Raw genomic sequence first — 72,089 nt, forward strand, 5'->3', positions numbered from 1 at the left:
TCTGAAGTTCAGCCGTAAAATGAGAAAAATATTTGGAAATTGAAAACTCAAACTTCGGAGGCGAATTTGGGAATTCTGATTTCGCCGAACCCGGCGAAGCGGGGGACGAACGGATCCGAAACGCTGTTTCGATGCGAAAAACTCTATGACTTTTCTGAAAACAGAGTTCGTATGCGAAAGTTATGCCCGATTTGAGAAACGACTCCGAATTAGAGGACAAAACGGGAAGAAAGTGGGGAAAATATGCGACGGAGGCTAGGGTTTGATGGAAACGGTGGGGGAAAACACACGAACTGGACTCTAACACGACCTAACCAGCAACAAGACCTTGACCAGGACACAAACTCAACACGACGAACTCTGAAACTGAAATATGCAAAAGCTAAAGGCGCGGAAGGGTTGTAGGACAGGAAAAAAAAAACGATATGGCAGTGGACTATGGAACGAAGGCGAAAACACTCGAAACTAAGGGTAGATATGAACCTGACGGTATACCTGAAGCTCTGAATACCACTTAATATGAACAAGGGTTCCCGATCTTCCGAAAGGTTCTGGTAACTCTCGATTTGGTGGAAACGAGACACAAGTCGATCCGGCTTCCGAACAACACGATCCGAAACCCCGCAATCGCAGCACCACGTCTCCTCTGGTTATCAACCGGCGTTGCACGGTTGACCTCGCCAAGAAGGCTAAAATCCTTGCCTGCGAATCGAAGAACACAAGCAAGAACAAGGAAGAATGCAACCAAATTGCAGATGAATGATTAATCTCACGAGTTGGGGTCTCACAAACCGACGAAACGGCGAAACTGTTCTTGACAGAATAATCTAAGCAAAACCCAACCCTAATTAGGGCAGCGGCTACTGTATATAAAGGATTAGAGTCGGCCAAGGACCCCTAGACGCGTCCCTAATGGACTCCAACACGATACATGGCCCAACGGACCAAAAACGGTGACGCAGCACCGGGGCAGATTCTGGACGCTGACTTGTTTCGACGTTTCCCGTTGACTCGGAAGGAATTTGGACCTCAAACCAACGCCATTGGTTTCCTTATGAAATTATCTTTCCAACCATATGTGAATCGTCGAAAACGGAGTCCGGATGCGTCCTGGGCGTCCGTTTTATTGCTCGCTGGTCCTGGAGGCCGAGGCTGATTCGGACTCGAGTTGGACTGGGCCTCCTGCTGTTGTTGGACGTCCTAGCTGCTCCTCCACGCCTCCAAGCCTTCCTCTATGTGTTTCCTTGTCCTCTCCATGATTCCTAAACAACACATAATCATTAGGTAGTAATCTATTCTCAAAATTATATAAAGAGTTGCTTAGGAACGAGCTCACCTCTAAATTTAATTGTCGTGCGCGAGCTCTTGTGATTGGACCTTGAAAGTTCAATGGAGGATCATTGTATGTATCCGAGGGAGTGATGTCCTCATCAGTTATTGCCAATGTTCACATGAGGGTTACCAATGTTCACATCAAGGGGGAGATTGTGAGATCATGTGATGAAAATTTGGTTTGATTGATAAAATTGGCAGAGCAAAGTGATTTAGCATAGTGACATTTGGTTGATGCTCATGAGTTGCTAAGATATGCTTATGTTAGCGTGTTGGTTTTGCTTGGAATTTGCGTGGTGTTGCGTGAACTGATCTTGTGTCACGTCAGGAAGGACTTGTGCTCGTACTCGATTGTTATTTGATTCATGTGCAGGTGTTGCTCGATGATGGATCGACTAACTAAGTTTAGGGAGGAACTGAGGTTCGGCGACTAAGTTCAGGAGGAACAGAGGTCGTGGTGATCGAGGATGTCATGCGGGACGTTCGAGCTGAGAAAACAATGCATATGTAGACAAGGCTTTGCGATGGACGTAGGAGGCGATCTGATCGTGAGAGGACGTGAAGATTAATTCGTGTTCAAGTTGGAGCAAGCTTGAGGGAGTCGAGTGGTGGCTGGACTTGAGACAAGAGTTAGTGTGAGAGATTGACTCTGAGTTGGTTACGTATATGCATGTATGCATGGGAGATATGCATGCATGATTACATAAGAGTTGTTGGCTAATTAGCTTAATTAGTGAAAGTTGTTTGTCCTTTTGTGATTAGAGGAGGATAGAGACCAGATTGAATACAACAGGGAGTTGTAGTTTGATTCAGTCATCTTTTGTGCGTGTGGCTACCCTATAAATAGAGAGGTCTGTTGTATTGGGCAACAGAGTGCAGAACAGGGTAGCACAACGCAGTAGAGAGTTAGAGAAACTTGAGAGAGAGCTATTTTGGAATTTTGTGGAAATTCTTTTTGTGTTCTTCGGAGAGGCATCTTGTAAACTAATTTATGCAATGAAAATCAAGTTTCGTAAGTTGATGAGTTGCTGATTCAGAATTTTCACTCTGTTCTATATTCTGCATACTCGGTTTTGGTTTTCAATTAATTTCATGTTTGTATAAAGTTTCATCTTCGTTTAATCCATTCAAAACCTTGCTAGAATATCTAGTGTTTGATCTGAGAAAATTTAGAGTGGATTTGATTGATCTCGAATAGCTTTTTGTTAACTCGACTAGGTTTTGATCTACTCGATACTGGTTGACATAGTCTGTTTCGACCAGGAATAACTTTTGATCCACATATCTGATTTACTCGATTCTTGTTCGAGATAGATTTGTATTTGAATTTAATTTCTGTTGACCAAAATTGAGAGCAATCCGACCAGTAGATCTTTCTCTACATCATTTTTACTAGAGCTTGTACAATCTGTTTCAAGTGGAATACCGAGTTTAAATCGAGTTTTGATTTGGGAGTTAACCTTTGAATTTGGTTTCCGCAATCATTCACCCCCCCCCCCTCTGATTAGTTATTTTGCGCATATTCGATCCTACAATCTTTTTCTTTTATTTTCTAATTGCTTTTGAATTCAAACAAAGCAAATCAAATCCAATGAAGACCAAAAAGATCAATAAAATCCAAAAAAAAATCCAACAAGGTTTTGAAATCTTTTAGAAGCAATTAAAAATACTTGAACTCATGAAATCAATTTGATATTTTGAAAATTAGATTTAAATCAAATGAAATCTAAAAAACATATATGCCTATTTTCAGCATGAATGCATTCAAACAATTAATAACCTTAACACAAATTTTAATTTTAATTTAGAAAATAGGTTTTTTCCTATTCTAAATATTCAACCTATAATAAAATCTTGGAAAATTTTAGAAAATTGAGAAAATTGAAAATTAGGGTCTGAACAAATCGGAGGAGAGGTGGCTCTTGGGCTGGTTATGGGTGTGGTGAAACCACTCATTGCAACACCCAGTTTTAAAGGAATAAAACTGGGCACGAAAAATGTATGCCAGGATCAAGTTTCATACACGCATTTACGTCATCAGTGTATCATCATAGTGCCACTATTACAATAACGTATTTAACTTATTACAAAAGGATCTGATGGTCTAAAAGAAAACACAGTGGAACTGAAGATCTTCAACGCTAGTGGGGCTTCTATCTTCCACATGCGTCAATCGGGGTCACACCAGCCTAGAACAGCAACTCTGGGTCGTGATCGTCTCCATCGAAGAAGGCAGCTTCATTGACGACTTCTGAACAGCAGAAGAATGCAAAAGAGGGGAAGCAATGGGTGTGAGTACATAATGTACTCCGCAAGTGTAGGAAAAGCATGATATGGGGCTTTAGTCAAGAAAAGGTTAGACATTGGTACTGCACTAGGCAACATTAACCTATGACCTTACCACAGGCATCCTATTTACTAAGTGTGAAGACACAACTTAAACAAGAGGAACAACTCTTTAGATTCCATTCGTCTACCAAACTCACCAGATATTCCATATCTGGCTACCAAAACTCACAAGGTAATCCCATTACTTAGCTACCCAACCATCCATCCTAGAACCTTGATACCAACTAATCAAGAAGAAGTCCAAGCCGCTCTTGACCGTGAGCACAGCTGATCCGTCAAGTTTTATACTGTGCAGAGTTTGCCCATCTTTCCCCACGGGTCGTGATTTCACCACCCGCATTACCAGGTGACAGTCTCCATGTTGCCGTGCTAGCCAAGCACTTACACACTTCCGAGGTGAGCACCAGGAGATCACTACAAGGCCTTTACAAAGCTCCTACCGACCTACAAGCACCCACTGAGGTTTCACCGCTAACAGACGATTACATCGCTACAGAAGCCCCCTCTTGTACCACTCAAACATCTAATGGTGCTCACAAAACCGTAGGGCAGCTAATTAATTAGCCAGGACGTACCCATATAGGCCCCGTGGAGGTTGTGGTTTAGCTTGGTTATATGTTCAAGAACCGGTTCTTTGGATCCCACACAGGAATAACCACAAACCTGCTGTGCAACACCACCTCAAACCAACCATCCAGTTTGGATCCCTATATCATGTTGCTACAAAGGATTACCACTCCCAATCATGTTTCATAGACATTAATCAAGTTTTTAACTCATAACCCGACCATGACAGCAACTAGCATATCTACCCTTATAACCCCTGACTCATCAACAGTGACAAGGATAATCATACAAAAGCTAGTAAACCCTAATCATGGGATTCCAAATTAGAAAAGCATGCAATGAAGGGTAAACAGCTAACATATACATCCTAATATAGGACACTTGCCTTCAGTGGAGGGTTGCTCAAAGCCCTCGAAAGCTTGATCTTGAAGATTCCCGAACAGACGACCTTCTAATCGACACACGGGAAAGGCACACAAGGGAAACTACTAAGAACAATGCACCAAACAATACTAAATCTAGGTAAAAATCTTATAAAAAGATTCTACACGCCGCTACGAACATTTAGGCGAGAAAACAGACCAAATCAAAGCTACGAGAAAAAAGTATTGAGCTTTTGAAGTTTCAGGGGCTTAACTGCAAATTTTAGTTAACTTCCGAGAATAAACCAAATTGATTTTATACTGAAAATTATGATTATGACATCATAAATCAAAACTGATTTAATTTTTAATGGAAAAGCTCATGGAAAAGGTCTACGCACCCATGGACCACGGCTTGGAAGGCCGGTCTATGTCCACGGTGGGCCGGTTATAAGTGTATGAAAGGGGTATGCGCTATAGGCCATTGGATTGAGATCCAACAACCAAGATTCATTGGGGCTTTTGCCGGTGACACTAAACAGAGGGGCGATGACCGACGGTAGTGAGGTCACCGGCGCATCGCTGGAGATGTACGGGAATGCGCATCCGGCCACAGTTTTCGACGGGGAACAACACAAAATGAAGAGGGAAACACGGGAAGCTCATCGCGGGTCTCTTTGCAACGGAGAGGAGCTGAGGGCGGCCGGAGATGGAGAGGGGCAGTCGGCGAGGTTGAAGCTCGGTGCGGGCGGTGCTCCAACGACGGGGAGACACCGAGAAGTGGCACAAACGAGCCCTAGGGAACCTATGCAAATGGGAGAGGGATCGATTTGATCAAAGGGAGCTCGCTGGTGACGAATTAAGGTGGTTGAGCTAACTCACTGGTGTTCAGGAAGAATCAGCGTCGAGGACAATTTCGAGCAGAAAGCAAAGGGGAAAACAGGAGAAAAGGTGTGGAACGTCGCCACGAAGACAATAGGAAGCTTAAATACTCGAGAGAGGGAGGGAATCGAATGAATTCGAGAAGATTGGCCAGCACCTTGATTTCCTTGAATGCTTCGGTTTTCCTCATTTGTGAGGGATTAAGGAGGGGGAAACGGCTAGAATCGAGTGAAGGGAGGCGATCGCGACCAAGCACTTTAATTGGCGAGTGATGGCGCAGGGAAGCGGGATTTTGAACCGACGTAGCGATTTGGGGGTGGATCGGGCTCAAGCAGCGGAAGGAACGAGAAGGGCATCTGCGACTCGGGCACGCACGCGGCTTGGCTCTAGCCAGCTCAGGCAGTGCCCGCTTGGCAGTGAGAGAAGGCGGGGAGGAAGCAGCTCAGGCGGTTGCAGGTCGGCTCGGCCTAGCGGGCCGACACGAATTGATGGAGAGGCAGCCAACATGGGTGGAGAAAAGGAGAGAGGGGAGGGGAAAGAGATGGGTCGGGAAAAGAATCGGTCCGAGAACCCATTTCCATTTTGAAAAAGCTTTTCTTTTAAGATTTTGAGCCAAAATCAAAAAGGGGGTTGAACAACGACTTCTAGCAATCTTTTGCAAACATTTTTCAAGCATAAAAACCTATTGCAATTATGACGACAAGAATGCATCAAACTTATATATAACCTATGGCAAAATTAAATGTAGAAATTAATTTCTTCTATTGAACAAAATTGCAACTCCTATTTAAAATTCTAGCAAAATTTTAAACTATTGAAAAATTTGAAATTTTGGGTGTTACACCAATTAGAGGCCAGATCACCATGCCCTTTGACCAGAACATGTCCCTAGATGTTCTGCATGCCCACACCAACTAGATCGGCTATTATAACCCCGACGCCACTGGAATCCACATCAGTGTTGCCGCTACCCCAGTCTGGAGTTCTACGTGTGCAATGCGGGTTCAGATCGCATTCCCAAGTGAACTAGCACTCCAACTCATGAGTCCTTTGTCTGAGATGTACCTCTACTAGTCGTTAACATCCTGCCAAATCAGTTTTTCCATAGCTGCAACAAAGCCCCCATTCTTGACGTCGCAATCCCTGTTGCCCAGTGTTTCACACGTCCTGCACACCTATAACGTCAGTCGCGTTCCCCGGCAAACCAGAGCTCCAATCACCAATCCTTTTCATTGGGATGTGCCCCTGGTCATCCTCAATAACTCCTATAAGTAGTTCAGCCATAAGAGCATCGACGCCGATGATATTATGGTCGCCGCGCCGCTGTCCCCATGTCTATAAGTGCTCTGCGTATGCACCCGGAATGCATTCGCATTCCCCGTCAATCCAGGAGCCGTTTGGATGCACCGACCATGTCACCGTGTGTAACATCACATCTTCTATGCAAACTCATGAGGGTTCCCTCGGATCTATAGCGACGCCACCAGGAACACAATCCCAATTTCCAACATCGTTTCACAATCTTGCCAAAGTTCCAACCAATCGATCTCCTTTTCAGGTGAATTTCTATCTAAACCTCCGCCCTAGCATTGTGTTCCTTACACCTATGAAGATCTATGTTTAAGTACTTCCATTGAATTCATAATCTATCTTTGGGAATGCGCACATATTCTTCGATGTGTCTGTGCACGGCCACCATCGTAGCTGAGAACGTTGATCTTTGTTTTGCCTCTACCTCGAAACTTCTCTAACAAGACCAACCATAAAACTGAGCTTGTATTCTCGCATTCTACACTCATGCTCTCCTAGATTTGATAAAACACCATTTCTACCCAACGTCAACATCAGTGATCATCATCGCCGTCTCCATCTAATTGTGCACCTCGCCACCTTGACCTCGCCGATATGTGTGTGCTTCCGTACCTTGGGTCAAACTGAGCCCTCCATGAGTTCATGGCTATGCAGCGACTCCGTCTACATGATCTTAATCAACCCCATGCCTTTTCCCCACTGGTGACGCCGAAAGCCCACCACTGGCCGACTCCTCCATGCCAAACTCCCCTACTTTGCTCTCTGATCTCGCTCTCTTGGTGAGAATCCCAAATAACCCCTCCAGAGATCCTTTATTTCTATCTTTACTTTCCTATTTAGGATGTTTACACGTTAGCCCTTGCCTCCTATAGTTTATTCTGTTCCAGCCCTTATTATTCAAATTGAATTCATCTATTCAAATCTTGTTCAATGAATTTCATTCAAATCCAAGCAACCCTCTATGAATTCGCCTAAATCTTGTATCCTATCCAACCATAGAGTTTTTGATGATGTGATGACTCTGTTTGATTTAGTATTTTTAGTTATTTGTGTTTTTTGTTTTTTTTCGGTTGTTCCTGCGAGTAGACTACTATGTTCCAAAGCAATACGAGGATCTCCAAGAGCAACAGTTCGGAAATCGATGATCTACAAAGTCACAAGAACTGAGTTTACATATATCACTAAGCAGTAGCCAAGCAAGTGTCCTTGAACATCTTGCAACTATTTTAGGACTTTTATATTAATGTTTATCCTTCTTGCATGTTTGTCTAATTTGGAATCTCATGATTAGGGTTTACTAGATTTTGTATGATTATCCTTGTCACCGTTAATAAGTTATGGAAAATGAAGGATAGATATGCTAGTTGCTGTCATGGTTGAGGTAAATGTTAATCTTGACTAATGTTTATGCAACAAGAATCGGGTATGGTAATCTTGTAGCAACATGGTATAGGGATCCTAATTGGATGGTTGGTTTGAGGTCATGCTACACAGCAGGTTTGTGGTTGTTCCTGTGTGGGATCCTAAGTACCGGTTCTTGATCATGTAACTAAGCTAAACCGCAACCATCCACGGGGCCAATATGCGTACGTCCTGACAAATTAATTATCCACTCCTCTGGTACTGTGAGCAGCATTGGACGGTTGAGTGGCACAAGAGGGGGCTTCTGCAGCGATATAATCATCTGTTAGCGGTGAAACCTCAGTGGGAGCTTGCGGGTCGGCGGGAGTTTTGTGAAGGCCTTGTAGTGATCTCCTAGCGCACACCTCGGAAGTGTGTAAGTGCTTGGCCAGCACAGCAACATGGAGACTGTCACCTGGTAATACGGGTGATGAAATCACGACCCATGGGGAAAGATGGGCAAACTCTACAAAGTATAAAACTGATCGATCTGTCGTGCTCAAGTCAAGAGTGGCTTGGACTTCTTCTTAATTAGTTGGGATTAGGGTTCTGGAATGGATGGTCGGGTAGCCAGGTAATTGGATTACCTAGTGAGTCTTGGTAGTCGGATGGATTCCGATGAGATGAACTTCTTGTTATAGTTGTATCTTCACATTTAGTAAATAGGATGCCTATTTCTAGTAGTTATAGGTTAAGGTTGCTTAGTGTAGTAAACCAACCCTTTCTTGACTTAAGCCCCATGTCATACTTCCTTACACTTGCGGAGTATGATGTGTACTCACACTTGCTATTTTCAATACTAAATATTGCTCAGTTGGAGAAGACTACAAGAAGATAAAGGAAGCTGAAGACTACAATAAAGACGGAGCGCCATAGGTCACGTTGCCCCCAGTCGATTGCCGGTGGTGTGCCCTAATCTTTCGTTGGAGTTTCCTCTTGTTCTTCCGCTGTAGTTTAAAACTCTGGTATTTATTTCAATAAAGTTTTATTTTGTCCGATATAGAACTGTATATTACTGATTATGTCATCACATGTATGATGAAACTGATCCTGGCATACATGTGGAGTACACATGATTATTATTTTGAAAAACAAGGAGTGACACCTTGCAAATTAGACATCAACAATATCGCCAAGGTTACAAGAATGTGGATATTCAACAACTCAAGGTAGAGGTAATGCAATCAACATAGGTTCTACACACATAAACCCGACATTGACTCGCAACACATGCAAACATACATAGAGCATATCTTATCAATTTTAGGCTCCATACATCAATTCAAAGGATACAATATGCTTAGATGCTTATCTTGCTGCTCTGGTGGTTCCCTGATACTCCCCGCACAACACTCACAAAACTCTGAGATGTTGGCATTACCTTCAACCACGGTCGTGCCACACTCCGGTTCTTCGTTCACTAAAGAAGAATGCATGCAATGATGAGCATGAATGAAGCGCAACAATGCATGCTACAATATGCATATGATGAAATGCCATAAAATATGTTTATAATGCATGAAAACATTTTTTTCTAGCTAGAATAAGTCATAAGATGACTAGCAAAATTAGTTTCACAATTTTTGGACTTGTAAAGAATTAACGGTGATTTAATGAACCCTTAACCTAATTAATTTATCTCAATGGCTAGTTAATTATTTCATGGATTTGGATATTTTTAATAGTTAGGGGAGGATAATATGAAACTAAAAAAATTGGTTTCATAATTTTTGGAGCTATAGAGAATTTATTATGAATTGTACAAGATTTAGCCAAGAAAACAAAAAAAGGAAAAACGTCTGATGAACAATACACCCGGATACTCCAGGTACCGGAGTCTCTGGGTGAACCTCCGGGTGGTGGTTCTTGTCTATTTTTGGCTAGAATCACCCAGATCCTCCGGGTTGTGACCCGGATACTCTGGGTGAGGTGAGAAACTGCAGATTTTCGCTCGGGATCTCTTCGGCGACAGTTTCGGTGACATTTGGGGTAGGGATTTTGGACCTAGAGCATCATATTGACCTCCTCTACCATGTAGGATAACAAGCACATGCCAAAAATGACCAAAACTCGATTATTGCTTATAATGGTGGTGGAAGCCATTGTTGAACTCGATGAGCTCAAATCCGATAGATCTAGCCATAGGGAAGGAATGGGAAGGCGTCTAGGGTGCTCACCAAGTCCTAGCAAGCCCGTGGTCCATTCATGGAGGTTCAGGAATGGCCAGAGCTCAAAATAACCATTGAGGAGGTGGTGGACGCTTGAGGAGAAAGAAGACGTTGCTGAGGAGCTCGGGCTCGACGGGGAAGACCACCTTCGGTAGGGGAGCTCCCCGGAGACCTCCTCCTTGGCCTCCCCTTGCATCTCCTCCTCTCCTTTCTTCTCCTCCCCCTCTCCTTTTTCTCCAGACTGGTTGGGAGAGCAAGAGAGAAAGAGACATCACATAAGGGAGAGGGAGTGGGTGGGGTGAGAGAGAGAGGGTTGCTGGTGGGAGTGAGAGAGAGTCGATGAGGCCTAGGGCCGGCCAATGGGTCCCACATGTTAGAGAAAGAAGACATTTTAGCTGTGAATTCCATCATTTCTCTCCCGAATTTTCTTCTCTCATCCGATTGAGTCAAAATGAAACACTCATTTGCTCCAAATAAAATTGCTCAAAATTAAGCATGATAGTTAAGAAGGATAATTATTCTTAACTACATGATTATAGTTTCGGGCCATGACGGAAGTGACCAGCATTAAAACGCCTAGGCTGATGGACGCCGCTCTGACATTCCGGCGTAATGGAGGCTATCCTGACACCCCTAACAGTGCGGTGTCGAGCCGCAATTGATGACCGGCTCGCCGCACTTCAGGGGGCAAGCACCCAGTCTATATTTATCTCTCCGATAGGGTAGAAAGTAGTTATCCGGGATAAGGCCTAGTAATTCGGTCGGGTCCCAGATATTTGTACATTATGATAACTTGTATACCAAGCTACGCACGGCCCTATAAATAGGAGGCCCTGGTCGTTTGGGAAAAGGAGACACGAGCTAGACAGCAAAAAGACACAGAGGTGAAAACACATCAAGTCACGCTGTGATACTCCTCCCAGATCGATCCATTTTCTCTACCATCAATACATTCATGGTGTTCCTTCCTCTTAAACTTCGTCTCCAAGCTTTAATCTCCTCCTTAGAAAAACTTTCGCCGTACTTGCTGGGGCAAGACGAACTCTTACTCCAACAGCGCGCCGTCCGTGGGGATTCGAACACAGAAGTGCTAAGAGAGGTAAGAATCCACCAGGAAACCCCCAAAGTGATAGCCAAAACCGTCATACCCACCGTTGCAAGCATGCAACCATATGCATGGTTGTCTCAGCAATACGAACCGTATGCATGCTCCAGCCCCGCTGCCGAGTGGGACGGTGTTCCTCCGACCTTGTCCAAACTAGGACCCTGGGTCGGTACTGGAACTCCAGACAGCGCGGAGGCCTTCTAGCCTCTGCACGACGAATACCTCGCCACCTTAGGAGAGGAGGCGGCCGAATCATGGCCAAGCAGGCCGCCTTCCAGTGGTTCTGGGTGGTCCAACCCAGGAGTTTTCCCGCCTGGGCTTGGTCCCAAAGTATCCCCTTTGACCACAGCTGGGATAACCCGAGCAAGCCAACATCTTCGGAAAGTCTATCCACCCAACGCACTCCTTGGGCCCCTCAGGCGAACGAGGGTTCCAAGGAGACGCAAGGCTCCAAGGTGCGTGGACCCCGCCAACTCCTCCGATGCCGCCCTCGCAACACCAGCCACACGCAGGGAACCCCAAACCCACCTCGTCCAGGAAGGCATAGTCAAAACCTCTTCGGCTCCAAAAGTCGGTTCATCGGGCAGCCTCGATGGTCTCCCAAAGAGGAAGGAGACCCTGGGCAAACCACAAGCTCCAGGACACACCGCCTTCAGTAGTGACCCCAACGACAACTCCAAGCTCCGGTACCCTCGGAACCACACGGGTGCATCCTGCACGGACGAGGGCGCGGCCACAACACCAATGACTGTCGTACCCTCATGACCTTCCGGGAGGAATACCTCACAAGGCAGGTCGAATGCCTGGCCACAGAAGGAGCCGGCGAAGAACAACGCAGGGTTCAGAGGCTTGGGGAAAACTCCCGAGAAAATCCCTAGCCCCTCAACCATACACCGTCACTACCGACCCTACTACCAATGGTACAATATGCAGCAACAAGAACTGAGTCAAGGACACACTGTCGCCAGGCTCCGGAAGGAGTACCTCTGGAGCTAGGTAGCAGCTAATAGCTGAGGTGGTCAAGGACTGCCTCTCCCGACTAGCCTTCGACTACGCCTCCAACATGCCGTCGCCAAGCCCCGGACGGATTACCTCTGTGGCCGGGCAACAGCTAAGGGCTGAGGTGGTCAAGCACCACCTCTCTCGGCCTAGCCACAGGCTTCGAGGCCTCCAAGCCTCACAATAGATGCCTTATTCCTACAAAGGTACGCCCACTATTAACTATCAGTAGTTTACCTAGTGATCCATCTTTCATACGGCAAGGTTAGAGTATGTTGGAGGCCTCCAACCTTATTGTTAGAAGCCTTTTGCAATATATAGCCACTAGGTAGAAGCAGTAGAACTTAAGTTACATCCTCATTTAGCATGAATAGTTATATAACCTAGCAATGTTTTATACTACAACTAGCTTCTTATTGCCAACAGTAGACTGCAAAACTTAGCTAGTATAACCATGCAAAATCCCTAAACTCCCGTAGACGCATCGTGCCTAGGTCGCCTGGGGGGCGTGTCTGCCCAGGTTTCCTGGAAGGCATTGTGCGGCCTCAGAGGTGTAGTTGCCACGTATCAAGGGATTTCCTTGATAGACCGTGTTTCGGCGCCACCAGTAGGACATCTTCGGGTGGCGTGACAAGCCCACGTACCGCGAACGTAGCATGCCTAGGTCACCTGGAAGGCAAGACTGCCTAGATTTTCTAGAAGGCATTGCGTAGTCTCGGTAGACAGTGAGGCCCACACATAGCGGGTGCCGCTTATGCCTAGGTCACCTAGAAGACAGATTATGCCAAGGGTGCCCTGGAAGGCATTTGCATAGCCTCGGGTGTCGAAGCCACGCCCCGAGGGATGTCCTCGGTGGCGGAGATGCGGTGCTCCGAGGAATACTGTCGCAAGGAATCCTCGTTGCACAACATGCCTACATACCATGGGCGTAGCATGCCTAGGTCACCTGTAAGGCAAGACTACCTAGGTTTCATAGAAGGTATTGTGTAGCCTCGATAGTGTGTAGATGCCGATTATCAAGGAACTTCCTTGGTAATGTAGTTGCAGCGCCCCGGGGGGATTTCTCCGAAGGCCCACACACCAGTAAGCATTGCTTGCCTAAACCCAAGGTCACCTGAAAAGGATTCCCGGAGGGTAGGCTTTGCCCTGGTATGCAGTGGAGCCCACACACCGTGGGCGCAGCATGCCTAGGTCACCTGGCAGGCAAGACTACCTAGGTTTCCTGGAAGGTATTGTGTAGCCTCGATAATGTGTGGATGTCGCATATCAGGGGACTGCCCTGGTGTGAGGACGCGGTACTCTAAGGAATGCTGTCGCAAGGAATCCTATCTACACAACATGCTTATACCGCGGGCACAGCATGCCTGGTTCACCGTTAAGGCATCAAGCCTAGGTTTCCTCGAAGGTATTGTATAGCTTCAGTCATATAAATGCCACGCGCCAGGGCACACATCCTTGGTGGACAATGTTGCGGTGCACCCAAGGCGTTTCCTCGGAAGCACGACAAGCCTACACTTCGCGAGCGTAGCATGCCTAGGTTTCCTGGAAGGTATTGCGTAGCTCCAATAGTGTGTAGGGCTTTCAGCATTAATACATGCCAAGGAACCTTATAAAACCTCCGGCAAAAACGGAGAACCTAACAAAACCTCCAACAAAAACGGAGAGTCTTACAAAGCCTCCGGTAAAAGCAGAGAACCTTAAAAACCTCCAACAAAAACGGAGAGTCTTACAAAACCTCCAGCAAAAATGGAGAACCTAAAAAACCTTCGACAAAAACGGATGGTCCTACAAAACCTCTGGCAAAAACAGAGAACCTTACAAAACCTCTGACAAAAACAGAGAGTCTTACAAAACCTCTGGCAAAAAAGGAGAACCTAACTAAACCTCTGACAAAAATGGAGTCTTACAAAACCTCCGGCAAAAACGGAGAACCTTACAAAACCTTCGGCAAAAACGGAGAACCCTACAAAACCTCTGGCAAAAATTGGGAGCTTTACCTCCGCACAACGGAGAGTTTTACAAAACCTCCAGCAAAAACGGAGAGCTTTACCAAACCTCCGCACAAAAGAGGGCTTTACCAAACCTCCATAAAATGGAGAGCTTTACCAAACCTCTGCAAAACGAAGAGCTTTACCAAACCTCCACAAAATGGAGAGCTTTGCCAAACCTCCGGCAAAAACAGAGAGCTTTATCAAACCTCCACAAAACGGAGAGCTTTACCAAACCTCCGGCAAAAACAGAGAGCTTTATCAAACCTCCACAAAATGGAGAGCTTTACCAAACCTCCGGCAAAAACAGAAAGCTTTACCAAACCTCCGCACAATAGAGAGATTTACCAAACCTCCGACAAAATGGAGAGACTTCCAAAAACCCCGTAATGGAGCTGTTTTCCAAAAACTCCACGGGACAGAAAGGTTCTGAAAGGATATTTATTTCTCTGATAGGGTAGAAAGTAGTTATCCGGGATAAGGCCCAGTAATTTGGTCTGGTCCTAGATATTTTTACATTATAATAACTTGTATGCCAAGCTACGCACGGCCCTATAAATAGGGGGCCATGGTCACCTAGGAAAAGGAGACACGAGCTAGACAGCAGAAAGACACAGAGGTGAAAACACACTAAGTCATGCTGTGATACTCCTCCGAGATCGATCCATTTTTTCTACCATCAATACATTCGTGGTGTTCCTTCCTCTTAAACTTCATCTCCAAGCTTGAGTCTCCTCCTTAGAAGAAACTCTCATCATACTTGCTGGGGCAAGGTGAACTATTGCTCCAACAGCAGGTGTGAAGTAACCAAACACCGCCTCTTCCGCACCTGCAAAATCTATAGAGCAGCTGAGCATGAAGGTACTCGCAAGAATTAATCCATATAGGGTACATATAAATAACCTGACTCCAAGGGTCATGCATTGAGCCATTAGTAAGAAAAAGGCCACAAGGTTAACTACATTAATATTCTTAAGTAACCTAGACACATATATGTGAGCACCTATGCTTAACCAATATATCATGTAACCAACAACTTGCACATAAATATAAATGGAAACATGGTAATACATGAATAGCCAACATCAATATTTCACAACAGACCATCCGTACCATCGTCTCACACTCGTAACTCTATGATCGATGCAGATGGACAAAAGCATACTCATGACCGAGAGTGCGGCAATTCGAATTGTTTTATACCTACAGGGGGATACTCCTTTACCTACATGACTTGAAGACCATACGGCTTAGGTATCCACATAGGCCCACGCAAGGGGTACTCGAGTCAACCTTTCCCAATAAGCCCTGACTATTTTTTCATGCGCTGATAGGTACGGGGGTCATCCAGAACTACTCCCGGAGCAAACTGGATGCTCCTACAAGCCTGCCTGCTCACACCATCAACTCACCTACCAAAAGACCACAACTACAAAGGTATTCGGCTTGTCGTTCCCATAATATGACATGTAGTAAGTATGGAAAGTGCTAAAGTCAACGGCACCAACGGATGGTGCTTAAATAATGAAAAGTGGTGTATGGTTCCTGGGCTCCTCTCACGAACCACCCCGAGGAACTCCTTCGGAGCAGAAGACACTCCTAACACCGCCCACATCTCGTCTCATCCTCACAATTCACCCAACCAACATCATCAATATTATCATAGTGAACCGTAATTAACCTATAGCTCGCGAGTGATGGAACACTCTACCACTCGACTTCTACCGGTGACCTATGCATTGCTAAGCATTTCGAATGACCTTGCAAATTAGACATCAACAATATTGCCAAGGCTACAAGGATGTGAATATTCAACAACTCAAGGTAGACATAATGCAATGAACATAGGTTCTACACACATAAACCCGACATTGACTTGCTATACATGCAAACATACATAGAGCATATCTTATCAATTTTAGATTCCACGCTTCAATTCAAAGGGTGCAATATGCTTAGATGCTTGCTTTGCCGCTCTGGCGTTTGCCTGATACTCCCCGCACAATACTCACAGAACTCCGGGAGGTTGGAGTCGCCTTCAACCATGGTCGCATCGTGCTCCGGTTCTTCGTTCACTAAAAAAGAACGCATGCAATTATGAGCATGAATAAAGTGCAACAATGCATGCTACAATATGCATATGATGAAATGCCATAAAATATGCTTTATAATGCATCAAAATATTTTTTCCTAGCTACAATAAGTCATAAGAATACTAGAAAAATTGGTTTCACAATGTTTGGACTTGTAAACAATTAGCGGCGATTTAATGAAGCCTTAACCTAAATAATTTACCTCAAAAGTTAGTTAATTATTTAGTGGATGGGGATATTTTTAATAGGTAGAGGAGGTTATTATGAAACCAATAAAATTGGTTTCATAATTTTTAGAGCTACAGAGAATTATTATGAATTTTACAAGTTTCAGCTAAGAAAACAAAAAAGAAAAAAAAATCTGATGAACAGTACACCCGGATACTCTAAGTTGACTCGGATACTCTGGATACCGGGGTCTCTGAGTGAACCTCTAGGTGGGGGTTCTCAGCTATTTTCCATAGAATCACCCGGATCCTCCGGGTTGTGACCCACATACTCCAGGTGATGTCAGAAATTGTAGATTTTCGCCCGGGATCTCTTCAACGACAGTTTCAACGACTTTTGCGGTGGCAATTTTGGACCTAGAGCATCATATTGACCTCTTCTACCGTGTAGGATAACAAGCACACACAGAAAATGACGAAACACGATTATTGCTTCTAATGGTGGTGGGAGCCATTGTTGAGCTCGATGAGCTCAAATCCGATCGATCTAGCCATGAGGAAGGAATGGGAGGGGGTCTAGGGTGCTCACCACATGCTAGCAAGCTTGTGGTCCAGTTGTGGAGATTGGGGAATAGATGGAGCTCGAAATCACCATCGGGGAAGTGGTGGACGGCTTGAGGAGGAAGAAGACGTTGTCGAGGAGCTCGGGCTTGACAGGGAAGACCACCTCTGGTGGGGGAGATCATCAGAGACCTCCTCCTTGTCCTCCCCTTGCCTCTCCTCCTCTCTTTTCTTCTCCTCCCCCTCTCCTTTTTCCCCAGACTGATTGGGATAGCAAGAGAGAAAGAGAGAGCACGTGAGGGAGAGGGAGTGGGTGGGGGTGACAGAGAGAGGACTGCTGGTGGGAGTGAGAGAGAGTAGGTGAGGTGTGGGGCTGACCGATGGGTCCCACATGTTAGAGAAAGAAGATATTTTAGCTGTGAATTCCATCATTTTTCTCCTGAATTTTCTTCTCTCATCCGATTTTCTCAAAACAAAGCACTCATTTGCTCCAAATAAAATTACTCAAAATTAAGCATGATGCTTAAGAAGTATGATTATGCTTAACTACGTGATTATGGTTTCGGGCTGCGACAGTCTCTGTGTTCCCACTGTGCTCTAGAGGGGTCCCTTCTATGTCTGCCAGATGGTAGGAGCTGGGCCTGTTGGACTTGAGGACCATGTAGGGGCCTTCCCATTTGCTGCGTAGTTTTCCTAGAGCTGGGGAGCATCATAGCCCAAGGTCTCTGGGTTTGAAGCTTCATAGTACAACCTTGGGATTGTAACAGGTCATGGTTCCAGCAATGTAGTGGTCGAGATTTTGGATGGCGTGGAACCGTGTGCCTTTAGAGAGGTCAAGGGAGAGCTCTCTTTCTCCGGCAATCTATGGTAGCTGCACCCGAAGTGATCATCCTTTGATCTCATTTAAGGTCATAGCTTCATCGTTGTATAGGAGTCGAATGACCATGGTTCAGAGGGACCACAAACTTTTGGAAGCTCCTCAACCCATAAGCCTTTAGCCAGGCCTATGAGGTGGTGATTTAAGCCTGAGAGAATGTTGCCATTGGCGAGATTGATGGCCCTGTTGGACTGAGGATGACAGACGATGATGAAGCACACCTCAATGTCAAGTTTGGCACAGAACTCTTTGAAGGGTCCGGAGTCGAATTGCATTCCATTGTTGACTGTGACTTGTCACAGAATGCCAAAGTGACAGACTATGTTCTTCGAAAAGAACCTCTGGACGTTCCTCAATGTGATTGCCGTGAGGGGCTCGGCCTTGACCCATTTTGAGAAGTACTCCAATGCCACTACCAAGTACCAAAGGTTGCCTTAGCCTGAGGGCATGGTCTGATCAGATCCATTCCCCAGCACGCCAGAGGCCAGACAGGAGTGATATGCGGTAGGGGAGCCAAGGGTCATTGGCTCTGGTGCCCTATCCACTAGCATCTTTGGCAGGTGCACACGAGTTCCTCTAAATCGAACATAACTGTGGGCCAGTAGAACCCCTAGTGTAGTGCCTTTCCAGCCAGGGCATGGGGTGCTAAGTTGTTGCTGCAGAGCCCTTTTTGAATTTCTCAGAGGAGGTCAGCCCCTTTTCGCTTGGTGACACAGCGGAGAAGGGGGGTGCAGACTCCCACTTTATAAAGGATGACGTCAACCAGGAGGTAAGCCCTGGCGTTGTTTTCCATGTGATGGAGTGCAACAGGGTCCTCTGGCTCCTTTGCTCCATTTAGTCCGGGGCTCTGATAAGAAGAATGACGGCCGCTGTCTCATCCGGGATGTCGACTCCTAGCCAGTGGAGGACCTCAAAGAAGGCTCCTAATGGCACATCTCCATTCCCAGCGGCAACTTTTGCCAAGGTGTCTGCCAGCTCGTTGTCTGTTCGTGGTATGCTTCATAATGTTATACCATGAAACAACCCTTCAGCCTTGCGGATGGCCTCGAGGTATCTTGCCAAGTCCAGATGCCGAGCCTAGAAGCTCTTGTCTATGAGCCCCGCAATGACCTGAGAGTCGGTCTTGATGATGATTCTGGTAGCTCCCAAGGCTCGGGCCTTGCGGAGGCCCAAGAGAATGGCTTCATTTTTAGCAATGTTGTTGGTTATCTTGAACTCTAACCAGGCAGCGAACTTGACCTACTGGCCCGTAGGGGAGATGACGACAACCCCGGCCCCTGTGCCAATAGAGTCATATGCTATGTTGGTGTATACTATCCACACATCTTGAGAAAAGGGGGAACGGGAGGTTCGGTGGGTGCTGACCTCCATTCGGTGATAAAGCCGACCAATGTCTGTGACTTGATGGTCGTCCGGGGCACAAATTTTATCGTGAAGGGGGCTAGTTCCATAGCCCACTTGACGATGTGTCTGGTTGCCTCCCGATTGTGAAACATATCACCAAGCGGGTATGAGGTTGGCACAGTGACATCGTGGGCGAGGAAGTAGTGCTGGAGCTTTCATGAGGCCATTAGGAGGGCATATGCCATCTTTCCAAGCTCTATGTAGCGTGTCCTGGCACCCACCAGGGCCTCCTATACATAGTATACAGCTCGCTATACAGATCGGTCTTCGTTGTCCCCCTCTTGTATCTGCGCAGCACTTACGGCAGAGGCTTAAACGGGTAAGTACAGAAGGAGCCCTTCACCGGGAAGGGGTATCGCAGGCGTCTTGAGGTCAGAAATGAGGGATTTGAGGGCCTCGAAGGCAGCTTGGAACTTCGGGTTCCACCTAAAAGGCTCGGAGCCCCTCAGTATTTTAAAAAATAGAAGGTTATGCTCAGTAGATTTGGCAAGGAAATGGTTAAGGGCTGTAAGACGCCCAGCCAGGCGCTGGACTTCCTTCGTGTTGGCGTGTGGTGACATTTTTTTGATGGCATGGATCTTGCCAGGGTTGGCCTCGATGCCCCTCCAGGAGACCACGTATCCCAGTAGTTTGCCAGCCTTGGCGCCAAACACGCACTTCTCAGTATTGAGCCGCATGCCTGCAACTTGGAAGTTGTCGAATGTTTCTTAGAGGTCAGTAACGTAGTTGGCCTTGAGCTTGGTTTTTATGACAATGTCATCAACATAGGCCTCGATATTATGGCCTAATTGTTGCTCCAAAATCTTATGTACCAAGCGGTAGAAGGTAGCTCTGGCATTTTGAAGGCCAAAGGGCATCTGAACATAGCAGTATACCCCGAAAGGGGTGATGAAGCTAGTTTTTCTCTCATCCTCCGTAGTGATCCACGCCTGGTGGTATCTAGAGTATGCATCCAGGAAGCTTAGCAAATCGCAGCCAATAGTAGAATCTACCAACTGTTGGATACAAGGAAGGGGGTACAGATCCCGGGCTAGGCTTTGTTAAGTGAGGTGAAATTGATACACATGCGCCATTTTCCATTGTGTTTCTTGACCAAGACGGGGTTGAGAGCCACTCGGAGTGTATAACCTCTTGGATGACAGTGACCTTCAGTAGCTTCTGGACCTCCTCCTTCGTGGCCTCCACCTGCTTGGAGGAGAGTTTGCAGAGCCCCTAGCGCATTGACCTGGCCTTTGGGTCAACTCAAAGGGCATGCTCAATGATTCAGTGGTCAACCCCAGGAAGGTCTTGTGGGGACCATGCAAAGACATCTAGGTTGCCTACTTCGGACTGAACTGTGTCCGATTTGGAAGGTTCGGTTGTGTTGGTCGAACATGCTGGAACATATTTCACTTCCCCCTTTTATAGTGGCTTTGGAGGGCCACGATGTCTCAGGTATGCCGAAGGGGGCTTCGACACTCTCTTGGGCCACGTTATGGATGTGGCATCCATTTAGAGGGGCGGAGTGCCCGGACTCAATGCATCTTGACAAGTCCTAGTCGCCATGGATGGAGATTAGCCCCTGGGGTTCGGGCACCTTTAGGTAGAGGTACTTCTGGTGCGGAACAGCTCCAAATTTGTTTAGAGTCCCCGGCCCAGGATGGTGTTGTAAGCATAGGGTACGTCCATGATGTCGAAGCTGATAACTTCAGTCTGCGCAGTGGGGCCTTCGCCAAAGATGATCGGGATGTCTATTTGGCCTAAGGCATCAAGCGGGGCCCCGTTGAATCCTTGCAATGGCATATGGGCTAGTGAAAGTCGGCTCCGCAGGATACATAGTTGGTCTAAGGTGGATACAAAGAAGAGGTCCACTGAACTGCCTCCATCGACCAGTACCCTCCGGACCTCAACTTCGGCAATATTGGCTAAGATGACCAAGGCGTCGGAGTGGGGGAACTTCACCCCCTTGGAGTCGTTGGAAGTGAATGTTACGGGGATGTTGGCCCATCTAGGGGCATGGCGATGGATATTGGTTACCCTGACATGGTTCACCCTCGTGTGTAGTTTTGCCACTATTGTTTAGAGGAGCCGCCGGAGTTGCCTCCCCTAGTTATGGCGAGCACCACCTGCCTGGCTCCGCCTCCTTCGGGAATGTATTGATCTGTGGGTGGCAGAAGTGGAGGTGACAAAGCCAACTGGGAAGGGTTCTACAAGGCTAGGTGATCAACCTAGTGTGCCACTACTGGTCTTCAGCCTTTAGGCCGCTCGCCATCGTCCCTCTCAGCCGTTGTGTAAGCTTCCTGCCTCCCAAGTTATTCTTCTCGGAAGGTTGTGAGAGTCCAACAGTCTTTGGTGCTATGTCCGTGTTTGGCCCCGTGTAAGGCGCACCAGTGCCCTTCCTTGGGGTATCAGCACGGGGCACGGTCTCATGCTAGGAAGGCTCTATGGTGCCCCTGGTCACGGCCCCTAGGATGGGGCGAGTTCAGAGCCCTCTGGCCCGGGTTGATGTTGAGGATGCCGTGGTGCTGTCGCAGCCATCCCTTACGGCCTCTGAAGCTATTATTCTCTTCAAAGCCCCTTTTTGCTAGCATGGGAAGAGCATGAGAGGATACTATTTGTGAGGCGGACTTTTTGGGCTCAATGCTAGGGGTTGTTGTGGCTTCCACGAGCCCCCGGCAGAGCCACTCCTCTTCCACGCATGCATACACCTCGAACATGCACATGAGAGCCTCTATGGACCACACCGAGTGTCGGTTCAGCCGATCGTAGAGGTCATTGGCTAGACCCCGAGTTGCTGCGATGCTTGGGGTTGTGGTGGCTTGCACGAGCCCCCGGCAGAGCCTCTCCTCTTCCACGCATGCTCCTCTTCCATGCATGCATACTGCTCAAACTTGCACATGAGATCCTCTACGGACCACACCAGGCATCGGTTCAATCGATCGTAGAAGGGGACATCGGCTAGATCGTTAGTTGCTATGTTGATGACCAATGAGTTTGAGATTCCCATAATCTAGGATTTGGTTCGGGAAAACCTTCGGAAATAATCTCAGAGGATTTTGCCTGGCTATTGTTTAACGTTGAACAGGCTTCTGAAGGTCACCGGCTCGATGAAGGTACCCTGGAAGTTGTTGCAGAAAAGGTCTTGGAGCTGGGCCCAGGTGAAAATAGTCCCGAGCTCCAGTGTCCAGAACCATCGAAGGGTTACCCTTCCAAAGCAAGGGGGAAGCACTTTGCCATGGCAGCCTATGTACGTCCGTTGACTTCTAGAGCGAGGGCGTACAAGCATACAAATTCATCCGAGTCTGAGTCTCCCTTAAACTTAGGCTTCTTCGGGGTCCGGAAGCCCTCGAGAAGGATTGAAGGTGATATGCCCTAGAGGCAATTATAGAGATGATTATATCACACATTTATGTTCATGTACTATCGAATAATATGTTATTCCAAGAATGACTATTGTTTACATTGATTGCCAAGTATGTGACTTGTTCATTAAACTCTTTGTTTATATCATGATGTTATTTTTAGCCGATCCCTAGTCGCATATCATTGTGATGATACATAAGACCAGCACATATATTGATTGATGATCGCGTTTAATGGATCATAGGTATAGGGATATCAAGTCAACAATGTGGACATTTATGTTAGAGAATATGATGTTGGACATACCCACCTTGAGATACTGCTTGGAATGTTATTTATGATGTGCCATCAGTTGTTATCTCAAATGGTGTACCTGCAGGATTCTTAGACCTAAGATCGTCATTGATTTCCAGAATGTGTAGTGGCATACTTTGAGGTTGCCAAATGCTATTCCGTAATTGGGTAGTCATAACAGTAATTTTCGGGTTTGTCATGAAACATGTCGTGGGGTATAAGCAATCAAGATGGAATTTGCCCCTCCTTAATAACAGGAAAGATATCTCTAGGCCCCTCGAGGTAGCTGGATTGAGAAAGTGCATGGCCATGCTAATATGATTAAAGAGTTAATCATGATGAATCCACTACTTGATCGAGTGAATGATCGAGCTATCACAAGGGTCGCACGTATCTCGCCTTAAGCTTGATTGGTATCGTGATGCGAAGGGATCAGTGCATGTGTATATCAAGGTTCAGTAGATATGATCTTTTGTATATACTCGAGAGTCAACATGTCCTACTAGGGACCGCTATTAATTTCGGTTTGGAAAGGGTTTCTGACTCATAGCCGTTTGTACATGAACCTAATGGGTCACACACTTAATGGGTAGGAACAAAACATGCAAATTGGATTCGTATATGGGTTTTGATTGGATTGTGATCCATAAGAAGTTAGAGTCCAAAGGGCTTCCAATGTGGGAGCCTATTGGCGTGCTCTATATAAGGAGAGGAGTGGGTAGGGTGTGTCGTGGTTGAGCCACTACGAAACTCTAGCCGTGGGCTTCCACACGATCTCCTAAAACCCTAGCCGCGCGTGCAGTGCTAGCACATCGACGCTCGGTGTTTCTACCTCGTACATTTGGATACCGTAGAGGCACTGCTACTATTGTGGTTTTGATCTTCTTGGCGATTTGAACGTGACATGCTCGGAGTTGGTCGAGGAGCACAACCACCTACTTGGAGTTGGTTGAGGAGCGTGACCACCTGCGCGGGGCTGGTCATGGATCTGATTGAGAAGCTACTAGAGGAGTTTAACGCGCACGACGTTGGATCAGTCTACTCTAACTCTTCTTTCGCTCCACTACGGGTCGAGCGGTAACAATCTATGATCTCCTACTAACATGATTTCCTGGGTGAATGCGGTAGAAAATTTTGTTTTATGCTAATGTAGCCTGCCCGTTCCCTAACAATGGTATCAGAGCCATCTTGCGTAGTTTTTTTTTATCTGGATCGGTCACATATATGTGATATGTGGTAGTAATAGATTGGATCTATTGTTTTAGTGATTGATTCATGTGATGGATCGGCCGCTGCATGTTTTGGTGTAATTGGGATCGGATGAGGTGCGAGTCGATGGAACCATACGACCAAAAAGATTAGCTCGATCTCCCACCTGGCCGCACATGCAACTTGCCCCTACCAGCTAGAACCACCATCGAGGCTGACAGCGCTCGCCGCAGTGGTCGGGAGAATAGCAGATTGAGGTTGTATGTGTTGTCGTCATTTCTAGAAAACCTCACGTGATGATCAATATGATTGATCCAATAAAAATTAAGGCATTGTGAATAACTCGGAATCGGCTTGATATGTTCAATCCGATGAGATTTTCATAGCGATATCATAGATACGATCTATGAATTTCTGAGAGGTTTTCAGGGCGCTGCCCTGAAACCCGTGGGAGGCGGTTTCCCCCTCGACCCCCACCAGCTAACTTGCTAGTGGGACCGCTGTGCTGTCCGAGTCTAGGGCTTATAAAGATAACATGTTAACATTGTGACATTAGAATTTGATTCCACACTTAACTCATTTTTGCAAAGAATGTTGTGACTAGTATGGCCTTATGTGACGCATGTTTGTAATTTTCATGAATAGCGTGTCATGGTTAATTGCAGCCCAAGGCTATCATGTTATTGTATAACGGCCTGCGTGCCGACATGTGAAGCTTAATATTCTCATGTAATTTGTCTAGTGCTATCAGGTGTAATAGACTAATACATAACCATGAAGACTTGAAGCATGATGAATCGGAGGATAGGGACCATGGTGATAGAGATCACCATGTGAAAAGGCCATACTATATCACAGTTAATATGATTGCATGTGATACTTATTTATGTTCCTATCATGCTATTTTATTCATGTTTCTTTGAGATGGATATGTTTACATGATAGAATAGCTTCCCTCAGAAAAATTAAGAATAATTGATGCCCTTCCAATAGCTGCACCTACTTAGATTTTAATCATTGTTTGGTAGGTCTGCCAAAGCAGGGTGCCATCTTTTATCTTAACCAGTTAGGGTGGATGTCAGACATCCACACGCATAGTATTGGTTTACTTAAAAAAGCTATCAAAACGGTTTTAGGCTTTAGGGCATAGTGTTGGAGTCAGGGCATTCGATGGCACCCAACAAACAAGAGTCACATAGGGATATGATTAGCAAGATGTTGCTTACCTATGTCACCTAAGTTACTAGCAATGATGCCAAAGCTCACTAGAACCTAGTTGAATATGGATCTTGTTCCACTATATGTCGTTAGAGGGAAACGATTTCAAAACATATATTAGGAGTATCTTTTGTTAAATTATTTAATGAAAGGTTTACATAAACATAGTGCTAAACTTTGCATATTTATTACTGTTGTAGATCATGGTACCTACTGTTATCGCCAATTCCAGTTTTAATCTGCGTTAGACTCTTGAAAAAGAAAAGCTATCTGGAATAAATTTTATTGATTGGTATAGAAATCTAAGAATTGTTCTCAAACAAGAGAAAAAAAGTATGTTCTAGAGGTTCCCTATCCTGATGAACTAGCTGATAATGTATATGTCACTGATCGGATGGCTTACGAGAACCATACCAACGATTCACTCGATGTTAGCTATCTCATGCTTGCCACTATGTCCTCTGAGCTTCAGAAGCAATATGAGAACAGGGATGCTCACGATATGATTGTGGGACTCGAAGGCATGTTTGAGAACCAAGCTAGGGCCGAGAGGTTCAACACCTCCAAGTCCTTGTTTGCGTGCAGGTTGGTAGAAGGCAGTCTAGTTAGTCCTCATGCGATCAAGATGATTTGTTACATTGAGAGCTTGAAAAAACTTGGTTTTCCCCTTAGTCCTGAGTTGGCTACGGATGTGATTCTCTAGTCGCTCCTTGCGAGCTTTGAGCCGTTCATTTTGAATTTTCATATGAATAGCATGGAGAAGAGCATGGCTGAATTGCATGGGATGCTTAAGACTACTGAGGAAAGCATTAAGGAAAGCTCTAGTCATGTGATGATGGTTCAGAAAGATAGCAAGAAAAGAAAGCACAAGGCCAAGGCTAAAGCGTCAAATGAGATCTCGAGCTCAAAGCCTAAACCTATTGAAAAGTTCAAGGCTTGCCCTGCTGCTTCTGATGCTTGCCACCACTGCCATAAGCCCGACCATTGGTGGAGGAACTGGAAGCTATACTTGAAAGAACTCTAGAAGAAGAAGGGAAGTAAGACTTCCACTTCAGGTATAAATGTTATTGAAATTAATCTTGCTACTCGTCCTAATGATTCATGGGTATTTGATACCGGATCGATGATTCATACATGCAAATTGTTGCAAGGACTGAAAAGGACTAGAAAATGTGCGAGAGGTGAGATGGATGCTCGTGTCAGAAATAGTGCAAAAGTTACTGTGTTGGTCGTCGGTGTTTATTCCTTATCGCTACCCTCAGGATTAGTTTTGGAATTGAATAATTATTATTACATTCATGCCTTGGGCAAAAACATTATCTCTTCTTCATGTTTGGAAGAAGATGGATATGATTTCATAATAATGAGCAAGTGTTGTTCGATTTATTTGAATGGTATGCTCTATGGTAATTGTCCATTGGTGAATGGATTATATATTCTAGATCTTGAGGATGTCCCTGTCTATAACATTAATACGAAGAAGCCTTGGCTTAATAATTTGAATCCCACTTTTATTTGGCATTGTCGCTTAGGTCATATAATTGAGAAACGCATGCAAAGGCTCCATAAACATGGTCTTATTGATTCATTTGATTTTGAATCATTTGATACATGCGAATTTTGTTTACTTGGCAAGATGAAGGCGCCTTTCACCTGTCAAGGAGAGAGGTCGAGTGAGTTGTTGGCCCTTGTACATACTGATGTATGTGGACCAATGAGCTCTATCGCTAGAGTTGGTTTTCAGTACTTCATTACTTTTACCGATGACTTTAGTAGATATGGTTACATCTACCTAATCAGTCACAAGTTTGAGTCCTTTGAAAAGTTCAAGGAGTTTCAGAATGAAGCACAAAATCAACTTGGCAAGACAATTTAATTTCTGCGATCTGATCGTGGAATATTTGAGCCATGAGTTTGGCGATCATCTAAAGAACAACACATCAGAACATCTGATATGAATAATTAAATCGAGAGAGAAAGGTCTACGTTCACTAAAACTGTATGTTCTAATCCAGATCGGAACATCCAATCCAACTATCAGAACATCCTATGTTGGATTTAATTCAAGACCGAGACCTTCAAGGTAGAGAATGTTGGAATATCTGACCTACATCGTAATATCCAATGAAACATTAGAACATGTGATATTAAAAAGAATCCCAAACCGAGAACTTCATGTTCTGAAATTTCGGACTATTCGATAACATTGGAACTTCTGATGTAAACATCGGAACATCCGATGTCACTGGGAAGGTTTTGACTCGGTGTTCATATTGTGAACTTGTGTCACTTTCTAGACTGAATGTAGATCTTCTTTTAGCACTAAGTTCAAGACCAAGCCACAGAGTTGCGTGCACTCCTCTTAATAGTACGATGGTCCTATACTCAATTTCAAAAACAAAAGAGTACTTTAAAGAGTAAAATTGTTCGTTGTATTCTTTCTTCGGGCCTCCAACGTCGTGTCACTTACATCATTGGGACTTATACTTATTCAAATACTCATTTACTATATAAGTCTCTTAATTGTTTGTCATTAATTATCAAAATCCACATAGAGGGTCTAGATGCACTTTCACAAAGAAGCACCCGTAACCATCATGCAGAACCATCCCTGTTGTCCCCCTGTCAGAGTCATTGTAAGCATCATCAGAGTGACATATGAAACAACCCATCACTGGTGGATGCAAAACTGGAGGGCTCTTGCTATAGGTTCTCTGCTGGTCTTTAACAATTTGGACTAGATCGACCACTGAATCTCGTATCTAGTAAGCGGCTTGTCTTGGACCCAATGTGAACTCGCATACCTTCTTTTGTTGTGATCCATCCACAAGGACCACATTCCACAAATTATTATAGCTGCATCTATACCCCTGCATATACTCTTTTTGAGTAAATCAAAAGCCCATGAGTTTGTGGGTAAATACGGAAGTTTCACACCCCTTATCTCTTTCAAGAAAAATTAGAACTGTTTTGCAAAGGTGTATTGAATAAGAACATGCATAATTGATTCCTCCCCAGCACCACAAAACTCACAATTGGCCAACTACTCAATGTATCTTCGATGCAAAGGAGGAGGAAGAAGGACAATTGGTATTTCATCATTTTTTGACTTGCTAATAAGTTGCAGTGAGCAGCTACTACATTTCTAAAGACATAAGTTGATAGCAAGTTGACTGTAGCATCTTGTTGTTGTTAGAAACTTTTGTTGATGCTGAGCAACTAACTACTTAGTTAAACTCAAATAATTTATTTGATGACAACCTAAGAAAGTAAGCAACTTATGTGCAAGCTGATAGAAACTATCTACTTAGAGTTTTAAACTCAATTAAATTTGATGGCAACTCACTCCTAATGAACTCATGTGGAGAATTAGATAGCAATTCACAACATATAGATGTAGGAACTTGCTAGTCCAATCCAAACAACTTCCAGTGTGTAAACTTATAGATTTTCAATGATCAATTGGTAGAAATTTCAAATGTGATAGCAATTTATGTGGAGACTTCATTAGAAAATTTACATGTATTGTAACTTGCTAATACATAAAAATGTCTCCAAAACATATGTAATGTGGTTCTCATTTTGTATATCACGTTGTAAAGAACACAATTGTATAAATGAACACCCGATGAGATAATTACTGAATGAGTGGAGGATCAAATTGTGTATCCATTCATTACGTAGATGTACATATTTATAGATTATAGGAGCGCCTTAGCGTTGATTACAATAGACGATCCTACAAGTACAAGAGGGAGTGGACTACATTATCGTGGGAGAAGCTAGCTAGCCTAGTCATGGCAGTTGAGGAAGATCCAGTCAAAGGTTGTTGAGGATTGACTGCCAGGAGATATCCAAGCTTGCTAACACCCCCCTCAGTTGCATCGTTGGTCGACATGCAAGCTAGAGCAGAAATCATGGAACAGAACCGATGGTATGCCTTTAGTGAAGATATCGCAAACTGCAAAGACAATGGCACATGAAGAACTTTAACTTCACCAAGTGAAACCTTATCTCGTACAAAATGCAAATCGATCTCAATGTGTTTCACTTGCTGATGCTGGATTGGATTGGATAACATATAGGTTGCACTAACGTTGTCACATAAGACAATAGTAAAACGAGTGGGAGCCAGATGTAGTTCTTGAAGAAGTTGATGCAACCAACAGCTCTCCGCAACTGCATTGGTGACCGCTCTATACTCAGCCTCCACACTTGACCTGGATATCGTCACTTGGCATTTACATGACCAAGAAACAAGATTATCACCAAGAATACACAATACCCTGATGTGGAGCACCTGGTATCTGGGCAACTGGCCTAGTCCGAGTCTGAGCGTGCGACAATATCATGTGATGAAGAGCGGTGAAGCTGCAACTACGGGCCAAAGGAAACAATACATTTAAGGTATCAGATGATTCGTTTCAAGAGATGAAGGTGAGGTTCCCTGGGTGCATGCATGAACAAACACACCTGTTGAACTGCATAACTTATGTCTGGCTTGGTCAGTGTTAAGTACTAGAGAGCACCGACAAGGGACCGATATTATGAGGAGATAGGAGAACCAATCAGGCCGGAAATCTTGTTTTTTGTGTCAATGTGGGTAGCACAAGGATTACATTTGGACATGTTTGCATGGCTGAGACTATCGTGAGTGTATTGTTCTTGAGAGAGGAAAAGCCCTTTGTAATTGCGATGAACTGTAATGCCAAGAAAATGATTTAGGGGACTCAAATCAAACATAGAGAACTAACCACTAAGATGTGAAATGATATGTTGAAGAAATGAAGATGTGTTGACGGTTAGAATAATATCGTTAATGTAAAGAGAAAAACGTTATATAAAACTCGTTGTAAGTAGCTCACCTATTACTCAAGAACAACTTGCTCATATGGTTGATCAATTCGTTGGTGTTGTTATGTATAATAATTCTTAAAGACTAGTGAAAGATATTATCATGAGCTTACTAGTCATGTTAGGGCTATATTTATTGAATTGCAAAAAAAATATCAAAAGCAACATTTACTGCATAATGCCAGTGCTTCAAATTATAATAGTGATAGCAAAATTCAGCATGAGTTCACACCTTTTAATACATTGGCAAAATTTATACCACCTATGCCTATGCAATAGGGCGCACCGATGCATTAAATTCATAAGTGAACTAATATTGCAATTTCGGTTAACACTACAATGCCAATGTTTGCTACACCAAATGCTGTTAGACCAGAGGTTACACCACTTACTTTTCCATTGCCAAATAGTACGCCCAATGTAGTTAGCTTGGTTCCACATGCAATTAATTGCCATAGTTGAGTAAATGAAAATTTAACAAACATGTTTGTGCCTGTAGCATATAGTGTACCTCCTATATCACCTCAAAGGTCAGAAATTGCTTATGGTCAATTGCTAGACAATTATTTTAATACACCACCACCACATACTCCATATATGTAGCCTATGATGTCACATGCTTATGATACAACACAACCCCGTGCTTTGAGGTCGCAACAATATGGTAATATGTCACCTAATTGGCCCATGGTTGAGATGCTTTTAAGGCCTAAAAATATTACGTAACAAATGATTAGAGATTTGAGATAGCTTTTTGGAGTAGATCATAAGAGTATGGCACATACATATCAAAACCCTAAGATGATCATATTATGGTGCCATAAAAAAAAGTGACTGGTAGGGAGTCAGAAAAGGTAAAGGCTTGCACGGGCGTCTTGATGAGATATGTAGAGGTGCACGATGCTTGGACCCTAAATCGAAGTCATATGAGCATGAAAAGGATCATATGAACGATGTCGTCGATAGACCAAATAGCACGCTCAGTCTTATCGTTTTGTAGCGATGTCTGTGTAGACAAGAAAGACATAAGTTGATCCCCTTAGATAATAGGAATGAATGGAGGGCGCTATTATCAAACTCTCGTTCATTATCACACTGTAAGGACTGAATAGATAGGTGGAATTGGTTAAGCACAAGAGCGTAGAAGTTTTGAATGGTGGTACACGCATTAGATTTGGCGCGTAAAAGAAAGGTCCACAAATAATGAGTGAAGTCATCTAAAATAATAAGATAATATTTGAAGCCAGACACGCTATCAATTGGAGACATTCATAAGTCACAATGTATTATTTGAAATGGAAAATATGTAGTGGAGGTAGAAGCTAAAAAAGATAACCGCACATGTCTTCATATTTGATAGGCATGGCACAAATGTTTACTATTATAATTGTTGGAACTGGAATGCTCAAAATTCAAAGGAAATTATGACAAGGACGGGAGACCAATGTGTCCAAGATGGTAGTGCCAAAGTTCTACCGAATTTGGTAGAGCTGATAGGGCCACCGGAGGAGAGCGCTCTTCGATTGGGAGATGTGGGTAAAGCCCATGTGAACTATTGCACCTCAGAATGACCCACTTGGTGTTGAGATCTTTCACAAAGAAACCATGTCAAATTCAATAGTGTAAGAACTGTTGGCTATGAATTTACGTACATACACGAGATTTTTTATTAATATTGGTGTATGTAAAGTGTTGCGAAGGACGAAATTGGTGAATGGGGGAATGAAGATGCGCATGACCAGAGCTAATAGAACCGAATGCACCATTGCCAACAATAATATGTGAAGAATGGGGCAAAGAAGAGCGGGAATAGGTGGTAAATTTACCAGAATTGTTGGTCATATGGGAGCTAGCACTAGTGTCCATATACCACTCACCGGCGTGCGACGGGTGGTCTAGCAAAGTAGCCTAAGATGTCTGTACGAGTCTGTAGGCATCCCAAGATGGTGCTGTGTTTATGTGTTGCACTGATGATAATTGAAGTGCTGGTAGGCTTGATCCAATGCTAGGGTAGGGGGACGGGAGCTGAGGATGCCAATCCAGGGCACCCACCAGTACGATCTAGGCGGGGGACCTCAGAAAGCATAGCGGTTGAAGTAGTAAGGTGATGGGGCTTGCTGTTGGAAGCGACAGTTGTTGGAGTTGTTCTTGCTACCTCGATCACTGCCTCAGCCATGGCAACGGCGCCCATAGTCAAACAACTGGCCAGACTGGTCAATACATGGAGTGGACGAGTCGGTTGAGCTCTAGTTGCCGCTGTTGGCAAGAAGCGCGGAATCAGACACCATAGAAGAGGATCGGGCCTGGTATAGCTCCTCGATGGTGAGGTGATCGTGTGCCTGCTGAAAAGTGGGGAAGGTGGACAGAGCGATCAACATTTGTCTTAGAACTTGAAACTTGGGATTAAGCCCACAAATGAGCTAATGGACAAGTGCTCGACCAGAAACCGGCTAATCGCAATCTGCTAGAGCTGTAGCGTGGGATTGGAGCTTGTGGTAGTAGTATGCAATGGAAATATTGCATTGGCGAAGACTGTAGAGTTCAGCCTTGAGATGAATGGCATGGCTGAGCTTATTCTCGAAGAATATGGAGTGGACACCATATGCTGTTGCGGAACCTAGTCAGGATCCTTATGCCAGGGCTTGGCATTGGTGACATGGGATTGTTAGGGAGTGGAATACGTTATCAATTTAAGTGATTAGATTAGTATAAATATTTACTCAATTCGTTTTCCTACCCCCACCTTGACCCACGATTCAGCCCGAAGCCCCCCAAGTGGAGTATGTAATTTCACCCTACTCAGGCTCCCCTCAGCCTATGTCACGACAAAAATATAACCCACCCGAGGTCACATGCTTCGCTTGGAAGGTGACCTGTAGCGGGTTGGAGTCGCCATTCTCTCTCTCTCTCTCTTTGATCGGGGAGCTGCCGTTTTCACTAGGCAGATTTGGTGGAAAATTGCTTGGTTTGTTTAGGAAGGAAAAATTGCTTGGTGTATGTGTATCCATGATGTGCTTTGAAAAGATTGTGGAACAAACTGGACTGGGGCCAGGCCCAACTTACGCTGGCTCGGCCCACGACTGCTGGGCATTGGCCTCGACTGACGCCACCGGAACGGCGCAAAGCCGAGCGCCTCCGGCAGTCCGGTTTCCTTCCCGCCGCCCGCCGCCACGCGAAACCCAAACCCTCTCCACCAATGCCAGCGCCGCCCGCAGCTGCCTGGCGCCGGCACGCCGCGGCGGCGGCAACCTCCACCACTCCCAGAACCCTCCTCCTCCTCCTCCCGATCCTCCTCCTTTTCGTCCTCTACAGGGCCCCGGATCTCACCTTCTCCGCCACCTCCACTGCCGCCACCGCCTCCTCCCGCCATCTCCCCGGCCAGCTTCGCCCCTTCGACTGCTACTCCTCGCCGCAGGCCTCTCCAGTCTTCGCCAGCCTCGTGGAGGGTGTGCCGCACCCCTTCTTCTACTCGCTCGCCGACATGGGCGCCCTCCCCGACCGGCCCCACAAGAACATCGCCCGCCTCCTGAAGGGCAAGCGGTTCCGCAAGCCTGACATCTCCGAGACCATCCAGGAGCTGCTCGGCGGGAAGGTTGGGGGATCATCCAGTGGACTAGTGGTCGACGTGGGGGCCAATGTCGGGATGGCGGCGTTCGCGGCCGCCGTGATGGGGTTCCGGGTGGTGGCGTTCGAGCCCGTGTTCGAGAACCTGCAGCGGATCTGCGATGGCGTGTACCTCAACCGGGTGCAGGACCGGGTTGCGGTCTATCACGCGGCGGCTTCTGATCGAGTTGGGAACATCACTATGCATAAGGTACTGGTTCTGACTCTAGTCAATTGGATACACGTATTAGTTCTTCTGGCCTATTCTGTTGCTTAGTGGAATCTGTTAAGATTGTGATGCTCATCTGCAAATGTCTCAAGTTAGCTATAAAGATTAACTCAGCATTAAAATTTTGGATTACTCATCATCTATCTTTGCATAATTGCTAAATGGAGTCATTTAGAAATGGAAAATGCTACACTTTTTTAGAAATAAATAGGCATTTTTTTCGTACTGACCTCCCAAAATGGCAATTTTGTCATTTAGCTGATGGAACACGCTAACATGAATGGTCAGTATTAGTTGTCTAGTTTCATACCGATATGCTTTAATGTTATTAAAGCAACAAAATGCCCTTTGCATTACAGTATTACTATATTTCTTGGAAATTTATAACCTGTCTATTTTTTTGAACGTTCATGTGGAACCATAATTGAATTGATTGGCACTATCACATATCTGAAAGTATGCATGACATAAGTGCATAAACAAAATATGCATGCACATAAGGCCTTTCAGTTTGTCGATTGTTCTGATACTTAGCTTCATATTGATCTGGCCTACTGTAGAAAACTCATATTCCTTTCTATATGTCTGGATAATGCTTCTATTTATCTTTACCCGTAACTTATTGTGAGTATTCTGGTAACCTAGGTGATTGGCAGACTCGACAACAGTGCTATATCTGCAACTGGTGCAAAGTTAGCATTTAAGTCTAATGAAGAAATTGCTGTTGAGGTTGCTACAATCCCATTGGATGAAGTCATTCCAGATGCCGAGCGAGTTCTTATGATCAAAGTTGATGTTCAAGGTTGGGAATACCATGTACTGAGAGGTGCATCAAAGTTGCTTTCAAGGAGGAAAGGTGAAGCTCCCTACCTTATATATGAAGAAGATGAACGCCTGCTGCAGGCAAGCAATAGTACTGCACAGGAGATAAGGACATTTCTCACTAGTGTTGGTTACAATCACTGTACATCACGTGGCACGGATGCTCACTGTACAAAAGAATAGACAAATAGGTTTCAGACTAGTGCTTTGATGCTCCTAAGCTGAGGGTCGAGTATAAACAGCAAAGAATCAATTAGAATGCCCTGAGCTATAGCAAAAGCAGTTTTCGCCCCTTAGTCAGCCGAGCAGAGTTTTAGAGATATCATGCATCCAGTAGTTGGGTTACCTTTAATTCCATGGTTTCCTTTGTTTTTTTCTTTTTAGGTTAGTTTGTTGATTGCTGGGTCTATTGTCATCATATGTTATAGATGCTTGGTCTGATTGCAGATTTAGCTATGCTAATGCAGCTTCTCTTATTAAATTCCGGTCGCTTCTTTTGATTCAATTTATGTGTGCATTGGACATCTTGAATCTTAATGGACATTTCCAGAAATTAGTGCATTTTTTTATTTTGACCTTAAAATGTATGCTAATAACTGAATATCATTGATATACGTTAATCAGTTTTGTTTGCGTTTCGAGAAGCATCTAGGACTTTTTTAAGAAGTTCAATAGCCAAGTTATTCTAACTCAGTTTTTGGCTTACCTTGCATATTCCCTTTCGGCTGTATAGTTTACCCACTGAAAATATTTAACTTGATTGCTTTGAATTAGATTTGACATAACTTTTACTTAAAATGCTAAATCTTGCAAACCGGAATTTTCTTTCTGAGAGGGCAGCATGAATGAATAGTTCAAAAAGAACAAGTTGATATTGCACTTGTCTGATTTATTGTTTCAAAAGTATTTGTAGATAATTTTAGCTAGTAGTATATCTACTGAGGTGAACCAATCTTGATTAATTTTAGAAGTATATAGTGCACCAAATTCCTAACCTAAAATTTAAGTCACATCAACATCTATCCATATTCTATCCTATTTCAGATTGAGAAAATACACTACTTTTCTGTTTGCAATCTCTTCAGAACTTCACCATCTATCTCGATCCAAGGGATGTGTGCAATCTTTTGCCAGTCAACACCATGTTCTTTTATAAGCCTCTCTTTCAGCAGTGGGTGACACAGTACAACTTCAATCTTCCTAAGGGATAGTGGCAGCGGTTCCTCTGGCAGTGTTTCCAACTCAGGGCAGTTCCATGAGACCAACTTATCCAGGGACTCTATGCTGGACACCATGGAAGGAAGTGACCGCAGAGTGTTGCAGCCACTAATAAATAGGCTTTGGAGTGACTTGAGTTGTCGGAGGACGTCGTCGTCATCTGCACTGAAGGAGGTGATCTCCGAGCAATCTTGGATGTCCAGGCTCTCAATGAGCTCAAGCCTTTCTCATAAAGAAGGGCACTTGAATATTGTCATTTGATCAGTGGTAATGCTTCTAAGTGACCCAAAGCTTGCTATAATTTAATTGGGTATTGGCGATGACAAAGTAACCAGGGGGCAGTTGAATATACAAAGAGATGAGACACTGGATCTGGCAGTGGTCACATGTGCAAACTTTACATCATGGTGATATGGCACCCAGTACCCTTTCCTTGCAGTTGTTATCTCTGGAGGCAGCCCTCTGAGCTTATTGCAATCCTTAGTCACAACGTTGCAGAGAGTCCTCATTGTCTGGCCACTCCATAACCACTCATTGAGTTTTGGCATGTCATCAAGCACCAGCTCCAATGACTGAAATGACACATGTTGAGTGCCACTGCTGTATGCTTCTGGACCTATCCGCCTTAGCATTTTCAAACGCTGCAACCAGATTGTTCTGATGGAGGGAACTTGACCAAGTGGTGGAAGCTGCTCCCAAGCATTGCAGCCACTTAGGAAGATAAGCTCAAGATTCTTAGCCATTTGCTCTCAAGCCAACTAGGGGATTGGTCTCCCATCCAACCTAAGATGTCTAGTCTCTTCAGATTTTGATGCGGTTGGAGAGCTTCTAGTACATCCTCTTCCCTATTTGCGTTAACCTTATCTCGATCAGATGCCCACATTAGCTGCAGCATAGATACTTGGCCTTTCTTATGCAGCATGGCTTCCTTTACCTCATCAGGACTACAAACATTCTCAAGATTTCTGATCTGGAGGGATCCTTGGAGCTCTTGTAGATGCCCAAGCTGAACAATGCTGTGTGTTTCCTCGCTGGTAACCTTGAAAATCTGCAATCTCTGAAGGCATTTTAGCTTGCCAATGTCTGTTATAGCGGAAACAATCTGATTAACAGCTGTGAGATGTCTTAGATTGACCAAATTGTTCATTCTGGAAGGAAAATTTTCAAGCCTGCAACCTGATAAATTCAGAACTTGCAGGTGGTAGAGTTTGCACAAGGTTCCTGGTAGTGTGTTGATTGTAGTTGATGCGACATTTAGGTACCGGAGATGCACACAATGCCATATGCTGTCAGGAAGTCTGTCCATCTTGCATGGTGATAAATCCAACACACGAAAGGTTTGTATGTTATCGAGAACTACTTGAGGGATGGAAACTTTGATCGGAGTCACTGTTCTGCTAGTGAGGAAAATGAGAGTCATAAGATTCTTGTATGGGATTGTCTGATCAAGCACCGAAAGGTTATCTAGATGGACTGACAGGTGGCGTACTGAGGATGGGATCCTTGTCCATTCATCACCTCCTTTTTTGAAGTATTCTTCGGCTGCAACTGATTTGGCAAGTTCATAATTACAGGAGGCATCAGATAATAGCTGACAAATTCTTTCTTCTGAATGGTGAAGAATGACTGAATGCATAGATCATGTACGTATTCCTTCCTAATGTCCTCCATTCTCCTGCAACCATCTGGGCGTACAAACCGGTGTGCTATCCACTGGAGGATCAGTTAATAGAGTGGTTACTGACTGTTGGGCTTCGGAGTCCCATCCGATGATTTTCCCTTGGGCGACCTCTACTCATGATGTAGCGATTGTCGCTCTTGATGTTCCTTGGTAGGCTGAGTGCTTCACTAAGTCCACTTGCAACCTGCTCAAGGCACTACTCCAACAGATTTACTAGCTTGTTCTTGACCTTGGTTGATCTATCCGAACATGGCTCCAGGCTAGAAACTGGGTCACCTTGGATGTGAAACCGGGAAGGCATGAAGGTTCTGATTGGGCTACTGCTGCTCTCGTTTGCCCTGGATTCTTCTATTTCTTGATGGAGACGGTTGTACTCAAGCTTGTCTAGGAGATCCTCCGCATCATACATGACATCTCGGAGCTCCCTCTGTTGCATGATTTTAATCGTGAGCAGTTAGTGTTTTTTAGTTTCTATTTTGCATGTCGCATGTCGCATGCAGTTAGTGGTTATGCATTACTATTTGCATGCAGTTAGTGTTTCCGTTTCTGCATGCAAGAGTTTTTAGAGTTTTTAATCAGCCGTTTCTTCAGCTAATGTCAAACAGGTTCTTCCTGGCTATTAGAGAGTTGTTTGACTTATAAATAAAGAAGAAAATTACAAAAGCTGCAAGCAGATTGTTATGCTCGTGTTTGAGTGTTATCAGCTCAGGATTTTTAATATTTGGTATTAGAGTCTGTGTCGATCCAAGTGTAGCTACATCGTCATGGGCTCTTGGAGGCACGCAGTCGAGGACTCCTCTGTGCCGAGGCCACTGTAGCTCACCGACACGTCTGCACCAGCCGTGTCATCGTGATGACGGTGGCCGCGAGGTGGTCATGTATCGTGTCGTCAAGGAGGTATTAGGCTTAGTGGTCTACCCCATACTCACACGGATGAACTACACCGAGTGGGTGCTCATGATACGCGTAAATCTGCAGGTGCAAAGTCTTTGGGAGGCAATTGAACTTAGTGGCGGTGACTACTGTGACGATAGGCTGGTGTTGTCTGCCATTCTCCGCGTCATGCTATTAGAGTTGTTGTCCACTCTCACCATCAAGGACGCTTGGGATGTGATCAAGATGATGCACGTCGGCGTTGAGCGTGTGAGAGAAGCGAACGCACAAAACCTGTGACACGAGCTCGGTGAGATCGGGTTCAAAGATGGTGACTTTGTTGATGACTTCACCATGAGGATCATGAGCCTTGCCAATAACCTCCGAGTTCTTGGAGATGAAGTCACTGATGTTGAGGTGGTACGAAAGTTTCAGCAAGTCGTTTCAGAACGTCTCCATCAGGTCGCCATCTCCATCGACACCCTTCTTGATCTGAGCATACTAGGTGATCGGTCGCTTGCGCGCTATGGAGCAGAGGTATAAGGTCGGCTCTTCGGGCGGCAATGGCGGTCATAATCTACTCATTAAGGAGTGGGTAGCTCGCATGAAGAAGCATGTTGGCGAGGGAGGATCCAGTAGCAGCGGCAATGGCGACTCCCATTGTTGTCATGGTAAGAATCGTGGACGCGACCGTGGTAACGGTTCGTGCAATGGCAACGCCAACACGTTCGGCCCAGGAGGTGACCGGGACTAATGTTGTAACTTTAGCAAATTTAGCTATTAGGCCAAGGATTGCCGCAGCAAGCCAAAGCAGGCTAAGGCCTACCAAACACAGAGTAGGGACAATATGTAAACAATAAAATATTATGTAGACCATTCGGTTGCGTGGAACGGAAGGATGTACTTACAGGGTGTTCTATTGGTGCAAGAGGAGGATTCTGTTGTTGAGGTGTATTCACGCAGTGGTAAAACCTTAGCGAGTATGCACGTGCTAAAAGGGACATTGTAAAGGCTTTGAAGTGGTCAACTCGGTGTACTCCTTGGAAGTGTGTAAGATACTGACATATACCGGTAACAGAGTATAATCATGACATGTTGGTAAAGATACGACATCTGTAGAGTGTAAAACTAGTTAATCAGTCGTACTTACGGTTATAAGGTTATGAGTGGTAAGAAAAACCTCATATAATTAGAACTTGATTGTACGATTGGTTTGGTTAATCATAGTGGTGAGAACTATGATTGAGGTGTGTTCAACCTTGGTGGTGGGAACTTCGGTTGAGGTGTTGGAAGGTTAGTTAAGTCAAAATAGTTGGAATTTTGATGTGATTGGTTATTTATGGATATATACTTAATTATTTACTATTTTTTAAATGTTTTACTTAAATGTTGTTTTATGCAAAAGAGCTATATTGTTATATCATTGTCAAGCCTTCGTATTTATATTATTTTTCTCACAACTTACTGAATACGATATATGTTTACTCTTGTTATCATCAAACACTCAGTTGGAGAAAGAATTGAAGAGTTTATTAGAGATGGACCGTTCGAAGATACATTCTACGTTGATCATGTTTCTGTTGAGATATCGTGAAAGATTAGAGAATACGTAGCTACGTTATAGAATTTTATAAGGATATCGACCCTGTAAGGGTACTTTTTTAAGACGTTTAATGACGATTAAGAGTGATATTATAATAATATTTATTAATGAAATTGCTATATGTTTATAAGTTTAGCATGTAGATAAGATTGATTAGTTACCGTAACCGATCTCTACACCTCTGCTATACGAATAAAGCGAACCATGCCCTATATGAGTATCAAGCCACGATGACAGGAAAGATGGAAAAACCGAACCATGTTTTATGTTTTGACCACACCGAATAAAGAAATACTTTATAAATATAATGGGACGGGAGAAAAGAAGGAAGTGCTTCTCCCTATGATACGAATGGTTTTTTTAACTGTGGGCCGCATTTACGTTTACTGGAGTAACGGAACTTTGTTTCTAATACCATTCCAATCAATTTCTATCAGGGTCTGAATCTCTTCAAAACATATTTTCATTTTCTTTAGCGTTTTAATATTTTTTTTACGGTTCTGTTACGAATGAATTTTTAAAATTATTATTTTATGATAAATTTTTTTTACGAATTTTATTTTAAAAAATTATTAAAAATAAGAGAAAATAAAATGAGAAATCATAGAAGGAACGAAAGTAAAGGAATACGGTGAGATGGTGTAAGCACCGGCACTCCAATAACTCCGTTGTAGGTGCTCCATACAATTGATAAACCCAAACCTGCACCTAGCTACTACAACAAAAGAAGGCTTGGTGCCTGGCGGGAGCTCATCATCCCCTGGGGAATCGGCCTGAGCGCCGGAGGAAATGGAGCAGCTGGTGGGAGTTCACCACCACCACCACCACCACAGCTACCACCAGCACTCTCTCTCCCCGAGAACCCCGAGGACACCCACCCGCCCGCACCCGCTCCTCTCGTCCAACCGGTTCCGGGATCACCAGATTCACCCCTCTCCCAGGATCCTCCGCGTCACCCCGCCCTTCTTCCTCCTCCTCCTCGCCGCCGTCTACCTCCTCGCCTCCGTTACCATCCTCTCCTCACCGACTCCTCTTCTCCGCTCTTACCGGAAGGGACCCAAGGCCCTCCTCGTCCAGATGCCCGCGCCGCCGGCCTCCAACGCTTCGTCCTCGTCGCCGCCCGCCCCGGAGCTCTTCGAGCTCGACAACGGGAGGCTCCGGCTCCGGCTCACCAATGTCGGCGCCGCCGTCACCTCGCTCCTGGCTCCAGACAAGAACGGTGCTGTTTCACACCCCTGTGTAGTTTTTGTTTGTTTACGGTGTTGCGGTTCTGAATCTTTTGATTGAAGACGTTGTGCTTGTTTTTTCCCAGGGGTTCTTGCTGATGTGGTGCTTGGATTCGACTCGCTGGATCCGTATCTGGTGAGTTCTTGATTCATGCGTTTCGATTTGCAACCAGTAGTCAGCGCATTAGGCTCATTTCTCGGAGATCTCTGCGGGAGTAGAGTGAGGATTGCGGAGGGGATATTTTCTCGGTTTCTGACTTTTGCAAGTCAACTAGCATAGTGATCTGTTTCCTGTTGGAGTATCCAAGCGCCACAAATTTTTGTTAACTTGTGTAAATGTCTGTGCCTTTTTTCCTAACATCCCTATCCCTTTTGCTTTGATTTGAAGGTTAGAGATATTATAGCATGGGTTTTGTAATAGTTAGTACTAGAATAAGATAACTTATTTATGCTAGGATAGGATATAAAGGGTAATTAATTGAATTTTTTTTTGCTGAAAAAATGTAGCAAATTTATTGATTCATGCCTTTACAAACTTAGAGTAGTGTTGGTAACCATAGTATGATAATGTAAAAGTGTAATCTTTCCAATATTGTTACCAACAATAGAATGCTTAAACCTTGTATGCAAGTACTGTTTTTTTCCTCCGTTGTGTTGAATTATCTATACTAAAACATCTCGTCATTCCATTGCTAATGAACAAACACACATTCAAACATTCCAGCATTACTGCCATCTTTTCATGATAGCTCGGAGCATCCATTGTTTGGTTCATTATATATGTCAAGACTTCCACCACTGTCTTGTCACATCATACTTCATTGAGCTCACAAAAGTATGAAGTAGAGATAATTTCCCTTTTTCATGGAAGGAACCTCTGTTTTATCTTCTACCACTCTAAGATGATCCTTTTCTTTTGCTACTACTCCGTTTGTGCCCTTTTCTTTTTTGTCAGTCTTGTCAGGCCAACACCATTTGACCATTATAAAAAACTAGAAATTTAGAAAATTAAGAAAATCATAGAAAATTCAATAAAAACTAAAAATACTATGAAATTAAAAAAATGAAATCCATGGAACCTTTGGAAAAAAGTTAATGAATATTTTTGGCTAGTGTAGTAACCACAGTAGGTAAAACTTTTGGACCTTCCTTGCTTTTATGCAACATACATAAAAAGTTCTCAAATCTCAATGCAAATTTTTTGTGAAATTTTAAAATTTTGCTCAGTTATATTATATTTTTCTGTAATTTTCTGGCATCTTAATTATCAATTTTACTATGATGTGATTTATGGTACTTCTCTCTTTCTTTTTTGTCTTGAATTTGCGTGTTTTATTTTCTAGTATTTTTCTTGACTATCAAACAACAGGAGTGATAAAAAGCAGGACATAGGCATTGTAGTGGCAAAAGACATAAGTGTCATTTTGGAGTGGTAAATGAGATAATAGAGGTGGCAAAATGTTTTCTCTTTGAAGTATTGAAGTATAAAAATAAATTCAACAAATGAAGCATCATAAAGTTAGTTCCATCCCGCTCTTGTATCCTGTAGCACTAATACTGCATGAGAATTTAAGGATTATGCCTCTGACATCATTATTCTATTGACAACTTTGGCCTCCTAAGAGCTGAATTCTAGTACCATTTGTTAATGATTTAGCTATTCCTTCTGTTACAGTTCAAATTGCCAGCACAATTTTGAGTCATAGCATTTAAATTTGGAAATAACAGTGAAATAATTCAACACCTCCCTAGTTTGTTTCGGATGTGTTCCGTACAGTTGCTTGCAGCTTGAGTTCTAGTTCAGTGAGCTATGAAATTATCGTACATGTTTTTTGTAGCTTTGCTTCTTGTGTATTACTTAATGGCAGCATGAGTTGGTGTTCCGGGCTTCCAGCCCTTACTTTAGAAAGAAACAACCAGTGAAAGGTTGGGGCTGTGTGCCTCTGCCAAAATTTACACTTTAGTTTTTGGTTGAATCACATGTTGTCAAACTGCATTGTGGTGGCCAGTTGGCACTTCTGGTCAGGAGGTAGCATTAGCTTGAACACTTGTCAAACTGCATTGTAGTGGCCAGTTGGCACTTCCAGTCTGGAGGCAGCATTAGTATACCTGATACAGAAGTCAAACCTTTTTGATTGCTTGATGATGGAAACCAGGAAATGGTATGGTTGCTGATGGAACTGAATTCTGGAGTGTGCCCAGTGTCCTTTTCAACCACCTGAGACCTACTTTGCAACCCTTTTTTCTTTTACCTTTCAAATGCTACAACTTCAGTTTTTCAGCTTCAGTCTGACTCCTATTGCTTCACAAGTGCTGTAGTCTTGATTTGTTGGATGTCTGGATCGCCGTGTGGTGTCGTGTTATTGACTCCAAATTAAGAATAAACACTGAAGTATTTTATCTCTTTGATCAGTGTACTTAATTGCATCTTAAAATTGTTCTGAGAAAGATACTTCTCTTCTGACTACCTGATATTTGCATTGTTCTTCCACTGCACTGATCATAAAATTTAACAAGATAAGAAATACTCCTGTTTCTATCTCTCAGTTCACCTTCCTTTCTCCATTCTGTTTCTTAAACTTCTCTATTGGTCAATATCTCAAACATCAAGTTTAGTGATGGTAGTACACTAGTACTGTTGTACAGTCTGGAGAAGCTTTGAGGATGTTCTATTGCTGTTTCCTTGATAAGGACAATTTTAGGTTTTATTTATGTGGTTGGCCAACTTATTTAACATATTGTTCTTTCTTAACTAAGAGAACACTATCTGCAATAGAGATTAACATGGCCTTGTCTCTTACTGCTTTTTCATCATTGAAAAGATTGAAAAGTAGGATTTTTTAAAATGACAGGCATTTTTGCTTCTATTTAAGTTTATGTGTTTCATAATAATTTGTTGGAATATGCTCATTTTGCACTCTGGGACTTTGCCAATAGTCCACTTAACCCCCCAAACTGCAAAATGACCTTCAAAAGGAAGTAGGTAGGTTATGTATTTCATAATGGGGAAAGTGATCGGCTATTGCATGTTTCAGGGGTAGGTTATCTAGTTTTGTAGTTCAGGATTTAAGTAGGTTAAGTGGACTTTTAAAGAAATATAGGGGCATAAAATGGATAATTTAGGTATATTTGCATCGCTTTCCTGATAGGTTTAATCTTTGGAAGGACTTGTCCCTTTGGCGACTGGCTTCCCAATTGTGGCTGTTGTCTATTTGCACTCTGTAAACCGATATTTATGTTCCATACATTGATCTTTTATCTACTTATATCTCAGTGATCAAGAATTGATTCGGTGCTGACTGTGTGAGTTCTCTGTAATCAGAATGGAACGTCACCTTACTTTGGCGGCATTGTTGGCCGAGTTGCAAATAGAATCAAGGATGGAAAGTTCACTTTAAATGGGGTGCAGCATAATCTATCTATCAACAACCAACCAAACACTCTTCATGGTAAGACATATTCGAAATGTTACAATTCATAAATGGATTATTCAGTTAATATATTCAGGCATGCAAGTATAAATAATTGCTCACTACAATCCTAGTACTAAACAACCGTAATCGATTGGGATGTAAGTGCATATGTGCATATGATCTTTGTTTTATGGCAAGGGCTATCTAAATCTTCATGTTATGTAGTTCGTAGAACCTTTTCAAATGGGATATCTTGTCAATAACGAGCTATTAATTGTAAGTAAGATGATAATTGCTACCACCCTTAACATAAATTTACTAATTGTTAATTCATGGTCCAACAATATTTTAGCTACCACATGACATGAGTTTGTGAGCTCAAATCACCAGTTTACACGTGGACAATTTTTTTTACATCTGCCTTTTTTGCAAACAAATGAATTATTTGTAGAAAGAAGTGAAATCTACGACCCTCAACTATGGCCTTAGTCTAACTTTCAACCCGTAACTCCAAAACCGTCTAAAACACAACACTTAAGACATCAAAACCGCTTGAAAAAAATTCCGACTCATTCTAAGGCGGTTTTTTCCCTGATGTGGCACCTAAGCCTCCAAATTTTAGTGACAGTGTATCACATGTCTGCCACATCACCCCTCTTCTACGTGTTTTGTAAGTAAGAAAATGCTTTTAGGATGGCGTGGATATTGATATGGATGCACCTGTGATGCCATGTCAGCGAAACATGTGCGCACTGATGCCATATTGCTAAACAGATGCGCATGGATGCCATGTCAGCCTAAACATGTGCGCATAGATATCATGTCAGCTAAACAAGTGGAACCTAAGTGTCCAAATTCATTGTTGCTCTCCCCTTTGAATAGAGAAGTCGTGTCCTACTCTTGGTAAGCTGCTGGAAGGACGGACAGTGTTTGCCCCGGCTGGAAGTAAGGACAGTGTTTGCAGTGCACATGCTGCACCCTGTGCCACCTCAGCTCCTACTTCTGCCTCCCTTCTGATAGCTTGTCCTTGACCTGTGGTGGAGGCCATGACTCTATCCCTTGATAACCCAATGTCAACAAGCACTGAGGAGAGGCAGATTCCATGGCAGCACCACAGTTGGCTGTGCCAACCCTATCAGCTCCCAACAGCGCTGCTGCAGCCCTTGGCAACGCCTCTGCAATGCAGCAAGCTTCGTGGCTGCCACAGAATCTCCGTAGCATCATTGTTGCCACATTATTCTTCGCCAGCGTCCTAACAAGCACTTGTAGTGTCGTGATAGGTTCTGGCAACATCGTGGCAGCCTTTGGCAAAACCACTGTGACAAAGACAAGCAGTGGCATGGTCGCTGTTGCAGGTGCCAGCAGATCTGCCATGATAGGAACTGGTAGGGCCATAGAAGGATTTTTAGCACTCCACAGTTGATGTGACAGGTGCTGAGAGTGTCAACTTTGTCAAGGGCGGCAGCACTAGTGCAACAACATGTAAGCATGATGCGGCTTCGATGGTGGCAAAACCTGGTTTTGTGGCAGCCCATGGCAAAAACACTCTCAAAACAGGCCTCAGAGGTGAAATGATCTGGCATTAAAACTTTAGAGGGTTAGATGGGCCAAATATATGGTTTTTTGGGGAATATAATAGACTTTTTCTTTGGTACTTCTATTTCTTGCCGAATGAATAATGAGTGGATCTTCTTTATAGAGCTAGGCATGACCTTTTCTCTAGAGTTTCTCAAATCAAAATACCATAACAAATCTCCTAACCAAATGGCTAACAAAATAGATATGGAGGCTTATCTCTGAAGCCACTATGCCGTACCCTTATCCCTGGCTTCTGCACGTTACAACTTAGTGTCATGGGCTTGGCTTGCCCAACTAATCCCATTAGGGGGCTGGACACAATGAGTAAGTAGTCAGTAGCATGCATGCATATCTTCATGGCTAGGTTAGTTAGATACATATCTATATATTTTGCTAGTTTGGGTACAATTCTTTAGCTGATTTATTGCATTGGGTATCCTTGTTGGGTAGCTGGCTATAAAAGCACGGACTCTCATTTCCTTGGGCAAGCAATAAGAATGAATCAATTGTCCCCCCTAAGGTTCTTCTTCCGAGTCATGGTCTCACTCCTAAGTCCTAGTCCAGCCATCACTGTCCGACCCTCCTTAGCTTAAGATGGAACGCTTTTTGAAGAAGATGATTAGGGCAAAAGAAAAGAAGGTAACGGCAAAGCGTGCATCAACGCCAATGGAGTTAATCACAGAGTTTTTTTTTGGAATTGGGAAGCTTTATTAACTCTCATCGTAACATCAAGCGTAACATCAAGCAGATACAACCGCACAAGAGTTCCCCCGCCCGACCTCTGCATACCAAAGATGCACACAGCCAAAATACAATAGACACCAAAGACAAACGAAATAGAGCCAAATAAGTTGGAAACAGATCCCCTCAGCCATGGTTATAATACTTAAATTTGAGATGCTACCGACTGCGACAACCATGGTGTTGGCAGGATCTGCTGTGTCTCTGCCTGCTATTGAACTGTGGATTATTATTTGATGTTTTCTGTCATTTGTTCTCTTATTTCGACATATCTGATGTGTTAGGGACGCTTCCCAATCTCCAATTCAGTAGCATGCATGCATATAGAAAAATAGATCTCTACAACAGTAATTGTTTGTGCTTCCCTATTCCATTGACTAAAGCCATGTAATACCATATCCAGGTGGATTTAAAGGGTTTGACAAAACCATCTGGGAAGTTGCTGAATACAGCAAAGGGGACAACCCCTCAATCACCTTCAAGTATTATAGTAAAGATGGAGAGGAAGGTACTGTGATTATTAATTTCTCTGGAAATATAACTGTATGAATATGTTAATATGATGAACACTAATATGGTGACAAACAGGTTACCCAGGTGATGTTTCCGTCACTGCCAGATATTCCCTTCTTCCAGGAATGACACTGAAGCTTGAGATGGAAGCTGTACCATTGAACAAGGCCACACCCATCAGTCTAGCACAGCACACCTATTGGAACTTGGCAGGCCACAGCTCAGGAGATGTGCTTTCACATTTAGTCCAGATATGGGGCTCTCAGATAACTCCGGTAGATCAAACCTCAATACCTACAGGCGAGTTCATGCCAGTTAGTGGCACCCCCTTTGATTTCTTGACTCCAAACAAGATTGGAAGCAGAATCAATCAGGTCCCTGGTGGTTATGATCACAACTACGTGCTTGACTCTGGTGAAGTGAGGTCAGGCTTGCGACGTGTGGCAAAAGTGATAGACCTGTCAAGCTGGAGGGTCCTAGACATTTGGGCGGATGCACCTGGAGTGCAATTCTACACTGGAAATTCTCTTCATGGCATTGTAGGCAAAGGTGGTGCAATCTATGGGAAGCATGCTGGCCTCTGCCTGGAGACGCAAGGTTTCCCAAATGCTGTTAATCAACCTAATTTTCCATCAGTTATTGTTCACCCTGGTGAGAAGTACCAGCATACGATGCTGTTTGTGTTCTCTACTGAGTGATGTGGATATACACCATTTTTTTTGTGTTTTCTGCGTGTCATTAGTTACGAACTATGGTGCAGCAGTTGTTATATTGATTCCTGATAGAATGTAAGAAAATTAGGAGGAAAGATGCAAATCCTACTCAAAATAGTGGGTTCGGATCTCATTTGAACCTGACACTTGTGAGTTCGTGATAGTTCATTTAGGATTAGCAATTCTTGCATAGAGTATGAGGTATTCTAACTTCTCTTATTCTGTGAAGAAAAACTGAAGGAATATGAGGTATTCTAACATTCCATAACCACACAGAAAAGTAAATAATTTGGTGAATAATAAATGAATTTGTTCGGTCTAATTGCCTCGTCTACGATACCTTATTTTTCTTTTCAGAGTTATAACCATGAATCATTCATAGCTGGTTTTCTCCCTTGTATTCGTTGGTGAGATCCTATATTTGTGTTAAATTAAGCATCTGTCTGAAACATAGGGACTGTGTTTAGGCATATGTCTAGGCATCTCTATTTTAGACTCAGTCCATAAACCTTTCTCCATTGGTCATTTCATTATGTAATATTAAATATTGCTTTGTTGTTTTCTATGAACTGGGCGTTGAACTCATATCAACCTATTGTCATGCGTCTGAAAAAAAACTGTCGTAGTGCAGGAGGAATTAGACATTTCATTTGATAGATGGTAATTGATTTTCTGTAAGGTGTAGCAGAAAAAATTCTGCAGGCTGCGTACTGAAAGAATATTTCAATTTATGCCATCCACTAGAGGAAATATCATCTCTGATGATAATCCGAGTAAAATGGCAGTTCAAGCGAAGTCCTTTCTTAGATTCAGTTGAAGAGAAGTATTCTTTTATGGTAGTGTCCTCCTTGTTGAAGTGAAATCTGATTCTAAAGCGTTACCGTCAGGTACAGCGCTGTAGCTCACAGCTTCAGTAAATGCGTCAGTTCACAGCACGGTACATTACTTTGTTGTTGAATTTCAAGGCATTGTTTGATCCCTCACTATATTTTGCTTAGCCTTGCTAAATACGCTCTAGCGAATCTCTGTTCACCCTGTCCAAGAGTATGATTGAAACACCCCAGAAATCGTCTCCTCTTGTCAGTCGCACGGAGATCCATGGCAATCAACTGATACATGGTGTTTCAATCATAACCTGGAGATGCTAGGGTGGGCGCTTCGCATGCGTTGGTCTTGGTTGCAAAAGACGCAGCCCGAGCGACCCTGGGCAGGATTCAATTTACCGGTTCATGCTAACACTGCAGCCTTGTTCGCGATCTCGATAACAACTCAGGCCAGGAATGGATGCACGACCTTGTTTTGTTCTCGACGGATAGATTTGGCCAGTTACTTAGGGCGCGTTTGGTTGTCTAGCCGAGCGCTCCGTCAAGTCTCGTGTGTGCAAGCGCTGGTGTTCGGTTTCCTGGCTGAGCGCTCGGGCTAGGCCCCGCGAGTGCACAAATCCTGTGCCGACCAGGCTCGTGGGAAACTGATTTCTCGTAAGCCTAGCTTGATCGGTGCAGCTTGTGTATGTATGTATTTTTTATTTAATTCTCGATTTTATTTAGGGTTACAAAAATAGTTAAAAATTCTAAATATTTTTGTGAGCAAACTAGAGCTCACTAGTTGAGCCATATGAGCGGCCTTACTGAACATGTGCCATCTTTGGTTGTTGCGGTGTTGTGGCGTGCTGAGAGGCAAAGCACAGTGGCACAAGCTCTTTAGAATCTTCGTTGGGTGCGTGATATCAGGGTCTGTTTGTTTCAGTTGTGTATTCTAAAAACAGCTTTTGGATTTTTAAATTGTGGAAAGCTAAGGATTCAAAAGCTGATAGATGTTTGTTTACCTGGACTTTGGGTGGGTTGTATTGCTGTTTGTATATGTAAAAAGTCTATAATACTCTCAACTGTTTTTTGCTCTGCGTACCATTTTGTGATATGTTTCCCATTCGATTAAATTTGTAGCATATTTCTAAAATACAGTATAATTTAAAACAAAAGATACATTATTCCTATAAACTTGAATTTTTATGCACACAAATATTCTCCCACATCCAATTTTTGGATTCCGGCGTGAGCACGGCTCTGTGGTTCTCGTACACATGCATGAGCATGGCGTGAGATGGCACATTCGGCTCGTTCTCGTACACGTCTAGCCCGGTACCGCCAATGACGCCCTCCCGTAGGCAGCGCACCAGCTCCGGCTCGTCGACAAGCCCACCCCGCCCGACGTTGATGAGCACGCCGTCCCTGCCTAGCGCCCCCAGCACCTCCCGGTTCACCAGGTGCCGCGTCTCCTCCGTCAGCGTCGGATGTACGCCTCTGCGGCGACCCTGCAGAGCTCCTAGAATCGATGGCCGGAAGAGGTCCTGACTGGCGAGCCCAGCCGGAAGTTGGACGGCATCAAGCGAGGTGGCACGACGGAGCCCGACGCCCACGGATAGGCGCGTCGACATCGGGCCGTTGACAAATTGACACGCGCAGATGGTGCAGCGAGGTTGTGCGGCGCTCACCATGCTCGTGGACAGGAGAGAGGAGCTACAACAGTGGTTCGTCGACGGAGAGGGGCGGACGGAGCTCACAGGAATTGAGGAAGACGATGGTGCGCTGCTTGAAATGGTGGGCACCAACGGCGATTCGGATGGCGACAAGTTGAGACGACCGGCGACAACGGGTGACGCGGCAGCGGCAGGCGCTCGTGGGAAGCTCGTGCGGCGGCAGCATGAGCTCGTGCGACGCAGCAGCAGGCGCTCCGCCGGATTCACTTCGGGGAGGCAAGGCGATGTTGAGCGGCGGCGGTGGGAGAGGGCCTGGTGTGTGGGAGAGGGGTACAGGGGCAGTGGTGGGTAAATTCAGCAGAATTGTGAAGGGTATGTAGGTCTTTTCATAAATCAAAAGCTAGTAAAAGCTGATGGAGAGTAGATTGCTAGATTGTTAAAAGATGGAGGCCGGATGTTGAAAGCTATCAGTTTGTTTCCACTTCTATTTTTAAAAGCTGCTTTTCATAATTTAAAGTGAAAATAAACATGCCCTTAACTGTGTCAGTGTTGAAGGAGTATTTGCAAGTATGGGATGCTGTTGAAGAGATAGTGCTGCACACGGAAGAGCAGGAACATCACATATGGTCGCATTTCAGTGTCAGGCCAATTTTCGATGAGTTTGGAAATTATGGGCACCTATGCATTGCAAGTTCTTTCTATGGCTGGTAATAAGGAACAGATGTTGGACAACCCACCGGCTAATGCGTCGAGGGCTGTTGCATCCGGAGTGGTGCCCCTTGTGTGATCTAGAGGAAGAGACAGTCCAGCATCTTCTCACCAATTGTGCTTTTGCACGAGAGGTATGGTTCCATCTACTTCGGTGTGTGGACCTACACCTAATCAGCGGGACGTGGTGTTCGCTGGTCTGTGGCGCGCTTAACTCCCTAAGGAGGGTCGACAAGCGTCAAGCGGAGTTGCAAAGGTTTCAACTCTATCATCATCCTGGGGGCCTGGTGGTTATGGAAACACCGCAATGCTTGTGTCTTCAATGGAGCAGCGCTAAGAACACACAATGTGTTGAGTGAAATCTTTGATGAGGTTAAGCTTTGGTGTATGGGTGCAGCTAAGGGTCTGAGGGCCTTATAGCTAGATTAGTTCTTTTCCTCTCCTTTGTTTTTTTGGGTCGTGTTCTTATCAGGTGTGGCACGTCTGCTGCTCTTGGTTGTGAGAGTGTGTTCGTGTGAGTTTTGTTTTTCTTCTTTTCTTGAGCTTCTCTTAGGAGGGGCATTTGTTTTTGGACTGTGTTTTCTTCCTAATAAAGAGATACATAGCTCTCCTACGTGTTTAAGAGAAAAAAAAAAGTCGTACATATTTTTCACATCACACCTCTAAATTCCAAGTGCATGAAAATGATAGGGATCTCTCAGTTGCCAGAATTAGGGGAGGGGAGTTTTTGGGGTGGGTGGTTCGAGGTGCCAGATTTAGAGGGAGGCTAGGGGTGGCGGTTGGACCTACGATGGGTGGTGGTGCTGTGGGCGGTGAGCGGGGTTAGCGACGGGGGAGCATGGTGATGGATTGGTTAGCATGGTAGCAGCGGATCTGGTGGTGGGAGCACTGCCAGAGACGGATGAAGGAGGGCGGTAGGCGGGGGTGAGTGGAGGAGGTAGAACAAAGACGGATCGAGGAGGACAAACTACAACGTTGAGAAGAATTGAGGAGGAAGATGACGTGGAGACCATTGGATCTTCATCCTACGGCTCCAATACATTGCCTGAGAGGATGCTACCTAGCTTTGATACGCCTAAAAACTACAAGACTCATTGCAAATGACATTAAGGGCTTGTTTGGTTGACGATTGCAACTTGCCATGCTGCAAGTTAGGTGTGCCGCACCATGTTAGGCTGCTGTTTGTTTCTCTACCAGACTGTGGCATGCTAAACAAAGTTAGGAGGCTAGTACATTCTTCACCACAGCAAACCTCGCCAGAAGTCTGGTGACCAATTTGCTCGCCAGCACTTCAGCGCAACACATGCACCAAAAAAAGCACATGTTGTGGTCACCGTCCTAGTGGCGGGAAAAGCTAACGCGAAGCAGAAAGCTTCCCACAATGGAGACAGAAAATTCACGCGTACTCTCTCTCTCTCTCTCTCTCTCTCATGCCTTATTAGTACAGCCAGTTCCCCTTCAACTTACTCTTCTCCACATCTCACTCTCTCCCTCTGCAGCCTCTCCCAAAATCTCTTCTTCTCCATTCTAACCAATATTTTGTCTCAATTGATTAATCCACTGCAAATCCATCCCTAGATCTACCTCCTTCCTCATCACCATGTTTGGATAGTGCTGAGCCCATCATGTGAGCAGCGGTGATTGCCCACTTCACTCAGGCAATTCGATCTACACCAACTCAAGGTACATGCTGATCTATCTTTCTCATCTCCCATGGTTGCTATGCTCGGCCCTTCTGATCCTTATAACCATGACTACAAGACATCTTCTCTACTTTTTGGTGATGCTGGTCCTAAATCGGAGGCTTGCGTAGCTATCGGTGTTCACCTCCATGATCTCATCTGTACGTAGCGCTGGGGTTGGGCGTCTCCTCTAAGGTATGTGTGGATCCAAACACTAGGTGTGAGTAAAACAAACAATTTTTGCTTCTGATTGGTTTCCTTAACCTCCCTTTCTAATCCCCATGGTGATTCCACAGGTCAATTAGCTGCTACCATGGGCAACTCCATTCTGTCTCTCTTGGTCTAGCAGATTTGAGTTAAAAACTATCAATTTTTTGTTTCGTTGCTTGTTGTCGAATGTTTGAAGTGTCTAATGTTGAATCATGTATGTGCAACCTGTGTATTCCCGTATTTGTTTTTGTCAGTGCTGTCTCTTTGTCATATCTATTTTAGTTGCCAAATCATTGTGGCTCTGAGGTAAATAAATTGTACCCCCTTTTCTAATTTCTCTTAATTGTTCATAGATGCATTAGTTTTTTATACATACAAGTGTATAGCTAGGGGACAAAATGTAAGTGTTTGTTGCTTAGAGAAGCTAAATGAATGCTTGCCATTCTTTTTGTTTAATTGCTATGCAGAACAATGTCGATTAATTTTTTGGCGTAACATTTTCTATTTCTAGATGGAGCGAAGAACACAACTATGCTTGATTATTAATTTAGTTACTAGTGTGTGTCACACCCGGTTTTAAGATCAAAATCAAATATAAACTATATGTATACTAGGATCAGTTAACACATAAATATAGCGACATCATTAGTGAATAACAAACACAATGCTCAATATTACATTGATATTTATTACAAAATGACCACACACGGGTCTAAAGAAAAATACATAGCAGCAGAAAAGAGACACAGCGCAGCTCCATGCTATAGACAGTCGACCGGAAGCTCCACCAGCCTAGAACTCAGCATCATCTTCAGGAAATTCTTCAAAAGCTTCACCATCTAAAAACAAGCGTGAGTATTTCCAATACCCAGCAAGCATGGGAAAGTATAACATGGTGGTTTAACCCAAGGTTTCCTATTTTCTAGGGTTTTATTGCATAAAAGCCAATTTTAGACCTAAACTATGGAAAAACAATTTTATTTTAAAAGAGAAAAGATGTACAAAAGATCTTCTATAAAGTCCAAGAACTCAACCCATTCTCAGCCATGGAAAACATCCACCCGACTAATCATGTGAGGGTCCATGCTGCTCATAACCGTGAGCACGGCTGAAAATTCAGTTTGACACTCTGCAGAGGTTGTACACTTTACCCACAAGTCATGATAATCTCTTTTGCCGGTACCTGTCGGTACCTTACACACTTCCGAGGTGTGCGCCAAGAGATCACTATGAGGCTTTTCCAAAGAGTCTCCCAGTATGCACTTGTCCACTGAGGTTTCACCGCCGTATATAAGTAGAGTGACCCTCCACCTCAGAACCCCCATATTGTGCTAGGTAGAATCGGGAAGTACCCCTTCCTTATCTACACATCCAACTGGCTCATACACCATTGGGAGAGCTTCTAATTACTAGGCCAAGTCATACCATATAGGTCTCGTGGTTTGGGCAAGACCACCAACTATCCCATAAGGGTAATCACTAAACATATCCATTCAAGGCAACCATGCCCGGAACACATCAACAGGCGCGTTCTAACATACCCTTCTTGCCCAAACCCTAGATTCCTTATTGCTAATTCCCTTAACAACATCAAGATTCATATCTTACTATCTATCTCAACTTTTAGTTTCATAACTCATGATTCATCACTTACATACTACAAGTTCATCTAAAAGCATGACTAAGCATAAACATGGTATTACTTGAGGATAAAACATCTATAAGTGTAAAGCCTGCATCTAAAACTAGTGTTTGCTATACTACCCATTTTACCACAAAAACAACATGCATGTTTTGTAAAAGTCTGGCTTTATATTAAAACTGGGCTCATAACATGGTCAAGACACTTGCCTTCGTCAAGGTGATACACAGTTCCTTCAAAATCTTCTTCCTGGAAATTTCCCAACTCTTGGACTGAATCGTCTACACGAGCACACAATAAAACATAAGAACAGTACACCGAACAGTACTGAAACTAGATAAAAAAAACCCTATAAATAGATTATATAAGTTGCTACGAGAATTTGAGCGTGAAGATCGCCTAAATTGAAGGTACGAGCAAACAACTGAGAGTGTTTGAAGTTCCAAGGGTGTTTCTGCAAATTTTACTTATTATCATAGAATAAACCGATTATTTTTATGTCGAAAAACTGGTTTATTGCGCAAAAATGATGTCATAAATCTAAATTGGAATTATTTTTGAATGGGAAAAGGGTGGGAACCGAGTGCACTGAATGGTGAACCAGCCGAGACCCTTTGGTTCACAGTCCACCATGGATCGGTGGCCCTGGGACGGCTTTCAGCCGTCGGCCAGCGGCCGGAGGACGGGCAGAGTTGGCCAAGAACGCGTGTCAGCGAACGGAAGGCTCCGGCGAGCGGAGGAAGAGAAGGAGGGAGGGGTGGCAAACTCACCCCGAGCGTCGAGGAGACCGGAGCAACACCGGAGAGGCCGAGCAACAGTGGACACGGCGGCGGCGGTTGGTGAGGCAGTGGGGAAGGCGTTCTGGAGGCCGAATAGCGACGACAAGCTGCAGAAAAGGGTCCGAGGTGTCCTGCAAAGATGAGGAGCGAGTCAATTTAGCTAGAGATGGCTCAGCTACGAAGAATGGTGGTAGAGAAGCTCCTCACCAGAGTCGGCGAAGAAGAGGCCGACGATGGCGAAAACGGCGAGGAAACAGTGTGGGAGCTAGAGCAAAATGCAAAGAACTTTGCCATAAAGAGAATGGGCGGCTTAAATAGAGAAGAGGGAGAGCGAGGTGGCCGGAATTTGGAAGAGAAAGGGTGGCGGCCATGGATTGATGGCTGACGGTTTTTGCATGAAATCGAACAATAAAGAGATGTAAATGAGGGGGAAACGGAGGGAGGCGCCATGATGGGGCTTAATAGCTCGGATCCGACGGTTTTGGGGACAGAAGGTGCGGGGAGAGAGGAAACGACCGGCAGTCATTGGAGCTCGGGCGCCGTCCAGAGGATGAAGAAGAGGAGCCGGGCGGCGGCTCGGCTGGTGGCTCGGCTTGGCGCGGGACGGCTCGGGTTGGGCCCACTGGTCAGCGAGGGTGAGGCGGCAGGCCGGCTAAGGGTGCAGGAGGAGGCCGGCTTGACCAGATGGGCTCGGTCCAAAGGGAGGGAGTGGATGGGCCTCGGCCGAAGGGAGAGAGAGGGAAGGAGAAAGGAGGTTTTGGGCCGAAAATTGAGGAAGTATTGGCTCAGGTCAAGGTTTCTTTCAAAATTCTATTTCTAAATAGAATCTAAACTGAATTTTTGAAAACATTTTCCACTCAAAACTCCAGAGAGGGAGAAAATGGGCCTACTGCAACTACAGAGCCAGCATGTATGCACCAAACAAAGTATAACCTAGACCATTTGTTCGATTTATGAAAGTATCATTTTAATCCTATGCTAAATGTGATTAAATTAACTGGATTGTGGGCAAAATTTTAAAAATTCACAAAAACTGAGAATTAGGGTGTTATAATCCTACCCTCCTTAGGATGAATCTCACCCTCGAGATTCGGGTTGATCCTCAAATAGCTGCGAAAACTCTGCCTTCAGATCATCTTCTTGGTCCAAGGTTGCTTCATCTTCTGAGTGATGAATCCACTGAACTTTGCACATTCTAATAGCCTTTTTCTTGTTGTTCGCTTTGCAGTGTCTAAAATTCTGATAGGATGCTCTGCATATGTTAGATCTTCTTTTGGGTCCACTTCTTCTAGAGACAAATGTTCCTCTGGCACTCTTAAATATTTCTTTAATTGAGCTATATGAAATACGTCATGCACATCGGCTAGTGCAGGTGGTAATTCCAGCTGATATGCTACCTCTCCATGTCTGGCAACTATCTTGAATGGTCCAATATACCCGGGTGCCAATTTCCCTTTAACCTTGAACCAATATACCTGGGTGCCAATTTCCCTTTAACCTTGAACCTGCGGAGACCTCTAATAGGTGAGACTTTCAAATACACCATATCTCCCACTTCAAAGGTTAATTCTCTTTGTCGATTATCCGTGTAACTCTTCTGTCGAGATTGTGCAATCCTCAAGTTTTCTCGTATGGTCTAAACCTACTCTTCTGCCCTTCTAAGAACTTCTGGTCTAAACACTTGGATTTCTCTGGTCTCGTTCCAGTACAACAGAGTTATGCACTTTCTACCATACAAAGCTTCAAATGGAGATATTTTAAGACTGGCTTGGTAGCTATTATTGTAAGAAAACTCTGCATATGGTAAGCTTTTATCCCAACTCTGCTTGTACTTGAAGGTACAAGATCTCAACATATCTTTCAATACCTGGTTGGTCCTCTCTGTCTGTTCAGTTTGAGGGTGATATGCAGAACTGAAGTTCAGCTTAGTGTCCAAGGATTTATGCAACTTCTGCCAAAAGCGAGAGGTAAACTGGGTACCTCAATCTGACACGATCTTTTTGGGGACACCATGTAGGCACACAATTCTCGACATATACAGCTCGACAAGTTTTGCACTTGAATATGTTGTCTTAACTGGGATAAAATGCCAAACTTTCGTTAGGCGATCCACCACTACCCATATAGAATCATAACCTGCTTGAGTACGTGGTAATCCGATGATGAAATCAATACCGATCTCTTCCCACTTCCACTCGGGAATCTTCAAGGGTTGCAATAATCCTGCTGGCCTTTGATGTTCTACCTTTACTTTCTGACAGGTGTCATATAAGGCTACATATTGTGCGACATCTCTCTTCATACCATACCACCAATAATATTGTTTCAGATCCTGATACATCTTAGTACTACCGGGGTGAATGGAATATGCATAATCATGTGCTTCTCACAAAATCAAATCCTTCAAGGCTTTCTAGTCTAGTACACAAATTCTTTTCCCAAACCACACTATTCCTTGACTATCTTTTGAGAATCCCAGTGCTTTATTTATTTTCATGAGTTCCTTGATCTCCTTTATTTTCTCATCCTCCCATTGTCCTTTTTGGATATCTTGTTCCAATGTTGACTTCAGTTCTATTGCTGTTGCGTCCATATTAGCGACGAAACCCAAATTTAACCTTTCGAATTCCTTACACAATTCTGGCTGACTTCTTTGCAATATAGCCATATTGCAATAACCCTTCCTGCTCAGAGCATCTGCCACTACATTTGCTTTACCAGGGTGGTAATGTATTCCCACATCATAGTCTTTGATCAATTTCAGCCATCTATGTTGCCGAAGATTAAGATCCGGTTGGGTGAAAATATATTTTAGACTTTTATGATCCATATATATTTCACATCAGTTGCCAACAAGGTAGTGCCTCCAAATCTTTCGGGCATGAACTACTACGGCTAATTCCAAATCATGGGTCGCGTAATTTTTCTCATGTTTCCTCAACTGCCTGGATGCATATGCTACCACATGACGTTCTTGCATAAGCACACATCCCAACCCTTGTCGAGACGCGTCACAATATACTAAGAACGACTTCTGGGTATCTGGCATAATTAGAATCAGAGCTAAGGTTAACCTTTTCTTCAACTCGTTGAAACTGGCTTCACGAGTGGCTATCCATTTGAATTCCACTCCTTTCTCTAGCAGTTCTAGCATTGGTTTCACTATTTTGGAAAAACCTTCTATAAACTGATGGTAATATCCTGCAAAACCAAGGAAACTGCAGATCTCGAAAACATTCCGTGGTGGTTTCCAGTTTAGGACATCCTTCACTTTAGATGGATCCACGGATACACCTCCTAATGAAATAATATGACCAAGGAAAGGTACTTCTGTCAACCAGAACTCACACTTGCTCAACTTGGCATAAAGCTGGTTTTCTCTGAGTTTCTGCAATACCATCCTTAAGTGTTCCTCATGCTCTTCCTCGTTCTTAGAGAAACTAGGATATCATCGATAAACACCACGACAATTTTGTCCAAAAACTCCATAAAGACCTTATTCATCAGATACATGAAGTAGGCTGGGCCATTTGTTCAACCAAAAGACATTACCGTGTACTCATAAAGACTATATCAAGTGACAAACGCGGTCTTTGGAATATCTGAAGCACGGATTTTCAGTTGCTGATATCCGTATCGAAGATCAATTTTGGAGAACACACATGCTCCTTTCAACTGATCAAACAGATCTTCAATGCGGGGCAGTGGATATTTGTTCTTGATGGTTACGTCATTGAGAGCTCGATAGTCTATGCACATTCTTTGTGTCCCATCTTTCTTTGGTACAAAGATGACTGGGGCTCCCCCGGGTGAAGAACTGGGGCGGATAAATTCTTTGTCTAACAGCTCTTGGATTTGCTCCTTGAGCTCAGCTAGCTGATTGGCATCCATTCTATTGGGTCTCTTATATATAGAAGCAGTTCCAGGCACCAACTCAGTAACAAACTCTATTTCATGGTCTGGCGGCATTCCTGGAAGATCATCGGGAAAGATGTCCATGAACTCGTTCACTACATTGATCTCTTCTATAGGAATACTCTTCATTGGATTGAGTGAGCATTTCTTTGCTGAGGGAATAGTTGCAACGAACTCGACCTGCATGCCTTCTCTGTTGGTCATTTGAACTGCTTTTCTAGCACAGTCTATGATTCCCTTGTATTTTGCTAGCCAGTCCATTCCCAAAATAACATCAATTCCACTGGATTCCAGAACTATAAGGTTGGCTAAGAAGTCTACCCCCCTTATATCAAGGCTTAACTTTGAGCATATAAACTTTGCCCTCATCTCTCTTCTAGGAGAGCTAATAATCATTTGCTGATTCATACGCACAATTGGCAGATTATACTTTGCAACATATCTTGTAGTGATGAACGAATGCGATGCTCCTGAATTGAATAAAACTGATGCTGGGTTTGAGTTGACAAAGAACATACCAAGCACCACATCTTGCGCTTCTTGGGCTTCTTCTCCAGTGACGTGGTTGACTCACCCACGTGCATAGTTCTATTGAGCGTAGTTGTTTGGAGCCGATGTTTGATTTCCATTATGGCCTGGAGCTTGATACTGACCTGGCCTTAAAGCATTCCCATTGCCATTTTGCTTCAGAGTGTTGTTGAGTTGCTTCTTTGGGCATTTATTGGCATAATACCCTTCTTCACCACAAACGAAACATGCTCTTTCGGTGGAGGGTTCCTGATTGCTATTCTTCTACTGGGGTACCGGTGGTGGTGCCTGACGAGGGGCTTGAATACTTGTGCATCTATGGCTTATTCTGATTCTGTTGGCGGAACATTGATCCTTGTTGAGGCGGGTTATAGCGGGGACGAGAGTGACTGCTTGAGCCTTAGCCTTGAGAAGACATCTTCCTCTTATGATCCATCTGGCGGCATTTGTGTTCCACCACCAATGCTTTGTTCACCATTGCTTGGAAGCTAGCAAAGTCCTGAGGAAGTAGTGCATATTGAATCCCATCATTTAGTCCTTCCAAGAAGTGCTCCTGCTTCTGCTCGTCTGTATCCATGTCTTTAGGGGCATACCTTAACAGTTGAGTGAATTTGGAAACATATTCACTCATAGACATGGCTCCTTGTTTAAGCTCATGAAACTCCTTGATCTTCATTGCTCCAGTTGGTATATGGTGAATGCGGAAATTGTTCCTAAATTTTGCCCAGATAATGGCTTATGAATCTTCATGGGCATTGGTATAAGTGTCCCACTGATCTGCGGCTGGTTTGGAGAGTTGATGTAAAGCAAACAAGACCTTTTCTCTATCATTGCACTAAGCTATCCGGAGTTTCTTCTCTGTGGCTTTTAACCAATCGTCGGCATCCATTGGTTCCACGGCCTGTGAGAACACTGAGGGTTTGGTTCTAATAAATTCTACCAACCTATTATGCAGTGGAGGAGGAGCTTGCGGGGCCTACTGCATAGTTTCCATAGTCTGAGCTAATCCCTGAAGGATCTACGTCTGCATAGCCATCATCTGCTCCATGTTGAACTGAGGTGGTGGAGGTGGATGCGGCAGTTGCGTTGCTGGTTGTTGTTGGTGTTGTTGTTGTTTTTGTCAGCACGTGGATTGCTTCTGGTGTTCACCACCTGTTGGTTGCCAAGATATGAACGGGGAACAGAAGAAAAAGCAAAGGTGGAAAGGACATGACAAGATATGTCAGGAACAGATAGAACAAGAGCAAAGGACTCCCAACTAATATTATACTAAAATATAATTGATGCAACATGGAGAAAGAACATCCACATTACATCCACAATCACACAAAGATCCAACTCACAACATAGCTCACATGACAACCACAACCACAAACTGGGACAGACGACACAACAATCTAAAATATTTATTCTGCAGGGAACATTCACCTAACTCGACTCTACTCCTGGCCTGTTGTGCCTGAAGGACCTGCTGCAACTGCCAGACAAAGCTTCTTGCGCGACAGGGAACGGTGTGGTGCAACCACAGGTCTCTCGGGGGCCTCCTCTGGAACCTGGTCGGGGTCCTCCAGCAGCATCTGCAGCACATGGATGCTCTGCTCCTACTCCACGTGACGCTGGTGTAGATCCTCAAGCTCTTCAAGGGCTCGGTCAAGCTCGGCGTACAGGGCAGCAGTGAGGCAGACCTGCTCTCTCAGACGAAGATCTGGCTCGTTGTTGACGGGCGCGAAGATGACCTCCAAACTGCCGGACGGGCGCTGCGGGAACTTGCCAAACAGGGATAAGCGGAGGGCCTGTCTGTTCTCTCTGCAGAGAACATCTAGAGCCTGGCGGGTGGCATCCTCAATCTCGGCCTTGAATGTAGCTCTGAGAGCGATGACGGTGTGAAGATCGTCGTCGGTGGGTTTCTTGAACATGGTCACCTCCACTGACCAGGAGTAACCACGACCTCGAAGTGGAACTCTAACTCCCGAGTAGAGTGGAGCGTCGTGGTAGCCGAGACCCTGAAGCAGGTACCACAGCGTGTGGGCGAAGTAGCCGGCGAGCTGTCCGTCAGAGTGGAACTCAACAGGAGGTTGGTGCGCTAAAATAGCACCAGCAGGGACCTCATGCTCGGGGACCAGGACATGCTTACGCAGGGTGATCTTCGTGTGGGGCATTTATAGGTTGAAAACAAGAGAGTATCAGTAAAACATTTTCAATAAAACAATAGAAAGAAAACTCAAGGGTAACAAATTTTTTTAGAAATATAGTTTTTATAAATTAACCCTTAATACGTGACCATTTCTAGCTAGGCTTGTGTCCTATGATCAACATGGCTCTGGTACTACTTCTGTCACACCCGGTTTTAAGACCAAAACCAAATGTAAATTATATGTATGCCAGGATCAACACATACATATAGTGACATTATTAGTGAATAACAGACACAATGCTCAATATTACATCAATATTTATTACAAAATGACCACACACGGGTCTAAAGAAAAATACATAGCAGCGGAAAAGAGACACAGCGCAGCTCCACACCACAGGCGGTCGACCGGAAGCTCCACTAGCCTAGAACCCAGCATCATCTTCAGGAAATTCTTCAAAAGCTTCACCTTCTGAAAAGCAAGTGTGAGTATTTCCAATACTCAGCAAGTTGGGAAAAACATCCTGTAGCATCTAGGCCCTTAGGTAAGTGGTAAGTGTTTCGGTGATTAATGACAACCATATTACTGTGACTAACAATTTGTTTTGAAGGGAATCAAAAATTCAGTATACAATGACATTTGGGTAATCTTGGTCCCTAAAGTGCTTATATGGACAATCAAAGGACATATGCTTTAAGACTAAGGATCTTCTAGTTCTAAGTGTCACAAAGGAGATGGAGGATACTTAGAGTAGTATAGGTCTTCTTTTCTTTTAGTCTTTTGACCGTACTATAAAGGGGGGCTAAAAGTAGTAGCTTGACTTAGTGAGTCTAGACATAGATGATGCACACTTGTTAAATTCTAGCACTAGGTAGAGCATACAAGTCCATGGTGAAGCTGTCAAGGAATTAGAGCTCAAAGAGATTTGAATTGGACGAGCTCACAAAAAATTTATTCACCGGATTATCCTCTGATGGATGTCTAATACTCACCGGATAAACACTAATTGAGGCATCCGAATTATATGAAAAATTTCAGAAGTGTCACACCGGAATGTCCGGTGACCACCGGAGCTTTTCCAGCAGAGAAAATTTTGGGAGAAAAACAACTTTGTATTCACCGGATTATCCGATGCCCCATAATATGAACACCGGACTATTTCTTGCAGAGAGCATTGCTTCGGGCCACAGTGGAAAATTACAGTCACCGGACTATCCGGTGACTTAGCTGGCAGACCACCGGAGAAATGTTGCGAAGAAACTCAGACAAATTGAACTCACCGGATTATCCGGTGAGAGCAAAAAATATCACCGGAGTATTTCTTGCAGAAGGTTCTGAAATCTAAAGGGTCGGGTGAGTTGTACTCACCGGATTATCCGGTGATGACTGTTGTTCACCGGAGTTTATCACCGGACAAATGTTGCCGTGCAACGGCTAGTGACAGCTGACTCTGGTTTGAACCCACCGGATTATCCGGTGATCTTAAGGATATAGCCAGCGGATTATCCGGTGATTACAGAAAAATGGGAGTGGTTAGCCAACGGCTAATTTTTTATCTCTAGGCTATAAATACGCACTCAGATGATTTCAACAGTTGCTCTTGCGACTCTGTAGCAGCTCATACACTTGGTGTGTCATTTAAAAGCAAGAGAGAGAGCACTTGTGTCCATTCCAAGTTCTTAGTTGAGAATTAAGGACTTCTTGAGTGCTTGAAGAGTAGCAAGTGTGCATCTAGTTGTTGTCTAGGCTTTGTCTTTGTCAAGCGAAGCTTGAGGCTTGTTACTCTTGGTGGTTGGCAACACCTAGACGGTCTTGGTGATCGAAGGATTTCTCGGTGAGCTCTTGGAGGAATTGTGGGAGCCCCGGGAGAAGGAGGATGTACTTGGTTTGATACCCGCCAATCCGGAGATGGAGAAGGGGTAATCAAGAGAGAGCACTTGAGCCTTGGTGACTCAAGGGGGAGCGACATCCTTAATGGATGCTCCAACAAGGACTAGGGGGAAGTGCCAACTTCTCGAAACCTCGGAAAAAAATCGGTGTTGTCTTCTCCAACTCCTTACTTTCTTGCATCTTATTTTGAGTTTTGTTATTATTGCAAGTTCTTCTTAGTGATTATCTTTCTTAGTTAATTCTTGCTTGATTAGCTATCTAGTTCTAGTTAAATCCCTTAGTCACAATTTCTTTTAGTTTTATTTGCTAAAGCGGTAGAAGTTTTAATTAATATCCCAATTCACCCCCCCTCTTGGGCTATTCGATCCTTTCAATTGGTATCAGAGCAACGTTCTCTTGATAGGCTTAAAATCCTAGAGAAATGGCCCCGGGGAGCGGAAGTAGCGTGCCAAGGTTCGAGGGAAAGAACTTTGCATATTGGAAAGTTCGCATGGTGAGCTACCTAGAAGCTATTTCCCCCGAGTGTTGGCAAGCAACCTCCGTTGGGTTTGAACAACCTTTTACCGAACAAGAAATTAGGTGGAATGCTAAGGCTAAGAATGCTATATTTGAAGGAATTAGTGAAGAAGTTTTCTCTAGAGTTAGAAGTAAGGAATTCGCTCATGACATTTGGTCGCTCTTTGTGAAATTCATGAGGGATCTAGGAGAATTCGTGAAGAAAGATATCATGTGCTTATGAATGCTCTAAATCAATTCAAGATGCTTCCAAATGAATTATGCAATAATATGTATTCTCGTATGAACATGCTTGTGGAAGAAATCAATTCTCTTGAACTCACTCAATTGTCCGATGGAGATGTTATTCGTAGGATCTTGATGGTACTTCCCAAGCCACAATACAATATTGTTATCTCTCTTCTTCATAAAAGAGACATCAATGACATGACCATCACCGATACAGTTGGAAAGATATGTGCGCATGAAATGTTCTTGTTCGGAGATCATGAGTCTTCATCCAAGAAAAACCTTGCTCTCAAAGCAAAGATGGTCGACAACAAGAAGAAGAAGATCAAGCTTTCGTCATCATCAAGTGAAAGTGATGAAGATGACGATAATGATGAAGATGATGATAATGACTCCGACACCGAGCTTGCTCTTCTCATGAGAAGAACCACAAGGATGATCTCTAAGTTTCAAAAGAAGGGCTACAACTATGATCCCAAGAAGAACAAATTTCGTCCGAAGAAATTTGACAAGTTCGGGGGTGGAGACAAGAAGAAGTGCTACAATTGTGGTAATCTTGGTCATATATCATATGATTGCCCTCATCCTGACAAGAGAAACAAGAACAAGTCCAAGAGGCTTGATGCAAGTGAGGATGAGGACAAGTACAAGAAGAAGGATCAAGATAAGAAGAAGAAGAAGCTCTTTAACAAGAGAGGTGGAGGACGTAAAGCCTACATTGTTGGTGAATGGGTCTCCGGTGAGAGCTCAAGTGATGACTCAAGTGATAATGATGACAACAACTTCGCGGGTCTTGCAATCGTCAATGATGATCCACCTCTACCTCCACCACCTATGTGCCTCATGGTAAAAGGTAACAACAAGGTGAGTACTGAGGAAGATGATAGTAGTGATGATAATGATCTTTCTCCTAATGATCTATCTAAGCTAATGAATGACTATGCTACTATAATCAAGAGGCAAAAGGCTAAAATCAAGTTGCTTGAAAATGCTAACTCCATGCTTAGTTCTAAACATGATGAGTTGCTCACTAAACACAATAATTTGCTTGGAAAATATGATGAAGTAGTTGAATCCAACAAGTCTCTCAAAGCAAGTAACTATAAGCTAAAACTTGAGCATGATGGCCTAATATACAAACATCAAGAACTTGAGTATGCCTATGATGCCATTGATCGTAGCTTGAATGATTTGGTTGATAATGATGTAGTTAAGGTCAATGCATCTACTTCTTGTGATGATCTTCGTAATATATCATGTGATATTATATCATCATCTAAGACTAACCATGCAAGGGAGCAAGAGCTTGAAAGTGAAATTGCAAGTCTCAAATCTTGTGTGGCCCGGTTGACTAAGGGGGAGTACAAGCACAAGGAAATCCTCATGAAGAATGCTTTGTACTACAACAAGAAAGGACTTGGATGCTTCCCCAACCCGGTAAAAAGGGTCATAAAGACACCAGAGATCAAGAATTGTTTCATCAAGGAAGTTGGTTCATATTGCCAACATTGTCAAGTCACCGGACACCACACAAGGAAGTGTCCAATTCCTACCAAACCTCTCCCTATTTTGCCTTCCAAATACAAGTCCACATTTAATGATCATCATTTTCTATTGCATAAGCTTAAAAATGGTAAAATTATGGCAAAATTCATTGGAACTCAAGCTAAGGGCAAACTTCCTAGGCAACTTTGGGTGCCTAAATCTCTTGTATCTCACATGAAAGGTACCAAACTTGGTTGAGTACCTAAACAAAAGGCTTGATCACATGTGTGTAGGTGAACTACAAAGCCGGTGGAAAACATTGGGTGCTTGATAGTGGATGTACACAACATATGACCGGCAATGTAACGATGTTCACCTCTCTAGAAGATGAAGTGGATAATCATGATAAAGTCACTTTTGGTGATAACTCTAAGGCAAATGTGGTAGGTTTGGGTAAGGTGGCTATCTCAAAAGATCTCTCTATTTCCGATGTTCTTTTAGTAGAATCACTTAGCTTCAATCTACTCTCCGTAGCTCAACTATGTGATTTGGGTTTCACATGCTTGTTTAGTGATGTTGATGTTATCATAACGAGTAAGAAGCATAATGACCTAATATTCAAGGGGTTTAGACATGGGCATATCTATCTTGTGGATTTTTCCTCTAATGAAGCTAGCTTGACTACATGCCTCTTCACCAAGACATCTATGGGTTGGCTTTGGCATCGTCGGCTTGCACACATTGGGATGAGCCAACTCAAGAAGGTATTCAAAAATGGGAAGGTGGTTGGTGTGAAGGATGTGGTTTTTGAGAAGGATAAGTTGTGTAGTGCGTGTCAAGCCGGAAAACAAGTTGCAAGTCCTCATCCATACAAATCTATGATGTCTACGTCAAGATCCTTGGAACTTCTACACATGGACCTCTTCGGACCGACTACCTACAAAAGTCTTGGTGCTAATTTATATTGTCTTGTCATTGTTGATGATTATACAAGATATACTTGGACTTTCTTTTTAGATGACAAAGGAAAGACCGTTGAAATCTTCAAGAAGTTCGCAAAGAGGGCTCAAAATGAGTTTGAGTCCACACTTGTGAAGATCCGGAGTGACAATGGGACAGAGTTCAAGAACACTCAAATTGAAGACTTTTGTGAAGAAAGAGGCATCAAACATGAGTTTTCATCAACCTACACACCTCAGCAAAATGGCGTAGTGGAAAGGAAGAACAAGACCTTGATTACACTTGCAAGAGCAATGTTAGATGAGTATGGTACCCCAGAGAAGTTTTGGGCGGAAGCAATCAATACGGCGTGCCATGCTTCTAACCGAGTCTACCTCCATCGACTATTGAAAAAGACGCCATACGAGCTTCTCATTGGGAGAAAACCCAATGTCTCCTACTTCCGAGTGTTCGGATGTAAGTGTTTTATCTACAAGAAAAAGGAACGCCTAGGCAAGTTTGAAAAACGTTGTGATATTGGTTTTCTTGTTGGCTATGCATCAAACTCCAAAGCATATCGAGTATTCAACAACGCCACCGGCTTTGTTGAAGAAACTTGTGATGTGGAGTTTGATGAATCTAATGGCTCCCAAGGAGAAGTTATTTCTTGTGATAATGTAGGTGATGAACCCTTGAGAGATGCAATGAAGAATATGGCAATTGGGGATATCAAGCCTAAGGAGGAGGATGGAGATGTACCCTCTACTTCAATACCGCACACCTCAATGGCACCCCAAGTTGATAAAGATGAAAACAAAGATGATCAACCACTTCCATCACATGACGTCCATATCTCTCAAGAGGAAGCTCAAGCGCAAGCTCAAGATGTTGGACCACCACAAAATACACCTCAACAACCACAAGTGAAGCATACACATATTTCCAAAGATCACCCGATTGACTTGATCATTGGGAGTCCATCTAGGGGAGTACAAACTCGTTCTTGTCAGTGTGCTTCATTTTGTGAACATTACTCGTTTGTCTCTTGTTCAGAACCCACACATATAGATGAGGCTCTCAAGGATCCGGATTGGGTATTGGCAATGCAAGAAGAACTTAACAACTTCACCCGCAATGAGGTATGGATACTCGAAGAGAGGCCTCAAGATAAGAATGTGATTGGAACCAAGTGGGTCTTCCGTAACAAGCAAGATGAACATGGTGTGGTGGTACGCAATAAGGCAAGACTTGTCGCACAAGGTTTTGCACAAGTCGAAGGTTTGGATTTTGGGGAAACATTTGCTCCCGTGGCAAGGCTTGAAGCCATCCGTATCCTTCTTGCATTCGCTTCACATCATAACATTAAACTTTATCAAATGGATGTGAAAAGTGCATTCTTAAATGGCCTTATTAATGAACTCATATATGTTGAACAACCTCCCGGTTTCGAAGATCCTAGATATCCTAATCATGTTTATAGGTTGGTCAAGGCGCTTTATGGACTCAAGCAAGCCCCACGAGCTTGGTATGAACGTCTACGTGACTTCCTCATCAACCAAGGATTCAAGATCGGGAGGGTGGATACCACATTGTTCACAAAAATCATCGACAATGAGCTCTTCTTGTGTCAAATTTATGTTGATGATATAATATTTGGTTCAACTAACAAAGAGTTTTGCAAGGAATTTGGTGACATGATGTCTAAGGAGTTCGAGATGTCAATGATTGGCGAGCTAAATTACTTTCTTGGATTCCAAATCAAGCAATTGAAGGAAGGGACATTCATCCATCAAGAGAAGTACATGAGAGATATCCTCAAGAAGTTTAAGATGGAAGAGTGCAAGCCAATCAAGACCCCCATGCCTACAAATGGACATCTCGACTTGGATGAAACGGGTAAATCGATTGACCAAAAACTCTATCGTTCTATGATTGGGTCACTCCTTTACCTTACCGCATCTAGGCCCGACATAATATTTAGTGTATGCATGTGCGCTCGTTTTCAAGCTAATCCTAAGGAATCTCATCTTGGTGCGGTAAAAAGAATCCTTAGATACCTAAAGCATACGCCTAGCATAGGCTTGTGGTACCCAAAAGGTGCTAGTTTTGTACTCCTTGGATACTCAGATTCGGACTTTGCCGGATGCCGTGTGGATCGCAAAAGTACTTCGGGTGGGTGTCACTTGCTAGGGCGATCCCTAGTCTCTTGGAGTTCTAAGAAGCAAAACTCAGTAGCCTTGTCCATAGCTGAAGCAGAATACATTGCCGCCGGAGCATGTTGTGCTCAAATCCTCTATATGAAGCAAACCTTGTTAGATTTTGGTGTTCATCTAGAGAAGGTTCCACTCCTTTGTGATAATGAGAGTGCCGTAAAAATTGCTAACAATCCCGTTCAATACTCCCGCACAAAGCACATTGATATCCGTCATCACTTTCTAAGAGACAATGTGGCAAACAATGATATATCCCTTAGTAGTGTTCGATCGGAAGATCAATTGGCGGATATCTTCACTAAACCTCTAGATGAAGCCACTTTTAGTAGATTACGAAATGAACTAAATGTGATCGATGCTTCTAATGTCATATAGATGCATTCATAATAGGAACTTGTCTAACCTTCTCAAGATAATGGTGAACATGGGTTTTGCTTGAGATGGTGGGTCACTAGTTCTTCTCAAGGCAGGTTGTTGGGTTCGCCATGAAGAAGCTTGAGAAGGGAAGTAATATGACAAGATAGATTAATTTAATATGCACTCATGTTTACTTTCATGAATGAACCTTGCATTGGCGGTATAGAGATCACAAAGGAGAATATCACTCTTTGAGATGGTTGTTCACTCTTGATGTGAGCATACAACTCTATAAGTGTGTTTAAATTGATATAAGTGCTTAATGCCTATTGAGTCATATCCTATCGAATTTAAGGTCTTAATCTTTAAGTTCGTAGGAAATATGGCTCAAACATATCCATTTGAGTTCCATCTCTTACTCTTTGAATCTTATTTGCCTATTTTTTTTAAAAAAGAATAATAATTATTATATATATAGTAAAGTCTTTTGGCAAATATTTGCAAAGGAGTGTTTGAGAGGGTAAAGATGTCACTCAAACTGATCCAAATATGTGTTTATGTTGAGTGGTTATTTGAAATTTGGACTCAGTAAGAGAAAATAGTTCAGCCTAGTTTTTCGTATCACCGGATAGTCCGGCGCTCTCTTAAATTTACCAGCGGAATATCCTGTGATCTCTGTCAGTTCAACCATGGCAATAGTCCGGTGATCAGTTTAGTTATCAGCGGACATTCCGGTGCTCATTAGTTCTGAGAACTTCAAAATTTTAACATACGTCCGGTGATGTTATCTTGTGCTCAGCGGAACATCCGGTGAACAGAAGAAGTTTTCGGTCTCTGAAAGTTGGTTCTGCAAGAATTAGTTCGGTGGTCTATCCGGTGCTCTCTGTTACCTCCACCGGATTATCCGGTGCTTTCAAAAACTGCGGGACCCACCTGTCATATATGTCTTCCCGGTCGGCTGGCTCTTTCATTTTTTGCCGCCGCTCGTACATCCTCGCGCCACCTCACCGACTCACCGCCTCTCAGCTCCCTAGCGCCGCCGCCGGGGTCGCTCCGTCCACCGGCGCCACCAGGTCGCCGTCGCTGGCTCGTCGCCCGTCGCTGCCCCGAGCTCCCGCGCACAGAGCCGCCTCCGGCGTGCCCCACTCACCGCCGCCGCCCCTCCTGCGCCACCGGCTTTCATCTCCAGGCATCGTGATCTGATCACCGGCACCTCCTCTCTCTTTCCTTCATCGTGGTGAGCACAATGTGGCCAGTCTACTCAAATTGATGAAGCCCTAGATCACATTTATACAATTTTGTGCCAAAATTCATGAAATTTCTTCACAAATCAAAGCAAATTTGATCCAATTTGTTGCTATTCCATCTCTTAGACATGAATTGAGTACATGATAGTCAAAATTGCGCATAATTTGGCCAAATTCGTGACAATCCAAGCAAATTTCATTCAAATTCATGTAAATTTGAGTCAATTTTCTCTCAAATTTGTGATCATTCAGTTTCAATCGACATGAATTGAGAGCATGTTCATTAATTGTGCGTCTTCCTTGTTAAATCAGTTGAATCTTATGCAAAATTGCCTCAAATTCATGTCAAATTAGATGAATCTCGTTCAAATTTTGACTCTCAATGTGATCAAATCATGAACTTTAGCTTCATCTTCACCTTTTTTTATCACCTACTAGGGTAT

General features: G+C 43.8%; 3 protein-coding genes and 1 pseudogene across 3 annotated transcripts; 2 read left to right on the forward strand and 2 right to left on the reverse strand.

Moving 5' to 3' along the window:
- The first annotated feature begins 33,547 nt into the window (after positions 1 to 33,547).
- On the forward strand, positions 33,548 to 35,698 carry LOC133912793 (uncharacterized). Its single transcript, XM_062355706.1, has 2 exons — positions 33,548 to 34,297; positions 34,961 to 35,698. The coding sequence occupies exons 1-2, from the start codon at positions 33,680 to 33,682 to the stop codon at positions 35,318 to 35,320; spliced, it is 978 nt and encodes a 325-aa protein (XP_062211690.1). The 5' UTR covers positions 33,548 to 33,679; the 3' UTR covers positions 35,321 to 35,698.
- A 497-nt stretch (positions 35,699 to 36,195) lies between these two features.
- On the reverse strand, positions 36,196 to 37,661 carry LOC133910648 (disease resistance protein RGA2-like; annotated as a pseudogene).
- A 3,511-nt stretch (positions 37,662 to 41,172) lies between these two features.
- On the forward strand, positions 41,173 to 48,985 carry LOC133912794 (uncharacterized). The gene is made up of 5 exons (XM_062355707.1): positions 41,173 to 41,731; positions 41,825 to 41,874; positions 45,061 to 45,187; positions 47,874 to 47,978; positions 48,059 to 48,985. The coding sequence occupies exons 1-5, from the start codon at positions 41,302 to 41,304 to the stop codon at positions 48,679 to 48,681; spliced, it is 1,335 nt and encodes a 444-aa protein (XP_062211691.1). The 5' UTR covers positions 41,173 to 41,301; the 3' UTR covers positions 48,682 to 48,985.
- Positions 48,986 to 50,686: 1,701 nt separating this feature from the next.
- On the reverse strand, positions 50,687 to 51,637 carry LOC133910649 (uncharacterized). The gene has a single exon (XM_062352970.1). The coding sequence runs from the start codon at positions 51,188 to 51,190 to the stop codon at positions 50,687 to 50,689; it is 504 nt and encodes a 167-aa protein (XP_062208954.1). The 5' UTR covers positions 51,191 to 51,637.
- Positions 51,638 to 72,089: the final 20,452 nt, after the last annotated feature.

The sequence above is a fragment of the Phragmites australis genome, chromosome 3, assembly GCF_958298935.1.
Source record: "Phragmites australis chromosome 3, lpPhrAust1.1, whole genome shotgun sequence".
NCBI lineage: Eukaryota > Viridiplantae > Streptophyta > Magnoliopsida > Poales > Poaceae > Phragmites > Phragmites australis.

Coding starts and splice junctions, on each gene's coding strand:
- LOC133912793 (XM_062355706.1), top strand. CDS start 33,680: ATGCCAGCGCCGCCCGCAGCTGCCTGGCGCCGGCACGCCGCGGCGGCG. Junction 34,298..34,960: donor GGAACATCACTATGCATAAG/GTACTGGTTCTG, acceptor CTGGTAACCTAG/GTGATTGGCAGACTCGACAA.
- LOC133912794 (XM_062355707.1), top strand. CDS start 41,302: ATGGAGCAGCTGGTGGGAGTTCACCACCACCACCACCACCACAGCTAC. Junction 41,875..45,060: donor ACTCGCTGGATCCGTATCTG/GTGAGTTCTTGA, acceptor CTCTGTAATCAG/AATGGAACGTCACCTTACTT. Junction 45,188..47,873: donor CCAACCAAACACTCTTCATG/GTAAGACATATT, acceptor TACCATATCCAG/GTGGATTTAAAGGGTTTGAC.
- LOC133910649 (XM_062352970.1), bottom strand. CDS start 51,190: ATGGTGAGCGCCGCACAACCTCGCTGCACCATCTGCGCGTGTCAATTT.